The 72089-nt window shown below is 40.9% G+C and overlaps 2 long non-coding RNA genes across 3 annotated transcripts; both read left to right on the top strand.

Moving 5' to 3' along the window:
• The first annotated feature begins 8798 nt into the window (after positions 1-8798).
• On the top strand, positions 8799-26543 carry LOC132343294 (uncharacterized). Its single transcript, XR_009492034.1, has 3 exons — positions 8799-9526; positions 10367-12134; positions 26270-26543. It is a non-coding gene; the product is annotated as an uncharacterized lncRNA (long non-coding RNA).
• A 9585-nt stretch (positions 26544-36128) lies between these two features.
• On the top strand, positions 36129-71730 carry LOC132343293 (uncharacterized). Of its 2 annotated transcripts, none has more exons than XR_009492032.1 (3): positions 36129-36407; positions 47264-47509; positions 70635-71730. It is a non-coding gene; the product is annotated as an uncharacterized lncRNA (long non-coding RNA). The 2 variants fall into 2 exon arrangements; XR_009492033.1 differs by lacking the exon at positions 70635-71730 and adding an exon at positions 58516-60588.
• Positions 71731-72089: the final 359 nt, after the last annotated feature.

Below are 72089 nucleotides of genomic sequence, written 5' to 3'. Positions count from 1 at the left end.
GTACCTAGAAAAAAATATAATACACTGGTGCAAAAGACTGAACCATTTTTAATAATCCCAAATAATTTTGAAAATATTCTTAAGATTTATATATTTAAAAATTTATTGATTAGGCAAATCCTTAAAAATAGATATGCAATTTCTATAAAATGGTTTAAGATAAACTGAACACCAAAAAAAAAAAAAAATTACTTCCTAAATTTCCTTTATCTGCACAATACTAGGTGTGAATATTTGCCTGTCTTCCTAATACCAATATGTTATTTTAATACTTTATATATACACAGACTCCAAGGCTCCTTTGAAAATAAAACTAATTCTTGAGAAAAGAGCTGTATTTTTCTTTCTCCATTCATTTTGGGTCATGCCATGCCTCATCTATTGGATTTCTAACACTGTATATTTTTAAATGCTTATGTGAAGAAAGCATGATTACAAATATTAACAAGCCAAGTGTGTGTGTGTGTAAACATGTGTATGGTGTTAGAAAGTTAAATAATTATAGTTCAGTGGATAAATCTATGTATTTTGATGCACATTTAACTCTATTAGTCTCAAAATTTCCCTTGGCTTTTCAAAATACTGCATCTGATCATTTGTCATTTCTTTAAAGTAAGGTGGAATTCCAGATACAGAAAGGGACCACTCAGATCCCCACCTCAAGAAAGGAGTCAATGCCCAGCTGTGAGAAGTGTGGTTAATGATCACTTCTAGCCGTGACTCCTTGGGCACCCACTACAGCTTTGCCCTGGGGTTCTGCAGTTGGGAAAACCTGTAGTTAACCAACAAGATGGTGATCCAAGGCCCTAACCATTTCCACCCAAGTGGCACTCCCCTAGTGGGCAATCTTTCTTTCTTGTTGAGCAGAGAGATGTTTTATCAGGTCCCTGTTACTGTCTGATGACTTCTCCTGTCCAAGCTTTCCTCTTTACTTTCATGGAGACTACTCTCCAATAAGGACTTCCCTGGTGGCTCAGATGGTAAAGAATCTGCCTCCAGTGTGAGAGACCTGGGTTTGATCCCTGGGTCAGGAAGATCCCCTGGAGAAGAGAATGGCAACCTACTCCAGTATTCTTGGCTGGAGAATTCCATGGACAGAGGAGTCTGGCAGGCTACAGTCTATGGGGTCACCAAGAGTCAGAGACAACTTATTAACTCTTCCAATAAACCCTTTGTTCCCTTAACTTCTCAGTGTCTGCTTCCCAGAGAATTCACTAGCAAATTATATTTCAAGAAACTTGGGATCTGATTTGAGATCATAAAGGTAGAAAATACACGAACAAACAGTGATAACCAGACTCTGAGTTAGAGAGAATGAAGTAAAGGAAAAATGAGAAAAGAAGTTAATTTTCTAAGCTATAGAGAAATATTGGTGATAAAGAAATCAACAGAATAAAAGGGAAAATAGACTACTTTGATAGAACATGTGTATAAATGTTGTTCCGAACACCTCTTAAATTTGCCAAACTATCATATTTGAAATACATGTTAGGTACAGATTTTGTATTAAAAGGAAAATTTTTTGTTGTAGTGAAATAAATCTAAATGAGTAAATCCTATAAGTGGATTTACTTAAGACTAAGATATAATTTATAGTATGTACATGAGCAAAACTGTGTTAGTCTATGCTAATCTGAGATCAGGGAAATCGCCTCATTATTCTAAATCAAGTTTTTTTTTTTTTGGATGTGGGTCATTTTTAAAGTCTTTATTGAATTTGTTACAACATTGCTTCTGTTTTATTTTTAGTTTTTTGGCCATGAAGCATGTGGTATCTTAGCCTCCTGACCAGGGATCAAACCCAGAGCCCCTGCTTTGGAAGGCAAAGTCTTAAAGACTGAATCACTATGGATACGTGCAAAATGTCAAGTTTACCACATACATTTCCACAGATCATACTTTGAGAAGCATTGTTATTGTCAGTGTGAGCTGCTGAATACCATTCTGTTTCGAGATGAGGAAGAGATCAAAATGCAATAAAAATTTATCTCTAATGCTCAACCGAAGTAGGAAAACAATGGAGAAAAAAAATCATACCCGATATGGCCCTGGGTAACAATGGGAGAAAATGCAACAAAAAAGCATGCATATGTTTGCAGTTACTTTAAGTAGTTCTCAAATATTTTCATACAAAATCCCTTTGTTGTGATGCATTTGCAGTAGTTAACTCAATGTGGAGTAAGTTGAAACATGTGTGTGATACCGTTAGTGCATCGGGTAGAAGCAGGAAAAATAGTTGACTGATTAAGTGTACTGTTCTGAGGGCTAGCCTAGAAGGGTACCATTAACTCCTTGACTGCCACAGCTGAGCTCCTATTGTCAGCTTTTCAGGGCCAAGTTTCAGGAAAGGGGAGTGTGGGTGTCCAATACAAAGCATTCATAGGTGATAAAAATACTTCCCTGCACAGTTGAGCTTCAGCCCAACATTTTTATTTGTTCCTATTTTTATTTCAAAATAAAGCAACTTATAATAAAGCAAAGAACAAAGCTTTCTAAGTTTTAAATGGAAAAGAGTTTCAGAAAGAATCTTTCTGGGTGGGCAGGGGTGGTTATTGACAGAGACTTTCATCAAACTTTAGTCAGACTCTCACCCTTGGGCTTTGTCCTCAAGAACAAGAATCCTGCTACATCCATTTCATCAGAATCTCCCTCCCTTGATATTCACTCACCCTTGATGTTTGATTATTGTCTTTATCCTCCACCATTCCCCAGGTGATGTCTGACCACCCCAGCCTGCCTTCAGCAAGACTCTTGTCAAGTTGATTTTAGTCTAAATCTTCCCCATCTCTGAAGTTTCCTCTTGGTAATTTTCTTTCACTGTTACCCATGCTGCTCCTTGGCTATGTTGACATAAAAAACAGCACAGTGTGAGAGCTGCAAGTAAAGTTTTATTGGGATTAAAATGAGGATTGCAACCTGGAGACAGCACCTCAGGTATCTCTGAGCAACTGCCCCAAAGAGGTGGGTGTGGGGAGGTCAGTATACATGTGATTATATGTGATTTTGGGCCAAGGGAAAATACACGCAATCAAGTACATATTTTTCCAGAAGATTTCTGGTGGTCTTGTGAAGCTTGCTGGTCACAAGGGACAGGCGTTACCACGAAGGATTTTAGTGCTTTGCAGATAAGAGGAGGCACAAGAATTTGGGCTCATAAGATTGACTCCTGAAAACATCTAATTATCCGAAGATCTGTCTTGCCAGTTTTCCCCCCGAGCACAGAATGCCTCATTTCTTCTCTAAACTCTGAACTCCTTTCAGGGGGTGTTGAACACCAGCTGCTGCAGAAGCACAGGATTTAATCTTTGTAGAGGTAGACGGCAAGTGCCCGTGGCAAGTGCCACTTGGGAGCTGACAGCTATAAATCCCCACTTTTGCTTGTTGTGTTCGAAACTGAGCTGGTCTCTCCTTCCCTGCAAGACCCTTATTACAGTGGTCCCTTCTGGAATAGTCTTCCTTAGTGTCTTTAAGAAACATCGGAATTCTTTTCTCTTTAACAATATAAATAAATTTCCTTTTTCTTTCTCATTGAGATTTTCTGAAGCAAGCATCTGTACCTTTATATCTCCTCCCCCTTCTGCGCCAATCCTTCTTGTGTAGCCATACTTGCTAATGTTTATTTAAGGTGGCCATGTTTATAATGGATATACGTTTACTTACTCTGGTTCACCATACTCTGATGTTATTTGTCCTTTTCCACTGGTGGTCTCCTGAGTCAGTGAGAAAGAAAGGGTAGAGCTAGCTAGCAGATATTAATTGCACAAAGTTCCTGGCTGGCATCCTAACTGATTTAAGCAGTGGGGAGCAGACAACTGTCACTGACGAGGATGTGACAGATGTGTGGACATTTTCTGTCAGGCATGTCATGATGGGAAAAAAAGTCTGAGAACTAACTAGCTGACAAACTTCTGGGATGAGTGTGCTGTTCTTACATATGAATTCTCCTAATATGTTATGGCCTAGGTAATGACTTGGGGAGTGACTCTGCCCACAGCAGGCATGCTTGTAAGCCTGGTGCAAAAGCATTTAGCTTATTGAAAACCAGCTGAGGATTTTGTGGAAAGGGGCTGGAAGGAGAGAGACTGCAAAAGTGTGCAAGTGTGGGGCAGGAAAAGAATCAGCAAGATCTGCTTACTGGGGACCCATTATACTTACAGAATAAGTGATGTTTTACAAGTAATTTCATTCTTCTAATGGTTCAACCCAGGAGAGCATCCCGGCTCCACTTATCGGGAGGGAAGATCCCAGCATGCACTGTGCTTTCTTGCTCTAGTGGCCACTGAGGAGATGTCTCAGTGGTTGAGACTTTGTCTTTTGGTAGATGTGTCTTTTCTCAGCAAAAGCAAGCAGAGCAAACACCTTCCTGCTTAGTGAAAGTGTTATTTGCTCAGTTGTGTCTGATTCTTTGTGACCCCATGGATTGTAGCCCACCAGGCTCCTCTGTCCATGGAATTCTTCAGGCAAGGATACTGGAGTGGGTAGCTACTTCCTTTTCCAGAGGATCTTCCCGACCCGGGGTTCGACCCCAGGTCTTCTGCATTGCAGGCAGATTCTTTACCTTTTCAGCTACGAGGGAAGCCCTTCTAAGTTTTTTGCAAATGTGGTGTTTGTATAGTTCCCATTGTAACCAAATCTCTTTCTACAAATTGTGTTTGGAGACCAGTGTGTAGAGCAGGATGTAGGGCAGGAGATAGAAGCATGTGCATATTTTCTAGCCAATATGAGTGATATTTCTAGAAATATTACAAAGGGATACATGTTCCTGAAAACAGCAGCCTGGGCTCTTAGAAGCTTTAGAAGTTGGTATCAGAACTGCAAGTGGGGATTGTCTAATTTCTTTCCAGGCTATTTTGACTCATCCTTGGTCTGAACAGCATCACTGGGTTGGGTACACATTTCAAGGACAAATGACAAGCTTATTATTGCAGCAGTGGTACTGGTGAGTGAGTCAAATAAAAGGCCATCATTTATTCTGGAAAGGAAGGAGGAAGAGGAAAAAAAAATCTATAGACAGTTTTTCCCTTCCTCTGTCCTTGGAGTCTTTTACATGCCAATTTCCTATCTAAAGGTGCCAGGCAACTCATTTGGAGTTATTAAATGCAAGCTCGAGCTTGTTGTTTGCATAAATGTGTGGTGCTATGTGATAGAAGCCTAAAGTATAATTTAGGTTGTTGCTTCTAGCGTAGACACCTGAATTGGTAGCTTTTCTTTTAAAAACAAAAAGTAATTACACATTGGTACGTGTCCCCATTAGCAGTTCAGTGATAGTTACAGGGCGAGAGGCATTCAGGGGGAGAAGTATGATCCCATGTATTAATATTCATGAGCTTTGTAGACACACTCACTTTCTGCCCTTAGAAATGAGGAAATGTAATGAACACATTTGCAAGGTTGAGATGGTCTATGGCTGTAAACGAGGTAATGCCAAAACAATTAGATTGTAAATGAAAATTGCAGTAGATCAACATGTTGGCTAGTCCATTCAATAGCTACAATTAACTTTGAATAGTGTTTTTCCACCAAAATGAATTCAGAGCTCTTAGTCAATCAGTCAATAGCATTTTTTTCAGTTTCATGGTAGTACAGGGGGAGGTAGAGGTGGGCAAAGGCAATTCAGATCTATGCATACAAGGCACTTAAAAATACTAGATGACTGGCTGAAAGCTCAGAATCCTTTGAGTCCTCAGATCAGATTTTGTTTAGATCACACTTCAATTTAATCTCTAATTTGTTTAACCCCTAATTTTTAAAGGTGTTCTGAGTAAAGGAAAATTGAAAGAAAGCAAGGGTTTTGTGTTTCATCTTTCAATATCTGATCTAGTCTAATTGATACCTAGATTTTGTATACCTTTATACATTTATCCTCATATCTGGTCTTTCATTAAGTCTTACTGATTTTTCCTTGTTAAAATGTTCTCCCCTTTCCCTTTCCTCTTTTTTCATTGACATGTAGTTGATACACAATGTGGTAATTACAAGTGTACAGCAAAGTGGTTCAGTAATGAATATATATTAATATGTATATGTATATGTGTGTGTGCACAACTGACTTTCTCCTTCCACAAGAATGTCACAGGTAAGTACAACAGCACTTTATGAACTCACAGGCTTTTTATCAGACGCTTCAACCAGACTCTTTCCCCTTCATTTAATCCCATACAAAGCAAGTAATTGAGAAAATTTAACCTGCATTCAAAGCTATAGCCTTGAATATAAAAGGACTTGTCAGGAGAAGAAGGGAGCAAATTCTAAAGGTGAGCACTGAGGAGTAGACCAAGGCCTTCATTCTTGGCAGTAATGTTAGCAATTCAATGACACTGATGACTGAAGAGTTACTTCTTGAGCCTTCCTTGACGGCTCCCACATTATGTTGTTTGTATTAGTGGTAGAGAACCATGCAGGTGGTTTGCAGTCTGCTTTTTAAAAAATATTGATAAGAGTGAAATCCTAGTAACCTCTGATACTCTGATCTATCGTCTTCACGTTCTCATTTCAGGACACATTTTCCAAAACGTCTTTAGTATTCTTGATGTTTTTCTTTCTTTTCCTCTTAATTTTGTTTAGCAAAGCCAGAAGCTAAACCTTATAACCTTAATGAAGCAAGGGTGAATTTGGCAATGGACACTACTAACCTTAAGAGAAACACAGTGGATGTTTCCACTTCCAATATTTCCGTTATTGTTGTTGGTGTATGTTGGGCAATTTTAAGGTAATAAAGGTGTAATGAACTTTCTAAATGAAGCTGCCTTTGCTTATTGCTCTGTGAGGAAAAAAAAATGGAATTAATTTGGAAGAATCGAGACTGGCCTCTCTCTGTCTCTCACATATACTCACTTGCTCCTACTCTCATAGATGACCAGTATCCCCTTTCTTCCTGAAGACTTATCAACTTCAAATCTTAAGCCTATGAAATTACACTTTTGTCTTGCTGCATATAACCTGCTCCCTCCACTGTGAAAAGACAGATTCTTATCTTCACCTTAGAAGAAAAAGAAAGATTTTTTTTTCCTCTAGGATTTCCTAGATTTCCTAGATTCCTGGATTTCCTCTAGGAAAGGGTGAGAGGTAGAAAAGCTGATTTGCTAAAAGGATGGAGAGAGGCGTTGAATGGATTTCCTCTCATTCAACTCTAGGGTGAGCATGGTCCCTTCCAGATGCTTGAGAGGTATTCCAGAGGAGGGATGGGCCTTGCACTCCAGGTGAAGAGCCCCGCAGAGCCTAGGATAGAAAACTCAGATAAAGCCTGAATTCTGCGCCTTCCAGTTTCCTGAAGAGAATCCCTTTGAAATTGTCCCCTCTGAAAATGCCAGTTAGACCTAGCTAACTTGATTATCGGGCTTCTCTGGTGCTCAGCGGTAAAGAATCTGCCTGCCAATGCAGGAGTAGGTTCGATCCCTGGGTCAGGAGGATCCCCTGAAAAAGGAAATGGCAACCCATTCCAATATTCTTGCCTAGGAAATCCCATGGACAGAGGAGCCTGGTGGGTTTCAGTTCATGGGGTTGCAAAAGGGCCAGACAAGACTTAGAGACTAAACAATAAACCTGATTATGAGATATAAACCGAGTTTGTCTTTCCTCTGTCTGAGAGCATCATTTTTGCAGTTTCAGAAGCTGTCATTGACATACAACAAAGAATAGAGTTCTAGATTTTGGCTATGAGAGGGGAGATTTTTTGTTCAAAAGCTCTGAAACGGCATTTTTCTTCTAGAAGGTGACTTTTCTCTGATTAACGATACACTGCTTCTGGGGCAATGATATCTCAAATGACTCCCTAGACATTTTCTGACACCACTGCCAAAGGTGGCAGAAATTGAAGTGACCTCATCCTTACTACTTTTCATAGTTCATACGGAACTCACCTTACTCTGCGTCCTCCTCATACATGACATTTAACAATTATATGTCTCCTGGACCCCTGGTCTGTGTTAGATGGAACTCTTTAAAAAAGAGATAGAAACCCTGACTCAGTTCAGTTCAGTCGCTCAGTCGTGTCCGACTCTTTGCGACCCCATGAATCGCAGCACGCCAGGTCTCCCTGTCCATTACCAACTCCCGGAGTTCACTCAGACTCACGTCCATCGAGTCAGTGATGCCATCCAGCCATCTCATCCTCTGTCGTCCCCTTCTCCTCCTGCCCCCAATCCCTCCCAGCATCAGAGTCTTTTCCAATGAGTCAGCTCTTCGCATGAGGTGGCCAAAGTATTGGAGTTTCAGCTTCAGCATCATTCCCTCCAAAGAGAGCCCAGGGCTGATCTCCTTTAGAATGGACTGATTGGATCTCCTTGCAGTCCAAGGGACTCTCAAGAGTCTTCTCCAACATCACACTTCAAAAGCATCAATTCTTCGGCGCTCAGCCTTCTTCACAGTCCAACTCTCACATCCATACATGACCACTGGAAAAACCATAGCCTTGACTAGACGGACCTTTGCTGGCAAAGTAATGTCTCTGCTTTTGAATATGCTATCTAGGTTGGTCATAACTTTCCTTCCAAGGAGTAAGCGTCTTTTAATTTCATGGCTGCAGTCACCATCTGCAGTGATTTTGGAGCCCCCCAAAATTAAGTCTGACACGGTTTCCACTGTTTCCCCATCTATTTGCCATAAAGTGATGGGACCGGCGCACTCAGCGCGGCGGCGGCTGCAACCGGCGCACTAAGCGCGGCGGCGCGCGGCCGAGAGGTCCGCCCCCACGTCCCCCACGCCCTCCACGTCCCCCACGCCCCCCACGCCCCCCACGTCCCCCACGTCCCCCACGCCCCCCACGCCCCCCACGTCCGAGGTCAGGGGCAGAAGCCGGGAGGACCCCATGCCCGAACGTCGAGGCAGAGGCCGAGAGTGCCAGGCTGCAACGGCGCAGGAACGGCCGAGAAGAGGAGCTACCCAAGTCCGAGGTCAGGGGCGGCGGCCGGGAGGAGCTATCCCACGCCCGAGGCCAGGGGCAGGACCTACCCCATGCCCGAGACCAGGGGCGGCTGCCCGGAGGACCAACCCCACGTCCAAGGAGCCGTGGCTGCGCGGGCGCAGGAGGGCCTAGAGGAGCTATCCCACGTTGAAGGTCAGGAAGGGCGGCGGTGAGGAGATACCCCTCGTTCAAGGTAAGGCGCAATGGCTGCACTTTGCTGAAGCAGCCGTGAAGAGATACCCCACGCCCAAGGTAAGAGAAACCCAACTAAGATGGTAGGTGTTGCAAGAGGGCATCAGAGGGCAGACACACTGAAACCATACTCACAGAAAACTAGTCAATCTAATCACACTAGGACTACAGCCTTGTCTAACTCAATGAAACCCCGACTCAACCTACCTTAAAAAAAGAGAATTTACTGACTCACATAACAGAAAAGTCTGGGCATTAGCTGACATCAGGCTTCTAGGTGCTTGGGCTCGATTGCTGTGTTGATGTTCCATTTCTCCTAATCTCTCAGCTCTGCTGTCCTCTGGTTTTACCTAATTCAGGGAGTCTTTCATCATGTGTTAGCAAGAGGGTCCCAGCAGAGAGATCCTCTTTCCAAAGAGTTCCCAAATAGAGGTAAAGCATTTGTTGAATTTGAATGTGTGCATGACTTTGAGTGGTTGACACATATCATGTTATTTCAGCTGCCTTCCAAGCCTAGAGCTAGAAAGTATGTCCCCGTTTTCTGTGCAAGGAACTAGAGCCATCATTAAGGAGATAACTTGCCAAACGTTTATACCCACACCTGGTAAACGGTGGCAATGGGATTTGAATCCAGAGTTGATTAGCTCAGCCACCACACTAGTTTGGAATTGGCTCCCAGAGGGGTGACTTGGATCACGTGCCTATTTTTGAATCCATTATTGTGTCCACAGCAGGAATCCTCTGATTGACTGGGCTTGGATCACTGACTACTGTTCAATTCCAAGCAAAATAAACGGACTGAAAGTAGAGGAGAGGTGTATTTTCCCAAAGGAAAGTCAGACGGGAAAATGGATTCTGGCCAGAACAGAACACCTGATTTCTACTACTCCGTCCATTGTTTCACATGGATTGATTTTGTCTCTTATTCTATAATTCATAGCCCAGTATTGGACACATACTAAATGCTGATTGATTAAATATTGATTGATGAATCTTTTGAGGGGGTGGGTTTTGAGGTTAATTGGCTGTTCTTAAATTTGTGATATGTTTCTGGAAAAGGAACTGGAAGTCAAAAACGTTAACTCATGTTTGATTTTACAATGGGTTGTATTGGGGGCAAGAGCGTGGTATCCAACATTTTGTAGGAAGCCTACAAATGCCATAGTTTTACATATCTAAGTGACTGTCCTCGTACGTGTGATGTAAAGTTTCCTAAAATGTCAACAGGCAAGCCAAATACAGTGAAGAATGACCTGCCTGTGTTTTATTCAGGATATTCATGGGAAAGGAGCTACCGGAGGTACAAGGAGAAACTGTGAAACTATGAGGTGAAGGAGTAAAGGACTGTGGAAAGATCCACTGTACTGGGGGCTGGGAGGGGTACTGGGTGGTTCAGCTTGGTTGGATGGAGGGGAAGATTCAGGAACCTAGAACTGGAGTACAGCCTTATGTTTTGAAGGCAAACTGGTTTAATCATTGACTGCTGGAAGAACCATGATTAACAATATAGGTGTAAATATGAAGCCACGGTGGATGGAGGCTCGCTGATATACCACCATTCTATTCACTCTCACTTATTTATTCATTCAGCAGGTGAAGTTCATGAGCATATACCAGAGGAGCCCACTTCTCTAGGGTGGGTCAGATAAAGCTTTTGGAACAGGTGACATTAAGCTGAGACTAAAGATGATTAGTAGTAGTAGCGTGTGTGTGCTCAGTGTGACTCCAGGGACTGTAGCCCACCATGCTCCTCTTTGCATGGGATTCTCCAGGCAGGAATACTGGAGTGGGTTGCCATTTCCTCCTCTGGGGGATCTTCCCGACTCAGAGACTGAACCTGTGTCTCTTGTGGCTCCTGCATTGGCAGGTGGATTCTTTATCACTGAGACTCCTGGGATATTAGAATTCTAGGACTTAGAATGAGACAGAGGGAAAATAGTTCTTTATTCAAAAGTTAATAAATTAAAAAATATTTATTGAGCACACTACATACTAGACCTTGTTGTAGGTACAGGAGATACAGCAGTGAAGAAAATAGACAAAGACCCTGAACTCCTGGCACTTAATTCAAAGGATGGGCAAGAAACAGATAACACAGATACATATGTGTCAGATAGCAAAAAGTATAATGTTGAAAAAGAAAGCAGTTAAGTGATGAGAGTAAGGAGTCCTTGGGGAGGATGATGTCATTTGGTATAAGGTGATTGTGAAAGGCCTCTCAGAAGTGTTATTTGATCAGAGGTCTAGAGGAAGTGAGAGAGTAAACCACAAGGCTATCCTGGAGAAGAGTGTTCCAGGCATAGAACAGCCAGTGCAAAGTTCCTGAGGTGGGATGTGAAAGGGTATCGAAGAAATACACCTGCAGGAGCAGAGTGAGCAGGGTAAGTGGTAGGAGATGCATGCGGGAAGTAATAGGGACCAGAGGATGCACAATCCTAGTGGCCACTCTAATGTCTTTGACTTTCATTTTGAATGAGATGGGAGACCAATGAAAGGTTTTGAACAGGAGGGCTGTGGACATGACTGGATGTATTGAAATATAAAGGATTGCTTTCCTTGCTGATTTGAGAATTTATTATAGAGGATAGAAAGTGTTAGTCACTCGTCACGTCCAACTCTTGGTGACCCCAGGGACTGTAGCCTACCAGGTTCTTCTGACCATGGAATTCTCCAGGCAAGAATACTGGAGTGGGTAGCCATTTCCTTCTCCAGGGGAATCTTCCCTACCCAAGGACTAAACCTAGGTCTCCTATATTCCTGGCAGATTCTTTACTGTCTGAACTACCAGGGAAACCCATAAAGGAGGGAAATAGGGAGCTAATTTGGAGGCTAGAGCAATAATCTAGACAAGAGAAGAAGATGGTTTGGGTCATGGGGGTGTCAGAGAGGTTGCTGAGAAGTGACTGTATCCTGCATGTATTTTGAAGGTGAAACCAACTATACTTGCTGCTATGGAATGTGAGAGAAAGAGAGAAGCCAAAGATGGTTCCAAGACTTCTGACTCACAGAAATGGAAGAAAGACCATTGCCGTTCACTGAAGTGAGGAAGGCTATGGGAAGAACAGGTTTTAGGGGAAAATTCAAGTCAACTTTGAACATGTAATTTCAAGATGCCTATTAGACATCCAAGTGGTTGGTTTCTGACCTGCCTGCCCTCCATCTGTGAATTTGGGGCAGATGGAAACAGTCAGTGCTTTTTAATTGTCTCTGATTCCAGCACTTAAGAGAATATGACACACAGTAAGAATTAACTTTTGTCCAGTGTTGACTGAATGACTAATGGGAGATGAGAGAGGAAAGGAATGTTGGCACCAGAACATGAAGGGCCCTTGAAAGAGAAAGTGAAAGTCGCTCAGTCATGTCCAACTCTTTGAGACCCTATGGACTGTAGCCTGCCAGGCTTCTCTGTCCATGAAATTCTCCAGGCCCTGGCATCTATCTCTGGAATGGATAGCCATGCCCTTCTCCAGGGGATCTGCCCAACCAAGGGATTGAACCCAGGTCTCCTGCATCATGGGTGGATTCTTTACTCTCTGAGCCACCAGGGAAGGGCCCTTAGGGGTTGGGAAATGAGGAGCCTTTGAGAGTCTTCCATCAGGGAAGTAACAGGGTCAATGCTGTCATTTGGGAAGACTGACTTCATAGGTGTCCCATCCTGCTTCCAACTTGCAGGAGGCTGTCACCACCTACTCACTGAAAAGCCACTCTCCCAAAAACTTCCTTTCATTCCCAAATTTTCTGATGTCCCCACAGACGGCCTGATCACTGACTTGTGGCTCTGTAGCTCTTCAGACTTGGTGTTTTGACTGGGATTTTCCCGAATTTGAATGTTGACTTCATTTATTGGAAGTTTATTCTCTCTGTATTCAAGTTCCAGTGCTGTGAATCCAGCCCTTGGTACCGGCCACCTCACCAGGCCACTGCTTGACCTGAGGGGTAGTCTAGACAGCAGCGTGTATAGGTAGACAGGGCAGGAAGGAGGGAGGCTGCAGAGAACAGGAGGCCATGGCCAGGTAGGGGGTGGTGGGAATGACTAGAACAAATGCAAACTTCCCTACAAAAGGAAGGAAAGCAGGCATGCTTAGGTTGGTTTTGTACCATTTATTTTCAGTATTATACATGGTCACAAACTTTTATTACCTCAAGATAAATTTTGCCCCAAGCATTATTTTAGTTGATTCTTCACGAACTTTACACCCTTTGCAGTTTTTCTTCACACTGACTTTTTTCCCAGCAGGATTCTCACAGATAATTTTTCACAATCAGCTTTTTTTCTTTTCGTTTATATGATGTTATCTTGAATAATAAATAGTCACACAGACGCAAAGAAAGCACATTTTGAAGATAATATTTCATCTTTTTCTAGCTTTGTTAAAAAGCACCCAAATCCAGACCTACACATTTGTTTACTATTAAAAATAATTTAAAGATAGTAATTAAAATGACATTAATTAAATTGCTCTAAACTTTTCTCATTTTGTGGGCATCACGCTCAGTCATGTCTGACTCTTTGTGACCCCATGGACTGTAGCCCTCCAGGCTCTGCTGTCCTTGGAATTTTCTAGGCAAGAATACTGGAGTGGGTTGCTATTTTCTACTCCGGGGGATCTTCCTGACCCAGGGATCAAACCCACATCTCTTGCATCTCCTGAACTGGCAGGTGGATTCTTTACCATTGTGTCTCAGTATTTATTCATTTGTCATCTATTTCAGTTTTTGTATTTATAGTTACTTTAACCCTCATCCTTCCAAGCTCCCTTCAACTCTTGGCAGCTGTGACAATCAGCAAAGAAAAAAAAAAAATCTGCTGAAGGTGGGATCAGGGGCACCACTGTCAAGAAATCCACACAGGTTAATGTTGCTTTAGCTATAGGTTAAGTCAGAGTTTCCAGACTGCTGAGCCTGTTTTCCATGAGGAGTTTATTAAACCCATAGATGTTGAGCTCCACCTTCAGAGATCTTGATTTAGACAGTCTGGGGAGGCCTGGGAATGTGTATTTTTAAAAACACTTATTTTATTGACATACAGTTGATTTACAATGTTGTGTTAATTTCTGTTGAGCAGAAAAGAGATTTCACTACTACATATATACATTGCTATTGTTGTGCTCAGTCGAATCTGACACTCTGTGACCCCATGAATTGTAGCCTGCCAAGCTCTTCTGTCCATGAAATTTCCCAGGCAGGAATCCTGAAGTGGGTTGCTATTTCCTACTCCAGGGTATCTTCCCAACCCAGGGATAGAACCCACGTCTCTTGTGTCTCCTGCATGGGCAGGAAGATTCTTTACCACTGCACCATCTGGGAAGCCTTATACGTGTATATATATAATTCCTTTTCATTTTTAAATTCTGGTTTAGTATAGGATATTGAATATAGTTCCCTATATATATGTGCTGTACAGTCGGATCTTGTTGTTTATTCATTCTGTATATTACAGTTTGTATCTTCTAATCCCAAATTCCCAATCTATCCCTCCCCTCCACCTCTGCTTTGGCAAGCACAGGCTTGTTTACCATGTCTGTGAATCTATTTTTGTTTCATAGGTAAGTTCATCTGTGTCATAGTTTAGCTTCCACATATAAGTGATGTCATATGGAATTTGTCTTTCTCTTCCTGATTTATTCCACTTAGTATGATAATCTCTAGGTCCATCCATATCACTGCAAATGATACTTTTTTCTTTCTTTTTAATGGCTGAATAGTATCCTGTTGTGTGTGTGTATCACATCTTCATCATTTCTCTGTTGATGGACATTTAGGTTGTTTCCAAGTCTTGGCTGTTGTGACTAGTATTGCTATGAGCATTGGGGTGCATGTATCTTTTTGAGTTATAGTTTTGTCTGAATATATGCCCAGGAGTTGGGTTGCTGGATCATATGGCAGCTTTTTCAGTTTTTCAAGGACCCTCCATATTGTTTTCCATAATGACTGCACCAGTTTATGGGAATGTGTATTTTAATTATTAATTAATTATTAATCCCCATGTAATTATTCAGCATCCCTGTGTTTGAGAACCAAAACTGTGTTTTTCTTTTGAATCAGACTGGGTTGGATTTCAACTATTTCATTTCTTTTCTTCCCATGGGTGATATTAATTGCTCTCATCTGGCCCTGGTTTTTATCTATGGGCTTAGCTTATATATGTGTGAGTGTGTGTGAGTGTGTGTGTGTGTGTGTGTGTGTGTGTGTGTGTCTAGGACAAATACTAGCTTAAACAGGAGAGATTTAAGTCTGAGTGATATATTTTGATAAACATATTGCATATATTTGACAACAGGCAGATGGTGGTAGCCAGCAGTGGATGATGTGGTTCTAACAGATGGCCACACAGGACAACTGCAGGGAAAGGCTGCTGGGAAATCACGATTTGGGGAAGGGAAAGCAGACAGATCCCCATTATCTGTCCACTGGGAGGCCAATTCTGCCCATGTGGAAAGGGTGGAGCATTGGAGATGGGACCTATGGACTACTGAATTAGAGGCTGGGAGGAAGGGTCTAGGTGTGTGTAGTTGGTTGGAAAGGAAAAGAAGACATTGATTGAGGGAGAGAGGCATAGCAAAAAATAGCTAATTACCAACCAGAATGGTATTATTTCAAGGTATTAATCAGAGTATTGCAACAAGATTTCCAGCTAGTACTTAAAGATCTTCATCCTAATTTCCCAGGATGAGAAATGCTGTGCTAGATGAAGCGCAAGCTGGAATCAAGATTGCTGAGAGAAATATCAATAACCTCAGATATGCATATGACACCATCCTTATGGCAGAAAGCGAAGAAGAACTGAAGAGCCTCTTGGTGAAAGTGAAAGAGGAGAGTGAAAAATTTGGCTTAAAACTCAACATTCAGAAAACTAATATGATGGCATCTGGTCCCATCACTTCATGGCAAGTAGATGGGGAAAAAGTGGAAACAGTGACAGACTTTATTTTGGGGGGGGGGGCTCTAAAATCACTGCAGATGGTGACTGCAGCCATGAAATTAAAAGACGCTTACTCCTTGGAAGAAAAGTTATGACCAACCTATACAGCGTATTAAAAAGCAGAGACATTACTTTACCAACAAAGATCTGTCTAGTCAAAGCTATGGTTTTTTCAGTAGTCATGTATGGATGTGAGTGCAGAAAGAAAGCTGAGTGCCGAAGAATTGATGCTTTTGAACTGTGGTGTTGGAGAAGACTGTTGAGAGTCCCTTGGACTACAAGGAGATCCAACCAGTCCATCTAAAGGAAATCAGTCCTGAATATTCATTGGAAGGACTGATGCTGAAGCTGAAACTCCAATACTTTGGCCACCTGATGTGAAGAACTGACTCATTGGAAAAGACCCTGATGCTGGAATAGACTGAAGGTGGGAGGAGAAGGGGATAGATTGAAGGTGGGAGGAGAAGGGGACGACAGAGGATGAGATGGTTGGATGGCATCACTGACTCAGTGGACATGAGTTTGAGTTAACTCCTGGAGTTGGTGATGGACAGGGAAGCCTGGTGTGCTGCAGTCCATGAGGTTGCAAAGAGTCAGACACAACTGAGCTACTGAACTGACTGACTGAGTAATAAATCTCCCTTGTTCCTGGGTTTCCCTGGTGGCTCAGATGGTATCAGATGGTAAAGAATCTGCCTTCAATATGGGAGATACAGGTTCAATCCCTTGGTTGAGAAGATCCCCTGGAGAAGGAAATGGCAACCCACTCCAGTATTCTTGCCTGGAGAATTAATTCCATGGACAGAGGAGCCTGGTGGGCTACAGTCCATGGGGTTGCAGAGTTGGACACGACTGAGAGTAACGCTTTCACATTTCACTTTCTGTGAAATGTTAACTGTTAACTGTTCTGTTCCTTATTTTATGCCCCCATTCTGAAACCTTCGTTTTTTATGTTTATATCCTTGCTTAATAGTCTAATCTTGGTGGGAGGGGAAGTTAGATGATTGTTCATCTTTTCCAATTTCATTTGTTTAATAGTCCATCTTTTTTCTCCATGGACTTGAAAAAATAGCTAGTATCTATATACCATTTATGGCCATTATTATATGCCAACAACATTTAAAGCTTTTTATATTTATTAACTTATTCAATGCTCATAAAACCCTTTTGGGACACATACTGTTATTATTCCCATTTTACTGATTAGAAGTCAAGGCAGAGATAAGATAAATAGTGTATTCAAGAAGTGGATCTGGAATCCACACTATTAATATTAATTAGTACACTTTTTCAGCCACCAGTAATGTATTGAATGATACCCTTTAAAGGCCATATAATTTTGTTGCTAAAATCTCCAGTTGTTGCCAAGTCACTTCAGTCGTGTCTGACTCCGTGCGACCCCATAGACGGCAGCCCACCAGGCTCCCCGGTCCCTGGGATTCTCCAGGCAAGAACACTGGGGTGGGTTGCCATTTCCTTCTCCAATGCATGGAAGCGGAAAGTTAAAGTGAAGTCGCTCAGTCGTGTCTGACTCTCAGTGACCCCATGGACCGCAGCCTACCAGGCTCCTCTGTCCCTGGGATTTTCCAGGCAAGAGTACTGAGTGGGGTGCCATTGCCTTCTCTGTCCTTATCCTAATATCCCCAATATTAAGCACAGTGGAAGACACAATTTAGATACTCAATAAATATTTGTGGAACAAATGAATGAAAACTGCTGCAAATGGGGAAATAAAAGGAAAGCAATTTAATAATGAATTCTCGAAGTAACTTTGCAGTTTATTACCCACTTCATACAAAAGGACTGATCCATAGAATTTGATAAGATAAAAATATACAATTATTATCTTTCACTCTTAAAGGGATTAAGAGAAGAATTGCTTTGGATTTTAATTATTCCACCACTTCAAATTTACTTCTGAATTAAATATTTAAGTCCATCTGAGTTGTGAGAATTGTTATTTTTAAGACTGGAATTCTCTGCATCCAATAGGGCTCATCCCTTAGGGTGCCAAGGACACGTGAACATCTGTGCTTTGATGACTGAGAACGTGCATGTGGAGACATTCTGCCTCTGCAAATAAAGAGCATCAGGCAAAGCAATTTTCCAGCCAGATCTCTGCGAGATTTTAAAAACTAAAACAGGGCACTAAAGCTGTTGAACAAGTTGAAAAAGAAAAAAAAGGTGTTAACAGTCTCAGCTCTTCATTTTAGAGATTATATCTGAAATTGGCTAACTACCTTTGAAGGAAAAAAACTGATAGGCTCAAGGCAACGATCTACTTTTCTGGATGAATATACATGTGCAGGATGTATGTCAAGGGAATGCTTGAGATCAAGACAGTTCTCTGGTGCTCAGTTGGGGGAGTGATGGGGTGTCAATGTGGCTTCCCATTAGGGGTAGTTGGAACCTCATTGAATGGGCTATATGTTGGAGAATAGGCAGTTCTGCTCGTCAGTGCCCTTGTTTTGAGGTATCTGGGGGGTTTTGTGATTGCTCTGGCCTTCTCTGCTGAGCCCATAGTTTTCACCGAACACAGTCCTCCAGGTGTTCATTTATCAGCTGCCAAGTCACCACAAATCACAGGGGGAAAGGAAAACACAGCTCAGTAGAAAGAGTTAGGGTACAGGTAAGAGGCTTACTTTCTAAGCCTAGACGAATTGTGCCACCTCAAGACCCCAGTTTGTACCATGCTGTGTTTTGACTTAGGGAGCAGCCAATTTGACATGTCTGTGAAAGGAGGGAGTATTGATTCTTTCAGTCACGAAAACTACGTGAACTTTCAGAGCTCTCAAAATTCCCAGGTAAACAAAAGAGGGTCTTGTGTTGTTTTCTCAGTTGGAGTCTGTTTAGAATAAAATTGAGCTATTTCCCCAATGGCTTCAAAAACAGTCATTGATCATTATTTAAACAAGGAAGAGCATAGTGTCAACTTAAATCTATTAACATCTATATTTTCTTAAGGAGTTAGGTTATGTTTTAGACCTATTCGTCATTAAAACAAAAGAAAACACAACAAAAACTCTTAGTAAAATAAGATTGGTGAAGATTACATACCCATTAACCGTGTCTTTACAGCATTTTCAAATGATTCATTTAATGAGTAAGCTTTACACATCAAATTTTAATCACATAAATATATCTGATGTTAAGTAAATAAGCACTTTTTGTTGTTCTGGGCAAGTATCCTAATTCCTATTTCCTTTGTTTTTCTAAGAAGTCTTTTTTTTTTTTTTTTTTTTAATGCTGAGAATTTACTTCTAAAAACATGGTGTATTGTTTTGTCTCAGTGCATATAGTGGATAGATAGGTTCTCATCGAAAGATGTTGGGAGTTGTCTGAAGTGATGTCATATTAACTTCAAAAACAGAAACATCAGCTTAACTGACTAGTTAGTTAGGCAAAAAAAAAAAAAAAGTCATTTAGTGTTGTCATTTCTTTTTAATTTTTTTGGAGACTTGTGTATATAGAGTCTGGTTCAGTTTAGAAAAAAATAAAGTAACCACTCTAGTGAGAAATTATGGTCTGGTGTTCCGTCTAATTTTAAAGAATGTTGACTCTTCCCAATTAAACATCATCATCATTGTATCTACAGTAAATGTATGAAAAGCCATGGCTGATAGTTTATAATGATGGTAACTTGTGTTTATTGAACTCTCAGATGTTTTGGTTTTTTTCATTAATTTTCACAAATGACTTAATGAAGAAAGATGTATCATCTTTATTTTGTATATGAGGGTTCTGCAGCTTTGGAAGATTAAGCAACTTTTCCAAGATCTGTAGCCAGGTGGAGCTCAGTTTAAAATCCCTACTTCTAAGTCACAAGCTCTTGTCACTACACAATGATTCTTGAACTTTTAGATTTCATGAACCAGCAAAACTTCAAAAAGCAAAACCAAAAGATCCTTAACTAAAATAAACTTGACAATTTTTTATATGTCCAAATAAATAGAAAATAAAAATTAAAAGAAATAATCAGCTACTCAATATAGTTTTATGAAAGCAATGGTGTTTAATTGTTTATTATATTTTAAAATATTAACATATAACATTTTTCATATTACGTTGTATTTCTAGAAGGCCAGGAAGTTGTGAATGTGTTTTATTCCTTATCTGGAGGGAAATCTTACTTTGAGCATGTGTGTAGCTAATGTATCCCAGGACATTTCAACCACAAAAAAGAAAGAAGGTCACATCTTAGAACAAAGAGCAGTTCTTTCTGGGAAAGGACAGTTGGTAACCTTACACCAACATGCTTTTGTAAATACTAGTCCACCTTATCTTTCTCATTTTGTTCAAGACTGTTGAAAACTGCCATGGGCCAGTGGAGGCCTAAGGATAAGCATTTGGGAACCATGGAGAACAAAACATTGCTTTCTTCACCTGTGTTTTCAAGATAGGGAAACAGAAGGATGGCCAGGTATAGATTTCAATATCACCTTCAATGATATAAGAAATGGCTATTGCCATTTTGAGGACTGCAGCTGTTCTTCCGTATCTTCTGCAAGTTTCCCTGTGTTATCAGAAAGCACAGCTTTTTCCCCATTCCCTAAGGCAATAGACAGAACTGGGTTTTCCTTTCCTCTTTATTGTTTTCAGATGTTTGCCAGCTCTCAACTGACCATTTTCTTTTACTGATAAATTTGAAGGAAATTACAAATCCCTACACACAAAAGGCCAGAAGTGTCCCTTTAAGCCTCTAGATAACAAAAAGGGACTGTTTCTTTCAACTCTGGAATCAACAATTGAAAAAGGGGGGTAACTCCATCAGTAGAAGCTGAAATAAATCCATCCCTAGAAACAACCACAGTTCACATAATAAGTCAGTTTCCAGTGTGTATATGAACCTGAGGAACAGTGTTCCTCAGTGTCATTATTAAATTAAATTAATCTGACATTAATGACAACATTACATTTGTGCAAATATAAAACTAAGTATAAATTCTTGATGCTTATGACGCTTCTAATTATAAAACTGAAGTAAATGTACAAATTAAATAAGAATAAAACTCTAGAACCAATGAAAATCAAATTAACAACTTTAATCTGATGTGGCAATGAAGTTTCATTGAAATTAAAGTGCTGTTCCCAGTATGAATATGTTCCTGACAGCCATGGTGCAGGCTTTAGAATTTGGCGTGCCTGTGTAGTTAAGGCAGTATGGTGATCCCAAAGCTTCTACCATGTCTTCATTTGAACTATGGAGAAATTTTGCATCTTGAGCTCATTTACTTTCATTTGGCATAAATGCATCTTTTATTTTATAAATCTCTTAATACTCTGTTAATTGAAGTACTACTTGGCAAAATGATGTTGAACACAAAGACAGAGATAAATTTGCAGCTTCAAAAAAATTTAAATACAAGGGCCATTTCCTATCTTTATATCTCTACCACTTAAAACAGTATGCCAGCACATAGCAGGCCCTAAATAATATATGTTGAATGAATGAATAAATGAATATCAGCTCTGATATAAGGGAGTGAAAGTGAAGTGAAAGTCGGTCAGTCATGTCCGACTCTTTGCGACCCCATGGACTGTAGTTCATGGAATTCTTCAGGCCAGCATACTATAGTGGATAGCCTATCCCTTCTCCAGGGGCTCTTCCCAACCCAGGGATCAAACCGGGGTCTCCTTACAGGCGAATTCTTTACCACCTGAGCTATGAGGGAAGCAATGATTTAATGCCCACTAGTTTGGGACAGAACTGGCTATGAACTCATGAGGGTAGGGGAGAAAATTAATTTTCCCTCTACTCCCCTGAGTTCTTGGCTAAGACCTTTATGATAAAAGACTAACAAGAAGAAGAAAAAAAAAAAAACCCAGACAAAAGCTTATTAACATGGAAACTGCATGTATACCTGGGAGATACCTAAGGGAAAAAAAATGAGTAACTCCCTGAGGTGGCTTAGAACTCCAGCTTATATACCACTTTCAGCTAAAGACAAAAGTGAGGTCTTTATATGATTTTACTTAGTTACAAGTTTCGTAGCAATATATTTTTCTGCATAGCTTGGTCACTGTGTCAATGTATGATTGTGATATATAATAGGAAATACAAAATGTTTAAGCTGGGACATTGTGTTTAACTGTGGTGTTGGAGAAGACTCTTGAGAGTCCCTTGGACTCCATCCTAGGAGTCCAGTCCATCCTAAAGGAGATCAGTCCTGAGTGTTCATTGGAGGGACTGATATTGAAGCTGAAACTCCAATACTTTGATCACCTGATGCGAAGAGCTGACTCATTGGAAAAGACCCTGATGCTGGGAAAGATTGAAGGCAGGAGGAGAAGGGGATGAAAGAACATGAGATGGTTGGATGGCATCACCAACTCTATGGACATGAGTTTGGGTAAACTCTGGGAGTTGGTGATGGACAGGGAGGCATGGTGTGCTGCAGTCCATGAGTTCACAAAGAGTTGGACATAACTGAGCAACTGAACTGAACTGAAGCTGGGACATTAGCACTTGCCTCTCCAGAAACTTTATTTCATGGATGCCTCTCAAGAGAGAATATAAACAGATTTCTTTTTGTACACAAAGAAACATGACTCGATGGTGCAATATAAATAATACATGCTATTTACAAATAGTGGAAAATCCATATGTTTCAAATGGATATAGAAGAACTTTTCAAACCACAATGACGAATCAAAATAACACAGAGCAGATGATTTTTGTGAAACGTTCCAGAGATGTTTGGTAATTTCATTGTCCTGTATTGTAAAACAATGCAATTAAATTTGGTTAATTCTACTAAAGTCAACCTAAAACTATTAAATATTTTAGTGGCTCCATCAGTACTTTTATCCCTGGGACATATCAGCCAAGAATATGCATCATCAAGGGTTATATCGTCTCCAAGGGGCTAACAATTGGTTCGTAGGGGAGGGGAGGAAAAAAGTCTTAGATGTTAAGATGGTTTGTGGCTCTTATCAAAACTCAATCCTACTGAAAAAAATCTTATTATTTAGTGTTTAATTTCTCTCACTAGAGACAATTTAAATTTAACTTCATTTCTTTCCCTTATGGAAGTGCTAATAAAAAAAAATAGCTAAGAAACATTCTCCTATGGATAGAGCAATAAATACATTAAGTGGAAAGGACTGGAGGAAGTGATGGAGCACTGCCTTCTGCCCTGGGTGAATTGCTTCTCTATGTGTCCTCATGGGGCCACTCTGCTCTCATCTGTCTCTACTCTGACCTTTCCCTCTGGTATCCTGCATTGAAATATGACTTAATCCTATATACCAGAATTCTTTCAGTCTTCTCTTTGTCCCCACCGAGGGTGAGCTGACTGGGGCTCCAGGCTTTAGCTCCAGGATGGGGCAACTGTCTTCCTCCCACTAGAGAGTACCTCTTCCCAGCTCCGGCTCAAGCCAGAAGAAAGACTGTTCCAGGCCCCTCCCGGTGCCACTTGGGATGCCTCTCTCTTGGCTGGGGTGGCCTCCACTTTTCAGCTGGTGCTCCATCGGCAGCTGAATAGGTCTTCATATCACTGACTGATCCAATGGGATGCTTTAGTTCTGCTGTTCATCCTTTGAACATTTGAAGAAAGCAGCTTTGATTACTCATTCTGTAACAATTAATAACTGAAAATTTACCTTCTCTTTGTTTTTGGCATATTTGTATATACCAGTTTCTTCATTGCCTTCAGTTTGACTGGTGTGTCTGAGTTAATTTGAATCTTTATTCTCAATGAATAAGCTCTGGACTTGTTCATATGTATTATAGTTCTGGGCTCTCACACAGTGCTGGTGATAAAATAGTTTAAAACTCACTAAAAAATGGAATGAAATGTTTAGCCTTACTTCATCTCTAAAAATAAAGGGGGTGAGGAGATGTTTTGGATGGATACGTTAGGTGACCTCACATACCCTATGTGTTGGAAAGAATCATTGCCCACTTGCACATGTGACCAGGCTGTCCTAATTGCCCTGTGAGTGGCTAGACTATTCAGATAGTCAGTGTGGGTGTGGGCCAAGCAGTGACCTGAAGTCAGGCAATCAAACTGCAACAGCCTAGCTGGGACCCTTCTGCTATTATATGGTTAGGCCCCTGGACACCTGCTTCATCTGAGGAAACCCGAAGGTTGTTTCAAGCTCCTGAAATGGTGTCAAGCTTCTCTCTGTTTCCAAAGCCAATTATTTGATGTAATAGTGACCTTCCACTTACAGATGGGTTGGGTTCCAACAGTTTAGTTCAAAATCAGTTGTTTTCTATCAAAAGTAATGAGAAAAGGAAAAAAAGCCAGCCCGTAGAAATCTATTAAATTTAAACCTTGATGAAATATCATACATTTGTAATGAAAAGCAGTAGAAGAATCAAATATTATAATACAAAAGTGAAGATTGTGCTTGCAAATCCATTAATTATAATTGAAAATAACTGAATTAATTAAGAGTTTCTTATGTATATAACATGGCTTCTATCATGGCATTTTTTAAATCTTATGAGGATGAGAGGGAAGTTAGAGATTTGTGGAATTATTGAGAGGAAATTCTCAGGACATTTAGAGGCTTCATATGTTAAAGAATAATTTTACTTTAAAACTCTCTTTAGATATCCATGTTTTACAGATACCAAGCAGCCACCATAGGGTTCATTTTTATTCACAAAGAAGGAATACAGAGAAAAAGAGAGAGTGTCCTGGGTTGGGTTTCCTGGAATTGAGTCTGTTGAATTCGTGTACAAGAAGATTATTGGGTAGTACTCTTAGGGCTTCCCTGATAGCTCAGATGGTGAAGAATCCACCTGCAATGCAGGAGACCCCGGTTTGATTCCTGAGTTGGGAAAATCCACTGGAGAGAGGATAGGCTACCCACCCCAGTATTCTTGGGCTTCCCTTGTGGCTGAGCTGGTAAAGAATCCACCCACAATGTGGGAGACCTGGGTTTGATCCCTGGGTTGGGAAGATCCCCTGGAGAAGGGAAAGGTTACCCACTCCAGTATTCTGGCCTGGAGAATTCCATGGACTGTATAGTCCATGGGGTCGCAAAGGGTTGGACATGACTAAGTGACTTTCACACTTAGGATAGACCCTTTTGGGGGTGGGTGGTGAAGGTACAGGACTGGGGAAGGGGGATGTTTGGCTGAGATGGAGCCACCACAAAAGACTCAGCGGATGCTCTGGGAGCCATGGACCAGGTACAAACCCTTCAGAGTTGTCCTACCTTGAGGCAAGTGGTGGAGATTTTTATCTGGTCCTTCATTAGTCGCTGGATACGGGTTACTCCCAGGGAAGGGGGTGTGATCTTGAGCCAGGTGACTCGCCCTCTAAGCACAGTCCCTGCGAAGGAACAGCCACGACAGCCATGGATCACTAGCACCCCCAGCCATGGCAGATTGGTTCTCAGTCCTGAAATCACAGGATCCACTAAAAGCCATGTTCCTCTTCCTGAGGTCACTGGTTAAGAATTAAAGAAAAGAGGAAAAATATGGTTGAGTGAGTGGGTGCATATCGGGGAGAGAAAGATGATGTGGGGGAGAATCAAGCAGACTGTGAGTTGCGGTAGATGAGGACAGCCCGGGAGTAGCTTTTGCAAGGTCCTTTGAGGGGATGGGAAGAAAGTGTGGGGGAGGGCGCTGCTCAGGCCACAGGCTGTCCTTGCTTGAACAGTTGAGTTGCTGGTGAGAGTAAGCTGAATTGGGGGGTGGCAATGGCACCTCACTCCAGCACTCTTGCCTGGAAAATCCCATGGACGGAGGAGCCTGGTAGGCTGCAGTCCATGGGGTCGCTACGAGTCGGACACGACTGAGCGACTTCACTTTCACTTTTCACTTTCATGCAACCCACTCCAGTGTTCTTGCCTGGAGAATCCCAGGGACGGGGGAGCCTGGTGGGCTGCAGTCTCTGGGGTCGCATAGAGTTGGACACGACTGAAGCGACTTAGCAGCAGCAGCAACAGCAGCAACCTGTGCCTGATGTTGAATGTAGAGGACCTTGAATTAAATTACATGCTCTACCTTGGGGTTCCTGCACATAGAAGCAGGCTGAAGCCTGTGGTGGAGCAGGTTGAACTGTGGTGGTTCCCCCAGATTTTTGGAATGGGACAAATTTTTTTTTTTGAGGGAAAAATCAATTTTATTAATGAGTTTTTAGATTTCTATAACATCTAGCATCTTTCTATAAAATAGTTCTTTATGGCAGGCAATTATTTTTGATGTCAATATGGAACTTACTGTATTTATTAATTTTTGATGTCAATATGGAACTTACTGTATTTATTAATTTTTAATTTTGTTGTGTTTTAAGGATTTTGTGACACCTTCTGAACCACCTGGACATGCTGGGTATTGTGGCAAACCCCTCTGGGAATTGTTGGACTCTCATACAGAGCATTGCCTGGAACAGACAAAAGAAGTAAACAGTGGTCTTTGCTTTCAAGGAGATGATGATTTAATTTTGAAAAGAAAGAATGCAAAGCAAGCTGCTATTTCTAATGTCAGGAAGTACTATCCCTTCCAGAAAAGGCTTCTCTTAAATATGGAAAACATATTAAAAAAGAAGTGGGAGAGAGAAGGGAGAGGGCAGGCAACAAAATCATCTTTCGTTCTATCCCTAGAAGGATAAATAGCCTGAGAGTCTGGAGTGAGTTAGCAAGCTATTTTATACAAAGTCCGGGAAATCTCCCGTTTTTAAGTATTACCTTCTTGTTTATTTTGTCCTTGTGGTACTTTGGAATGTACATTTCTCAGATATTTGAGAGGCATTCTGTAATGTATATTCCAGGCATCGCCTCTTACTCATCTTTTGGTGTAGTCCATCTGTAATTGACTGGTGTGCTTTTCCGGAATCTAGGTTTATCTTTGTTTGGGAAATAATTGCTCGATATAGGTGACCCTGTTTTGTATTTTTTTGTTCATAAAAGACATCACCATTGTAGAGTTTGATTTTTTTGTTGTTGTTGTTTTAAAAACTGAGCTCTTATGACTTGTCGAAGAATATATTTGCTGCCTAGAAAGTGACTTCCTCTACAAATCAGTGTTTGGTGGAAACGGTGAAGAGAAAGCGTGCCTAGGGCCTAGAAGGAGTTGGTTTCTTTTTATCTCTTGTTCACTCTTCACAGGCTCCAGAGAATCCATGGAAGGAACTTTCTCCAGCTCCTTTCCAGTTCAGTGAGCTGATCTTGCTTTAAGCCCATGTTTATGTTTTCATTCCTGCCGATATGGTTGGGGGTGTGTTAGATAAACCTAAGATGTAGGAAAAGTTTATCTCGGAGGCCTCCTTCCCTCTATAGAAAACTTTCTGCTCTTCCTGTCTGTCCCTTCAGACTCCAGGCTTTCTCTCACACTGCCTCAGTTTCTCCTCTGCCCTTTCTTCTAGACCACCCTATAGGTGGTGGTTCAATATTCTTACCTGGCTTTCCAGTTTATAACTCTACTGTTTAAACTTGCTCTTTTTGGGTTTCATTATTTCAAGGCCTTGTTAGGAGACTGGCCAGTTTGTCTCATAAATCAGTTCACGTCAAGCTGTTAATGGCTGATAAAAACCAACTGCAAAAAGGCACCGGCTTAAAAACAACCCATTTCCATTTTATCCGACTGGGATCTTTAATGCCTTTCCTCTGTTCAGGCCTGCCAGTATGGCTTGTGTGTAGGGAAAAATTCACAGAATATGCATTCCATATTTTCCTGGAGTTTCACATTAACTTGGTTTTTTTTTGGAAGGGAACCCACTTTATTTTTACATTAAAGCAAGTAAAGAGATGGGTTTCCCTGGTGGCTCAGACAGTAAAGAGTCAGCCTGTAGTGCAGGAGGCCTGGGTTTCATCCCTGGGTCGGGCAGATCCGCTGGAGGAGGAAATGGCAACCCACTCCAGTATTCTTGCCTGGAGAATCCTATGGACAGAGGAGCCTGTTGGAATATAGTCCATGGGGTCACAAAGAGTCAGACATGATTGAGTGACTAACACACACACACACACACACACATACACAAGTAAAGAGATATATTATAGTAGAAATCAAAATTCCCCGTGTCTTAAAAATCAAGCATGAGCAAAAAAGACACTTTTAGTTTTGGTAATCTACTCTGGGCTAGTGTCTGGGTCTCCTGGAGTTTGTTTTCACTTCTTCTGTCAAGGATTCTTGAATGAAGCCCCGAGAAGCAGTAGCTTAAGCCAAGTTATTTTTCACGGTCGGGCTCTTTAGGCTTTTTAGGAGATCAGTGGGGAATAATTTTTTTTCTTTTTGGAACTTCTCTGCTCATTTGTCCAGATACAGTCGGATGTATTTGGTGGGCCAGTTGTTTGAACAGGAGGTCATTGTCAGGGCTGAACACTCTTTCAGTCTCCCTACAAAGTTGTGCTTAGTTCTATCTGTGCTTTTGCACAGGTGTCTTGGTGGGTGAGTTAGATATTCGAGCGATGACATTTAGCAAAAAGATGACAGAGAATTTCTTTTTAGTTTACATTTTGGGGTCAGATAAGATCCTTTAGGTACTTCTTTATAAACATATTTAAAATTGTTGAATTATTTACTTTCAGTAGAAAACTGAAAGTTAAACAAAAATGAATCTTCGGTGAACTTTGAAGATAGGTTTAAACTTTTAAATATGCACATCTGTTTTATTGTATAATAATATTTTTTTGAAGACAGAGAAGAACGTACAATGGGAAAACTGCAAAATGAATGGGATTATTAGTTATTTTTAAGTAGAGAATTTTCTAGAAAGGAATTGTTATAGATTGGGCAATAGTTCAATTATTCATACTTTGTTGCTTTAATGTCTGCTGGATTCAGCTACGGCTTCACAGCTCATGTGCTTTCTTTACAAAAGGGCCAGGTTACTAGTAAAGTCAAAACATTGCGGTCATTTCCTTTTAAGAAAAAATTTCCATTTTTTTTATTGTTTTCAGCAAATAATTTACCGTAACTATTGATTGAAATATGCTTACCATCTTTTGCCAGAAGTACTGGGGGGAAATTATATTTTACGTTCCTACAAAACTGGAGAGTAAACATTTCCCTAGAGATTACAAGAGGTTTTTGGAAAGAAACTTACCCCAAAGTGGTTTTCCTATCCTCATGCTTCTTCATGAAATCTACCAGGAGAGATTTATTATTCCAACGTAAGCAACATTCTGGGAGGAACAACCCCCTAAGATCGTTATCAATCACTTAAATCTTAGTGCTAATTTGTATATCAGCAGCTTTGCCATTTTCAGTTAAGAGCTATTGCTAAGAATATCTATTGTCAAATGTGGTCCCTTAGTAAAAAAAGAATATCTATTGTCAAGTCAAAACCCCACTATTTTAACTACAACATCAAAGGAAACAAAAAAAAGTAAATAACTATAATTGTACTGCTCTAACAGAATAGGCTCACCTATGTGTTTTCCTTCCTGTCTTTGTCCATTTGCACACACATTTCTCACGTTGATGTTATCGGCATGTTGACTCACAGTGCACCTAGCTGGGGAGTGGGCTGGGGACAGTGCCTGTCTGGCAGCGTATCTGGATCACAGGAGATGACAAAGCAGCAAAGGGGACTGCCACAGTTTTCTACCACTGCTGCTCTCCGTGGCTCCCTCTTGTTCTGCTCTCCACTTCCTTTCACTTCATCCTCCCCCCAAGCTACCTTCTGTTTGTGGGAGAAAGTAAACTCAAATTTTGTCATTATTTGTGAGTTTTCATGTATTTACAGTTACTGGAATTTTCAAGTTGAAATTGCAAATCAACCACCCAATCTAACTGCTGGGTTTTGTTTTCTTTTCCCTACTGCTCCTGAATCCCATACCCAACACAACCCACATAAATGAATTATTAATACTTTTTACTTGCCAAGCAACTTTCAGAGCAGGGAAATACAGAGACGACTTACCCTTAGTTTCTACCTTAAAGTGACAGAGTAAAGAGATTTACACTGTAGATGTGTTGTGATGAATGTTATCTTCCATGAGAGCAAAAAATGAGCTAGATTTGCCATGATAAGAAATTATGATACACGTGGGGATAAAGCATAATACCATGAGTGCACACTGTAGGAGCCTTAACCTAACTCTGTGGAGAGGCCCAGAGAAGGTAACAGTTAGACTGGCTTTGGAAGTTTGGGAAGCAGGGTAGAGAAGGGGGAAGGAGGTGCGCTATGCACAAAGATGCTGAGGTGTGGAGGAGAGATGTCGGCTCTAGTTCAGGCCAGAGAAGGGTATGAGGTCACTGAGTCACATGTTGTCAAGGGTCTGATGTTCTTTTAGGTAGGTGGGAGGTTGTGCTGTGAACCTCGGTGTTCCAAATGGAGATTTGAGGGCACGGAAATGACACGGTTAGTTTTTTGTTTGTTTCAAGAAAGAGTAGTTCTGGTGGGTAAGGAACTGGCAGAATGAGGGTGGCATGGGAGGCCCAGTGGTCCTATGGCCTTTTCCTCTGTAGTGAATTTCTCAGTATCTATCATGCTGTGTGGTCTTTGTTGAGGAAATGAGTGGATTGGTATTATATCTGAGCTTAAGAATGACTCTGTGTGTCAGTTTTAAACTCTGATCTTGAGTGTTGCAGGCTGCCTAGGTAGTGCAGTGGTAAATAATTCACCTGCCAATGCAGGTGACACAAGAGACTTGTATTCGATCCCTGGGTTGGGAAGATCCCCTGGAGTAGGAAGTGGCAACCTGTTCCAGCATTCTTGCCTGGAAAATTCCATGGATAGAGAAGCTTGGTGGGCTACAGTCCATGGGGTCACAGAGTCGAACAGACACACACGTACACACACTTGAGTGTTGCTCTTGGTAGCCCATCAACCACACAACTTACGTCAAAGCATCACACATCAAGGGTACTAAGTTAGTCCATTCAGTCCACCCCTCTTCTCTGCATTGTGGGACTGGTGTCCAAGAAAGACAAATTGGACATTTAAAATTCACTTGAGGGAATCACCAGGGATGTCTTTCCAATTCTAGTCTAAATTTCCTTGGCTTCAGCTTCCATTTTGAGTTCTGACTCTGTCTTACAAACGTAAAGACTGAGGTTAGTCTTCCTGGCCTTTTTTCCTTTAGTGGGGACTTTGCTGCTGCTGCTGCTGCTGCTAGGTCGCTTCAGTTGTGTCCGACTCTGTGTGACTCCATAGATGGCAGCCCATCAGGCTCCTCCGTCCCTGGGATTCTCCAGGCAAGAACACTGGAGTGGGTTGCTATTTCCTTCTCCAATACATGAAGGTGGAAAGTGAAAGGGAAGTCGCTCAGTTGTGTCCGACTCTTAGCAACCCCACGGACAGCAGCCTAGCAGGCTTCTCTGTCCATGGGAGTTTGGAGGCAAGAGTACTGGAGTGGGTTGCCAGTGCCTTCTCCAGTGGGGACTTTAGGTCCCCTCTAAAGATTTTGGTTAACAGCAGCTCTTCAGCTTCTTCTATGATTCAGGTCTCAAATAGATCTGCCTTCTCACTCATGTTCCAATTTTCAGGCCCCAATTCTGGGTCCAGGCACTGAAGAATGCAAAGGTCAGAAGATTCCCAGCCTCCTCACTAGGGAATGTGCAAACAGATCACACCTGTCCTGGGTTCATTTCTCCTTGAGAAGGTTTATTCACATTGTTCAGAATCATGCACTATCCCAAAGCTTGCTTTCAACCAATTCCTCTCTTTCAACATATTTTCCTGAGTCACTTTCTCATTAACCCACTTTCCCCTTTAACAATCAATCTAAGCCAATCTCTTTGAACTGTTTTTTCGGCTTCAAAATTGTATACTTAAAACATTTGAGACAATTCTGAACCTCAGAAAGGGAAAAATAGGATTTGTCTATTATCTGGAGTATGATATCTTGTTTATGGGTCCTCTAGACCTCTGTATATTCTTCTTAAGATACTTTTTAATGTAAATTTTCAAATATATACAAATTAGATAAAATAGTATAAGGACTATGTGTGCTTATCATCCAGCTTCAATAGTTATAAACAAGTGGCTCAGTTAATTTAATATATTACCCTTATTTCATCTATTACCCCAACCATTTCCTCAGTCGCAAATATTTTCAATAAAATCCTAAATCTCCTCTGATTTAATATGTAAATACCTCACGTTAAGTATTCCCTTCACAAGCCAGAATGTCAATAATTTTCAATATAAACAAATAATTTGTCTAGTTTCAAATTTTCCCAGTTGTCTCAGATTTTTAAAAAAAATATATATATTTTTCAAAATAAGACTTAAATAAGGCCATACATTTGAGTTGGTTGATCTCTAGTGTTTTGTTTTTTGATTTACAAATTCTTTCTTCATCTCCATCTTATTATTTCTTGGTAATGCATTTGTTGAAGAAACTGGGTAATTCATCCCATGGGTTCTCCAGCCTGGATTTTGCTAATTGTATCGCTGAAAGACTTTCTAACATGTTCCTGTATTCTTGTATGTCTTATAAACTAGTGGTTAGATTTTGAGGTTTAATCAGATCCAGGTTTCTCTCTTTTTGTTTTTTTTATTTCTTTCTTACAAGAAGATAATTTAAGTGGTGTTATATACATCTACTAGTCTTTTTGTACAATGATAATCACTGTACAATGATAATCAGCCACTGATAATTACTGCCAATCTCTATAAATTTATTAAAGGTTGAAAAATGATGCTGTCTAAACTCTGTCATCCTGCTTTAATTTAACAGCCTTATCGACCATTTGGTTACCCTAGTACAGTTTGATAAACGAACTAGTTTATCAAAGTTTATGTAAGTTTAGTTGATAAACTTATCAAACGAACAGTTTGATAAGCGAACCTTGGATAAAGACTTAATTATTCCCCTTAATTGATTTTCAAAAACATTACTTGGTTAGTGTTTGTTGCTCAGTCATGTTGGACTCTTTGCAACCCAGTGGACTGTAGCCTGCCAGGTTCCTCTGTCCATGGGATTTTCCAGACAAGAATACTGGAGTGGGTTGCCCTTTCCTTCTCCAGGGGGTCTTCCTGGCCCAGGGATTGAACCTGGGTCTCCCACATTGCAGCAGACTCTTTATCACCTGAGTTACCAGGAAATGTTACTTGGTTAGCAACCTTCAAAGATGACCCATTGATTTTAAAAATGTTCATTGTGAAATAAGCATGTTTGTTGTGTTTTCAGTCACTGCAGTCATTATTCTTATTGATGCTCCAATGTCCCTTTTCGAGCAGTGAGAGTATATTCAAGTTGTTTTCTGATTCTCTTGGGCAATCTTGTTAACCTTGAGAGTGTCCCTGTGTTACGATCTGACAAGATGGTCCATTTCCTTTTTCAGACTTAGAATCAGCTATTTTCCCAAAGGAATATGATTCCTTTAAGTTGGAAATTATTTATGGAAACAGCGGTGTAAGACCTAAGGCTTCTCATTGCTCTTGGGTTGGTCATTGTTTTCAGAATTTTTCAGAAGACAGAGCTAAGAAATACGTATTTTTAAAAAATTAAATACATAAGCTCATGCTGATAGTTCTGGTTCAAATTTAGGACAACAGGGCATTAACTCACAAATCTTACATCTGTACCTCCTTTCCCTCCTGCCAAGAATCCTGATGTTTGACGACATCAGCACAATTACTTATTTTGTTTCATCTCACAATACACACATAATAGACTCAGGAAAATAATACCTACCACTAGAATCAAGGATTTGATCACTGAAAGCAGTTTAAGATTTGTTTGCAGTCCTTTTGGTCCTCAGGGTCTGTCCTAATAAGGATATATTGTCAATTTACAGTGCTTCAATTAGCTCGGCTGTGTGATTTTTACCCCTACAAGATACACAGTTTCATTCACTTGATAAATGTTGCTCTCAATTAAAAAAAACTTTTGTGCTAACCAAAAATCTGTTTTATTATGGAAGACCACTACTTCTCACTTGCTGAGAATATACACAAGTGCAAAACCAAAAACAAAATCAGGATTTCCCTGGTGGTCCAGTGGTTAAGAATCTGCCTGCCAATGCAGGGGACACAGGTTCAATCCCTGATCCAAGAAGATCTGGCTTACCGTGGGGCGACTAAACCCCTGCTCTGCAACTACTGAGCTCACCACTCTAGAGCTTGTGCTCTGCAACAAGAGACGCCACTGCAATGAGAAGCCTGCACACCACAGCCAGAGAGCTGCAACTAGAGACAGTCCACACTCATCAACAAAGATCCAGGGCAGGCAAAACAAAACAAAAAAACAAAAATAAACACCAAAAAAGCCTTCCATAGGCTACAGTGATGCACATTAGCCCTACTGCAAACATTCTATGGTCTTTGAATTGTTGCTCTCAATTTTTAAGAATTACATTTTGTTATGTTTAATTTTGTTATATAATTTGCCCAAGTGGTCACAATGAATCAGATATGACTAAGCGGCTAACACGTCAGACTTCCTTGATGGCTCAGATGGTAAAGAATCTGCATGTAATACGGGGTCAGGAAGATCCCCTGGAGAAGGGAATGGCAACCTACGCCAGTACTCTTGCCTGAAGAATCCCATGGACAGAGGAACCTGGTGGGCTATAGTCCATGGGATCACAAAGAGTCAGATATGACTGAGTGACTAACACTCTGTAAAATATCTATGTTGTGCGAAACTCAAATTTACACATCAAGGTATATTCCAAGAAGTCTTGTCTTGTCCCCTGTCCTCTATATAATTTCTTATTTGTTGTTGATGAGTGGCTGAGTCGTGCCTGACTCTTTGTGACCTCATAGACTACAGCACGCCAGGCTCCCCCGTCCTTCATTACCTCCCAGAGTTTGCTCAGATTCATGTCCATTGAGACAATGAGCACTCTCTATCCATCTCATCCTCTGCTGCTCCCTTCTCCTTTTTCCTTCAGTCTTTCCCAGCATCAGGTCTTTTCCAGTGAGTCCACTCTTCACATCAGGTGGCCAAATTAATGGAGCTAAAGCTTCAGCATCCGGCCCTCCAATGAATATTTTACTTCCAGTGAATATTCAGGGTTGATTTCCTTTAGGATTGACTGGTTTGAACTCCTTCCAGTCCAAGGGACTCTCAAGAATCTTCTCCAGCACCACAATTTGAAAGCATTAATTTTTCTGCACTCAGCCTTATTTATGGTCCAACTCTCACACCTGTACATGACTACTGGATATCTAGTGATGTCTTTGCTTTTTAAATAAGTTCTCATAGGTAACCATGTTTTTAAAAAGTACGTTAATCCTTCCACTGCTTTTTTTTTAAATGAGCAAGTATTTATAGGCATTCATATCTTTCTCCTCCTTCCTAATGATGCACATCTTTATATAGCGGCCTTTTTAACTTTTGATTTATTTGGAGATCAGTCCAGAATGGTGTAGAGATAATCCTCATTCCTTTTACACTTGCCTTATGCTCCATCGTGTGGCTATATGTTGGTTTCTTCAGTCAGTCCTCTCTTATAGACATTTGGGTTTCTTCCAAGTCCTTTAACTTTACAAATTGTATTGTGGTGAATAGCTTCTTGAACCTTTTTGTATTTTTGCCTCTCTAACATTGAGTTAGATTACTAGAAATGTGATTGCTGGGTCAGTATCTATCAAGGGACCTCTAGAAGAGATTAGCAAATTTCCCTCTAAGAGAGATAACTAACTGCATTCCCACCAGTAAAGCATGTGTCTATTTTCCCAAAGCCTTGCCAAAAGTGTGTATTGTGAAATTTGGGGGATTTTCCCAATCTGGTATGTAAGAATTGGTATCTGATGAAGTTTGAAATGATACTTCTCTCATTAGCAATGATGAGTTTCTTGTAGGCCACTTACATTTGCCTATGAACTGCTTTTTAATCACTTTTGATGATATAAGGGCCTTCATCTTTTCTTCTCAAAATTTAAAAGCCATTCATATACTAAGGATATTTACCACTTGTAATATACATTGTACTTACTTTTCCTAGTTTGTCACTTATCTTTTTATATTCTTTATAATGCTTTTCACATGTAAAGGTTTTTTTCTTTCTATAAAGTTTTACATCAATTTTATTCGTCCCTTCTCTTTTTGCTTCTGGATTTTGAGTCATGGTTATGAAAAACTTTTGTACTCTCATATAATACAGCAGTTCATTCAAGCTTTCATCTTACAGTTGCATGGTTTCATTTGATTACATTTCTGATACATTTGGAATTTATCCTATTTTATGATATGAGAAATAGATTCATTTTTTCTCTTTAAAAGAGTTATCTAATTAGGCCAATACTGCTTAGTTATATGTCTATCTTTTCCCCACCAATTTGATATATTGGTCATACCATATGTTAAGCTTTCATATATGATTATATTCCTTGCAGGGTTTTTACTCTACTGAAAATAATAAATATTAAAAGTTTCAACTGAAGTTGGTTGACTCAGCAGGTCCTGTGCTGCCCAGAGTACAGGGAAGATACAAAATGCTGTTAGCCATGGTGTATACTGGATAAAAGATCTGAAACCTCATGGATGTTTCATAAGCCTTTGGTTGCATGAATGACTCATTAAAAACAATTGGTAAGTGATTAAATAATTTGAGATATATATTTTGAACAGGGTGAGATTTCTATGAAATATCAATTAATAATGCAGTGGTAGACAGAATAATGGAAAAAACTAATAGTGAGATTTATAGTCAATCTACTTGGAAAAATAATACATTTGTTGTATAATATAAAATGTGAAGCTCTGAAAACTTGTGCATAAATCTTAAAATATAATTAGATAATTTAAATTTATTAAAAAAGCTTACTGTTGTATTTAAAAGAAACCAATGAAGAATCTTTCCATGAAGAGATTAATCCTTTTGAATTGCAAATAATTTTAAATGATTTCTTGGTTCAGATTTTGATGCATAAGATTTGTTTTCTGTAGTGGGCACACTGACATGTCTTTAAAACAGAACACAACAAAAACAGTGACCATTTGTCCTTTAGAGAATGAAAGTAAAGAAATGAAAAAAGAATTAATCTAGGTTTTTATTATACCAGGAAGACAAGTCCATAGACACCACTGTCCAGACGTCTTGTACATATAGCCTAGTAAGTGCTTCCAATCTATCTTGGAGGTAAGAGCCAGAACTCTGAAGTCATCATCCTAACTCTTAAAGGATTTTCACATGTAGTTCAGTGTATAGCACTGCAAAGGAAGTTAGTTAATAGTTTAATAAATAAATTTCTCTAGAAGGTGCATAGGGAAATTAAAGAACAGGAAAGGAAGGGAAAGGATTAAATGAGAAGGAAGAAAATGACAGAGCTAAGAAAAGACTTCTCCATCTGGCTAAAGATTCATGGCTCAAAATTCTTTTTCTGGCCATGGCTGGAGTGTACAAAGGAAATGACAAAGCCAGTGCTAAGCACTTGGGGAGAGAATGGCTTTTCATATAGTGTAGCTCTGCATTAGGTCACTGATTCTTCTGACTCAGAGTTTTAATCAAGAGGCATTGGATGCATAGTCTCTCTTTTTTATAATCTTGAGAATCAGCAGTAAAGAAGTGCAGAGAACAATGGGAATTGTTTTGAGAACAATATTTTGTCCTAAAGCTTAAAAATATTTTTGTTTTAATGATGGGCCAAGGTTTGAATTGACGCAATAAATATTTGTTTGGTTTTTACTACCATTCCTAAGTATCAATATATATAACTTGCTTGTTTGATATTTTCCATGTCTCTCCTTTCTTTCCCTTGAGCCAGCCTTTAGATTCAGAACATTGGTTGCACACCCATGGGGCATAAAAATAACTTGAATTAAGTTTAACTTTAGAACATATGCTAAAACTTTTAGATTTGGCCACATTTGCCTCTGGGGCACTGTTAGTGAGGTTAATTAATGCCAAAAAGACTCTGAAGTGTGTGTTTTCCCTACTCTTTTCATCGTCCCCTTCTATCAAACAGATCAGTGATTTTGTGTAAGGGGATCATGCTCCAAATTTGTCCTCATTCTTCCTTCAGTTAGAATTGTAATTCCAGCTATTGAAAATGGAAAATGTCCTCAAACTTCTTAGAAAATTATTTCTCACAGCTATGAAAAAAGTCATGGCAAAAATTATGGAGGTATTATTAATAGATCCTTTGTAGATTCAAGAAAGCTTTGCGTGCAGAACCTAAGTTGAGATACTTGGCAGAGAAGCCCAGTGAAGACCAGCAAAGCAGGTGGGGAAAATAGAAAGTCATTTTTAGCACTCTTTTGCACATCTTAAATTTGCTACAAAAGCTTTATAAGATTCCATTTCTTTCTTTTTTAATGAGAGAATACTTCTGGTAGGGCTTTTTTCTGCATCAGAGAATTTTATCCTGAGCTCCAAGTTTTAACTAAAAAAACTTTTGTTTTACTCAACTTGGTGTCCTAAACTTTTCAGGTGTTATGTTTGTTTGAAGTGAAGTCACCCAGTTATGTCAGGCTCTTTGCTATCCCATGGATTGTAGCCCACCAGGCGTCTCTGTCCATGGGATTTTCCAGGCAAGAGTACTGGCATGGGTTGCCATTTCCTTCTCCAGGAGATCTTCCCGACCCAGGGATTGAACCCGGGTCTCCTGCATTGTAACCAGATGCTTTACAGTCTGAGCCACCAGGGATGTGTTTGTTTGAAGGCAAGAAAATAGGATATTTTCATTCACTAGCTCCCAGAGGAGCAAACATTGCTGCTTTGAAAGAGTACAGGTTATAGGACTATCATGTGCTTGCCCATTTGATATATTTTAATTTATTGTGAAATCAGCTTAAAAATGAAATGCTAAGGGGAAGAATGGGGAAAGGGGTGGTTAGGGAATTTGGAATCAACATGTTTACACTGTTGTATTCAAAGTGGATAACCAACAAGGACCTACTGAATAGCACATGGAACTCTGCTTAATGTTACATGACAGCCTGAACGGGAGGGAAATTTGGGGGAGAATGGATACATGTATGGCTGAGTCCCTTTGCTGTCCACCTGAAACTATCACAACATTTTGAACTGACTATACTCCAACATAAAATAAAAAATTTTAAAAAAGAAGAAAGTGAAATACTGGAGACTGTGTTAAGGGTGATAATTTTGAAAGATGAAAATGTCTGGGCTAGGACTAAATATGGTGATAATTTTAAAAAATTATTTTATTCATTTATTCATGTATTATGCATGTAATTATTAAACACCTATTTTATGCCAGGCACTGTGAATAGAACAGTGGTCAAAGTGGTCATAAACCTTTCCCTTTATAAGGCTTAGTAGTCAATGACAGATAAACGTGTAACAATATATAGTGCATAAATACTGTGATATAGCTCAACATTCAGAAAACGAAGATCTCGGCATCTGGTCCCATCACTTCATGGGAAATAGATGGGGAAACAGTGGAAACAGTGTCAGACTTTACTTTTTTGGGCTCCAAAATCACTGCAGATGGTGACTGCAGCCATGAAATTAAAAGATGCTTACTCCTTGAAAGAAAAGTTATGACCAACCTATACTCCTTGAAAGAAAAGTTATGACCAACCTAGATAGCATATTCAAAAGCAGAGACATTACTTTGCCAACAAAGGTCCATCTAGTCAAGGCTATGGTTTTTCCAGTGGTCATGTACGGATGTGAAAGTTGGACTGTGAAGAAAGCTGAACGCCAAAGAATTGATGCTTTTGAACTGTGGTGTTGGAGAAGACTCTTGAGAGTCCCTTGGACTGCAAGGAGATCCAACCAGTCCATTCTAAAGGAGATCAGCTCTGAGTGTTCTTTGGAAGGAATGATGCTGAAGCTGAAACTCCAATACTTTGGCCACCTCATGCGAAGAGTTGACTCATTGGAAAAGACTCTGATGCTGGGAGGGATTGGGGGCAGGAGGAGAAGGGGACGACAGAGGATGAGATGGCTGGATGGCATCACTGACTCGATGGATGTGAGTTTGAGTGAACTCTGGGAGTTGGTGATGGACAGGGAGGCCTGGCGTGCTGCGATTCATGGGGTCGCAAAGAGTTGGACACGACTGAGCAACTGAACTGAACTGAACTGAAGATGCATATCTACTTGATCATCCCATCTGGAGCTCTTTTGAGGGTGAAAAGAGCATTTTTTAGTAATGATGTTGGGCCAACAGATTTAAGCTCAGATCACTTTGGACAAAGGTCTTTCCTGGTGGCTCAGATGGTAAAGAATCTGCCCTCAATGTGGGAGACCCAGGTTTGATCCTTGGGTCAGGAAGATGCCTTGGAGAAGGGAATGGCTACCCACTCCAGTATTCTTGCCTGGAGAATTCATGGACAGAGGAATCTGGTGGGCTATAGTCCATAGGGCCCCAAAGAGTCAGACACAACTGAGCAACTAACACTTTTATTTTATTTTTTTCGCCTTGGACAAACTGTGTGCCTAACATTAGGGTTAGGGCCTCTAGCGGTTATTGTGTTTGTGTGTGTGTATGTTCAGTCACTCAGTCCTGTCTGATTTTTTGTGACTCATGGACTATAGCCTGCCAGGCTTCTCTGTCCATGGAATTTTCCAGGCAAGAATATTGGATTCGGTTGCATTTCTTTCTTCAGGGAGTCATCCTGACCCAGGGATTGAACTCACATCTCTTGCATTTCCTGCATCGGTGGGTGGGTTCTTTATCACTGAGCCATCTGGGAACCCCCTAGTGGTTATTATGGGATGGTGAAGCAGTAACACTTAATCCGGTCTGTGTGTAGCAATAGTGGGGACAAGCTTCCAAGAGAAACTGATGTTTAAACTGTTACCTCTGTGCCTGCTTCTTTCTGTGGGTTCACCCCTGTGATCCTCTAAAGACTGCCAGAACTTCTGGGGTCTAAAGACTTTCTTGTTTTGTTGCCAGTTGAAAGGAGGGAGTCTGCTATCCCATCAGCTCAGCCGAGGCCTGAGAATCGAGTCTCATTGGTCCTGACTGGCCTGATTAACTCATGTACCTGCTTCTGGGCCAATCACTGTGGACAAGGGGATGGAATATGATGACTAGTTTATCTTCCTGGTGAGGGAAACTCAAGGTCATGTTAGGAAGGGGAAATGGGTTAATAATAAAGCAATACTTGTATAACATTTATTATGTGCTAAGCACTGCAGTCCATGGGGTCGCTGAGAGTTGGACATGACTGAGCGACTTCACTTTCCCTTTTCACGTTCATGCATTGGAGAAGGAAATGGCAACCCACTCCAGTGTTCTTGCCTGGAGAATCCCAGGGACGGGGGAGCCTGGTGGGCTGCTGTCCATGGGGTCGCACAGAGTTGGACACTACTGAAGTAATTTAGCAGCAGCAAGCACTGTTCTAAAAGCTTGATAGGTATTATATTATAAAATTCTCTAAAAACGTTTTGAACTAGAATTTATTATTATTTTCATTTTATAGCTAAGGAGAGTGAGGCACAGAGAGATTAAGGAACTTTTCCAACATCCCACACCGGGTGAGTGATTAAATCAAGATTCCAACACAGGAAGCTGGCTCTCAGCCATTACACAATCCTGCCTAGACTTTTCACGCAGCAGAAATTTGGTTTGAGTGAAGTGAAGAGTGTGAATGTGAACTGGAAGAAATGCTGGTTTTATTAATGGTTAGTTCCCTGGTGGCTGAGATGATAAAGAATCTGCAGTACAGGAGACTGGGGTTCTATCCCTGTTTGGGAACATCCCCTGGAGAAAGGAATGGCTACCCATTCCAGTATTCTTGCCTGGAAAATCCCATGGACAGAGGAGCCTGTTGGGCTACAGTCCATGGTGTTGCAAAGAGTTGGACATGAATGAGGATCTAACACTTTCACTTGGGCTTGGGCTTGCTTTCCAAGGCCAGAAAAAGAAATTGTAATCACTCTCCCCCTAGTTTTATTGAGATACAGTTTGCATACCTTACAAAGTACACTTAAAGTGTACAGTTCATTTTTTTGTGTGTTTAGTTACAGAGTTGTACAAATATCCCACAGTCAGTTTTACAAGATCTCTTTATTTGCCCCCAAAGAAGCCCCATATCTATTAGCAGTCACTTCTCATTTTCCCTCTTTCCAGCTTTAGGCAACAACTGATCAACTTTTTGTCTCTTTAAAGAGACAAAAATGTTTTGCCTCTATGCCTAGGTATTGCCTGGATAGATCCTCTAAGTGGAATCATATAACACGTGGTCTTCTGTAAATGGCTTTTTAAAGTTAGTGTAATGTTTTCAAGGTTTATCCATATTGTAACATGTATCAGTACTTCATTCCTTTCTATAGCTGATTTATTTACTCATCAATTGATGGATATTTGGGCTGTTTCCACTTCGTGGGTTTTAGGAATAATACTGCTATGAACATTCAAATGTATGTTGTTTGAGTGAATGTATGTTCTCACTTCTCCTGGATATAGACTTAGGAGTGTAATTGCTGAGTCATGTTGTTTTCTATAGTGGCTGTACAAATTTATATTCCCAACAGCAATGTATGAAGGATCCAATTTCTCCACATACTCACCAATACCTACCTGTTTTTTAAAAAAAGTTCCTTATAGCAGATGGCTGGATGGCATCACCCACTCCATGGACATGAGTTTGAATGAACTCCAGAAGTTGGTGATGGACAGGGAGGCCTGGCGTCCTTTGATTCATGGAGTCTCAAAGAGTTGGACACAACTGAGTGACTGAACTGAACTGAACTGATGGCTAATAATGTTGAGCATCATTTTATGTGCTTATTAGTCATTCATATATCTACTTTGGAGAGCTCTCTATTTACATCTTTTGCTCATTTTTAATTGGACTTCCCTGGTGGCTCAGACGGTAAAGCGTCTGTCTACAACGCGGAAGACCCGGGTTCTGGATATAGACTTAGGAATGTAATTGCTGAGTCATGTTGTTTTCTATAGTGGCTATACAAACTTATATTCCCAATAGCAATATATGAAGGATCCAATTTCTCCACATACTCACCAATACCTACCTGTTTTTTAAAAAAAAATACCGTATAGCTATCTTAGTAGGTGTGGTTTCAATTTGCATTTCTCTGATGGCTAATAATTTTGAGCATCATTTTATGTACTTATTACACATTCGTATATCTACTTTGGAGAGCTCTCTATTTACATCTTTTGCTCATTTTTAATTAGATTGTCTTTTTATCATCAAGCTAAAATAGTTCTTTACCTTATTCTTAATTCAAGTATAAGATATATGATTTGCAAATATTTTCTCCCATTCTATAGGTTATATTTTTAATTTTCTAAATGATGTCCTTGTCACTACAAAAATTAATTTTGATGATCTCCAAGCTTTCTATTTTTCCTTGTGCTTTTGATACCATAACTAAGCAACTATTGCTAATCCAGTGTCACAAAGATTTATGCCTGTGTTTCTTTTAAGAGTTTTATAGTTCTAGCTCTTATAGATCTAGAGATTTTAGATCTATTAAAAAAAGATTTTAGAACTATAAAACTATAAAAATTTCTTCTAAACACAGTTTTAGCTGCATCCCATATGTTTTGATATGTTATATCTTCATTTTCACTCATCTCAAAATATTTTCTAATTTCCTTGTAGTTTCTTCTTTGATCCACTGGCTACTTAGCATTGTGTCATTTAACTTTCACATATCTGTAAATTTCCCCAACTTTTAAAAATTAATTTCCAATTTCACTCCATTTTGGTTAGAAAATGCTTATTATTGTAATTCTTTTAAACTGATGTTTTATGGCTTAGCATAAAGTCTATACTAGAGAATGTCCATGTGTACTTATGAAGAAGTATATTTTGCTGTAGTTGATTGGACTATTTTATGGATGATTGTTAAGTCTTGTTGGTTTATGGTGTTGTTCAGTCTATTTATTCATTTCAGTCTAGTCATCCTATTCATTATTAAAAGTGGAGTAAGTCAAGTCTCCAACTATAGTTGTAGAACTGTCTATTTCTCCCTTCAGTTCTGTCAGTTTTTGCTTCTTTTTTTTTTTTTTTTTTTGAGTTTTGGTTTTTAGGTGTAAATGTATTTAAAATTATATCTTCTTGAGAGACTGACATTTTAATCATTATAATATATCCTTCATTATATCTAGCAACATTTTTTTGTTGTTATTTTAAAGTCCATTTTGTCTGCTATTTGGGTAGCTACTCCAGCTTTCATATAGTTGCAGTTTATATGATATAATATTTTCTATCTTTTAACCTACTTGTATCTTTGAATTTAATTATATCTCCTGTGGACAGCATATAGCTGGATCTTGTTTTTGTATCCATAGCATATTGTTGGGTCTTGGTTTTTTATTCAGTTTGACAATCTCTGCCTTTTTATTCTGTTATTTAGTAAATTCATATTGCATGTTATTATTATTACAATTGGACTTACGTCTGCTAGTTTACTTGACATTTTTCTTTCATTGAGTTCTCTATTAAGCTATCTGCCTTATTTGATACTATACCAAGAAGTTAGGCTTCATCAATTGCTGGCTGATTTCTCTATTGCTTTTGACAATGCCTGGTGTATAACTTGCTCCATAGTCTCCTCCAATTAAATTCAGGTAGGAGTAGTTTTTGAGGTCAATCTTTGAGGTTTTTTCTGACTCCTGCAGTGCCCTTCTTGGCTGTTTCCCTGGCTTTCTCTTGTTAACTATTTTGCCTGTGGTTCAGTTTTTTATTCTTACAGAGTCTCCTTTTAATTATTCACCACCAAAATGTTCATTTTTTTGGAGAGCATCCTTAGGCGTGAACTCCCCCACACTCTGTTTACAATAAAGTCAGTTCTTCTAGGGAGAGTTTTGGAGCCCTTTCTTATGGATTGTCTTTCCTCCTGAGCAAAAACCTCTGAGCCACTGCTTTGGGTGCTGGGCAGGGGGTAGGAGCCTCTGCACTTCTTGACTTAATTCTCTGGATGTGGAGCCTCTATCTGAAAAGTGAGCTGGAGGGGATAATAACCGGATCCTTAGTACTGATTTGGTATATCTTGTACAGAGGTCCTTTTAGACGAGACTGAGCAGAAGATGGGGAACCTCAGCCTCTCAACCACAGTCACCAGGAATTTAGCCTTTCCAATCTGAAGTTGCCGTGTGTCCAACTCTTTGCAACCCTTTGGCCTGTAGCCTGCCAGGCTCCTCTGTCCATGGGGTTTTCCAGACAAGAATCCTGGAGTAGGTTGCCATTTCCTTCTCCATGGGATCCTCCCAACCCAGGGATTGAACCCACGTCTCCTGTGTCTCCTGCGTGGCAGGCAGATTCTTTACCCACTGAGCCATCGGGGAAGCAATGCTGGTGCCCTGCACCTCCAGTGAGATACCACATCCCTTAACTGGGAGGTAGGCGGAGAGGGAGCCTTACTTTCTGGGAGTCTCATACAGATTGGAGCTTCCCTCCACACGAGCTTGAGGGTAGTGGGGATTAGTAGGTTCAAGTGCCACAGACTTACTGTTCTCCCAATTTAGTAGACTGTCTTGAATAAACTTTTTTTTTTTAATGTTCTATATGGCCTTAGGGCAATTTCTTGAGATGTAAATATTTTTAGAAAATATTTTCCATCAGTTATGATTGTTTCTCTGGGGAATGGGTCCTCAGAACTCTTCATGTGGCCACTGGGGAAGTGGAGCTTATAGCTACTTTTTACCAGTGTAGTCTAAAAGTGTTCATAAATGTGAAAAAAATTTCAAGTTGGAAATATGCATTGAAAAATTGAGATAGGTATAAAATCCCAACAGTGAATGAAGATGTGTGTACAGTGGTCAAGGTTCTAGCAGGAATCAGATGGTCCACACAAAAGAGGACAGAAACAGTGGTCTTGTGTTAAAGACTGCAGTCACTGCAAGCTGATCCTTGGAGGAAAGGAGGGAGGGTGGAAGAGGCTGTGTGGGAGGAAATTCACTTTTGAAAGTACTCATCCTTCTCACTCTTTGATTTCTTGCCAGTCCCTCTCATTGGCCAAATCTAATGGAAGATAGAGGACAAGTGAGCTAGAGTGATGTTAGCCAGAGTGCAGCCTCCCAGGGAACAGAATGGGGGAAAAGTGCGGAGTGGATCTACAGATATAAACAATGGACCCCCAGCCCAGTGGGCTTCTCTGCATGGAAAGGCCAATGCTGTGATCTTCACTGCTCTGATGACTAGTTCCTTTCAGAGAACAGTGGAATATAGCCAATATTTTACAATAACTTTATATTGAGTATATAATCTATGAAAATACCAACTCACTGTGTTGTAGATCTGAAATTAATATAGCATTTTTAATCAACTATCAATTAAAAAATTTTATTAAGAAGGTAGAATTCATGCCAAGTATTCTTACCATGAATAAGAGCAAGAGGACAAAATAAATCTCCTGGAAGTGCGGGACGAGTTTATTACCTTAATTGTGGTAATGCTGTCACGCATTGGATATGTCCTCAGTTACATCCGACTCTGCGAGCCCATGGACTGTAGCCCGCCCGTGGACTCTGTCTGTGGGATTCTCCAGGCAAGAATACTGGAGTGGGTTCCATTTCTTTCTCCAGGGGATCTTTGCGACCCAGGGATTAAACTCATGTCTCCTAACGTCTCCTGCGTTGGCAGGCAGGTTCTTTATCATTGCACCACTGGGAAAGCCCCGATGCGGCCATGAGTACATCCATATATCCCTATCAAAATGTGTACACTAAGTTTCTGCAATTTTTGTATATTAATATACTCAATAAATCTTAAAAGACAATGAAAGAAAGAGAAGGCACGGACTGAACAGTGATCTGCTTATACTCTCACATCTCATGACATGTGTCTTCATCAGAGTCCACAGTGCTGACCTTCGTTTTGTTCAGGAATCACATATTTAGCACAGAAGAAAGTCAAAGGCAACTCTCAACATTGTTTTAAGCCAAGGATCCAAATTGTCAGCAGGGTTTGTAGAGCTCTTGGAAACTGGCATGGAAGAAGTTTCTGTTTTAGGCATAGAATGAACAGAGGAAAGCTGCCTTTGTTTTATGGGTCCTCTGTGTGTGTGTGCTAATTCACTTTAGCCATGTCTGACACTTTGTATCAGCTGTCAAATGTGTGGTCTAACAACTATATGCGCTTAAAAGGCAAAGGGAAGAGAAAATTTGTGAAAGATATCTTTACATTTACTACCAGTGGAATACTATACTGCAACAAATTACCCAATATCCCACCACTGGTGATACTCAAGTGCCTGAGCAACAGCCCACAAAATAAGCTGGAATAACTAACTCAGGCTGATTTGTATGTGTTTAAGCTACTGAACAGGCAAATCAATGCCTTCAGTTTCCCTCTTCCCTAAGCCTGGGGAGCAGCCTTTTGGCTTCAGGAAAAGACGAGGATGACAGCATCATCAGATTACTGTGGTTTTGCACAGGCATTTGCTAGAGTTCTGCCAGGAAATTACCCTGAATCTCAAAGCTCCCACTTCCCCTCCTACTACTTTCAGCTTTTTTCCTTAACGTTTTTTTTTTCTCTTTATTGTCTTTCAGGCTTTCTTCTACTCTGCTTCTATCACCTCAAAAAGGATGCTGTTAGCCCACTTTTCTTTCCAATGACCCATAAAACCTTATCCTGGTGATACCTTCCTGGCACCACCCATTCACCAGCATTATCTTCCCATATTGGCAAACGAAGTCCCCACTTACCTTTTTATGGTCTGAAGTCGAGCTGCTGCCCTCTCCCCATGCATCCAGCCCTACTCCTCTGGAATGTTTTCATGCTAACAGCAGTTTTAAGTAAGTCACAGCTTTTCTTGTTCCACAAAGGGGTTGGGGGGAGGGTGGGGAAGAGAGCGGGGAAAGGAGAAAGGATTAAGTGCAACTGCAGTAAGGGCTTTGTAGCCTTTTGGTTCCCAACAGCAGATCATATTTTAATACCTGTGGCTGAAACTGAACTGTAAAACTCAGAGGAGATTGTAAATGCTTTGGTTTATAATGACAAATAACACAGCCTGACTATTGTTAATGAAAAAAAACTAGTCTGACACTTGCTAAAATAGTAAGGAAGAATTTTTACAAGACTGCTGCCATAGATGTCAAGACTATCTCAATAGAAGAGAGAGATTGGGCTCAACTCTAGACACAGAAAAGACAGCTGGGGACTTGTAGTCAATGATCAGCATGGGGTGGGCCAGTGGATGGAAAATTACTAAGGAGAGACATCAATGGCAGGGGTATTCTTGCTGAAGCAGGTCAGTGGTAAGATGTCAAGGCTGTTCAGTTCAGTTCAGTCACTCAGTCATATCTGACTCTTTGTGACCCCATGGACTGCAGCACACCAGGCCTCCCTGTCCATCAGCAACTCCTGGAGTCCACTCAAACTCATGTCCATTGAGTCAGTGATGCCATCCAACCGTCTCATCCTCTGTTGTCCCATTCTTCTCCTACCTTCGATCTTTCCCAGCATCAGGCTCTTTTCCAATGAGTCAGTTTTTTGCATCAGATGGCCAAAGTATTGGAGTTTCAGTTTCAGCATCAACCCTTCCAATGAATATTCAGGACTGATTTTCTTTCTTGACTGGTTGGATCTCCTTGCAGTCCAAGGGACTCTCAAGAGTTTTCTCCAACACCACAGTTCAAAAGCATCAATTCTTCTGCACTCAGCTTTCTTTATAGTCCAACTCTCATATCTGTACATGACCACTGGAAAATCCATAGCTTTGACTAGATGGACTTTTGTTGACAAAGTAATGTCTCTGCTTTTTACTATGCTGTCTAGGTTGGTCATAGCTTTTCTTCTAAGGAGCAAGCGTCTTTTAATTTCATGGCTGGAGGTCAAGGCTGGAGGATGAGGAATTTGATCAGATAAACTAACTTAGCTGATTCTTAGCTGATAAGCTAACTTTAGCTGATTGCTAAAGATGGGTTAGGCAGGCTAAAGGTAAGGCTCAAGGACAAGGCTAAGTTAAAAAGAGGTTTGGAGCAGCCTCTAGCAGCAGCAGCAGTATAGTGTTAACTTTCTGAGCGTAACTTGAACTTGTACCCTTATCCGTGTAACAGTGATTGCACTGACCTAATATACAGGTACACAGTCTTCATTAAAAGGAAGTAAATATTGAGGGGAAAACTTACCTCCTATTGATTAAGCATTTAAGAAGTTCCTAACTTGTAAGAACTTCTAGTTTCAAATAGCTCTATCCACTTCCTTGTCCTCTTTGCTTTGATGAAGTACATTATTACATTATAAGCTGTGGGATTCTGATGTGTGTATTGTGTCATATCAAAATAATATATCAAACAGTGTTCTAAGGAATGTAATAGAATCTTTGGAGATGTGTGCTAGGTGACACCAAAAACAGGTTTGGAGATTTTCTTGTAGACACAGACTACGATGGCGTGGCTTAGGTTTCCTGGGTGTGGTTTGGAGTTGAGCCGAATCACTGACATGAAGGGAGAGAGCTCTCATTCTGAACTCCCTTGGTGCTCAATCAATGCCCAAGTCACAGTCTCCACTAATCAGAGGTCTTTTGGTTTCCGCAGAAAGAGATGAGACTATACATATATGTTTATGAGCTGGTCTTCTTTCGGTTGCCTTTCTGAATTCATAAGGCACATAAAGTTTCACTGGTAAAGGTAGTAGTAGATCAACCACTTATAAAACTAGTAGGAAGGTGAAAAGACAAAAGTAGTAAAACTATCTGTATCTACAATAAATAGTTAAGAGGTATACAAACCCAAAATGTATAAATTATGACATTAAAAGCATTAAACTTGGGGAGGTGAGTAAAAATTCAGGGTTGTTAAAATGTATTTGAATTTAAGAGATTAGCAACTTAAAATAGTCATGCATACACAGACACACATGTATATATTTGTTGTTCTTTAGTCTCTAAGTCATGTCTAACTCTTTGCGACTCCATGAACTGTAGCCCATCAGGCTCCTCTGTCCATGGAATTCTTCAGGCAAGAATACTGGAGTGGGTTGTCATTTCCTTCTCCAGGGGATCTTCGCAACCCAGGAATCAAACACAGGTCTCTTGCATTGGCAAGTGGATTGTTTACCACTTGAGTCACTGGGGAAATATTATATAAACCTCATGGAACCACAAACCAAAGATCTATTAATATTGTAGATACACACACGAAAAAGAAAGGAATCCAAACATAACACCAAAGGTAGTCATCAAATCACAAAGGAGATGATAGAAAGAAGAAAGGAGCAAAAAAGAACTACAAAACAACCCAGAAAACAATGAACAAAATGGCAGTAAGTGCATATCTAGCACTAATTGCTTTAAATCTAAATGAGCTAAATGCTTACTGAATGGATAAAAAAACAAGACCCATATATAAATTGTCTACAAGAGATTCATTTCAGTTTTATAGGTACAAAGACTGAAAACAAGGAGAGGAAAATGTGTGCCATGCAAATGTAAACAAAAAAGCCAGGGCAGTAATACTTACAACAGAAAAAATAGACTTCAAAACAAAGACTAACAAGAGACAAAGAAGGACATTGCTGCTACTGCTGCTAAGTCACTTCAGTTGTGTCCGACTCTGTGCGATCCCATAGACGGCAGCCCACCAGGCTCCCCCGTCCCTGGGATTCTCCAGGCAAGAACACTGGAGTGGGTTGCCATTTCCTTCTCCAATGCAGGAAAGTGAAAAGTGAAAGTGAAGTCGCTTAGTCATGTCCGACTCTTAGCGACCCCATGAACTACAGTCTACCAGGCTCCTCCGTCCATGGGATTTTCCAGGCAAGAGTACTGGAGTGAGGTGCCATTGCCTTCTCTGAAGAAGGACATTACATAATAATTAATCCAAGAAAATAAAACAATTGTAAATATATATGCACCTAACATAAGAGAACCTAAATACATTAAGTAAATAGCAACAGAGGGAGAAATTGACAGTAACACAATAATAGTAAGACCTGAAACTATAAACTTTCTTGAAGGAAACAGGGGAAGTGTGCTCTTGATTCTGACTTTAACAGTAGATTTTTGGATATGTCTTCCAAGGAAGAGAAAACAAGGCAAAGATAAATAAATGGGAGCACATTAAACCAAAAAGCTTTTGCACAGTGAAGTAAACTATCAACAAAACAAAAAGACAACCTACTCAATGAGAGAAAGTATTTTCAAGTGATGTATTGACTGAGAAGTTAATATACAAAAGATGCAAAAAAAAAACCACACAAAAAACCTCATACAAATAATGTCAAAAAATGGGCAGAGGACTTGAATAGACACTTTTCCAACAGAAGATATGCATATGGCCAATGGACACATGAAAAGATGCTCAGCATCACTAATCATCAAGGAAATGCAAATCAAAATCACAATGAGAGATCACCTCACACCTGTCAGAATGGCTATTTTCAAAAAGACAACAAATAACAAGTGTTGGTGAGGATGTGGAGACAAGGGAACCCTCATGCAGTATTGGTGGAAGTGTATATGCTGTCAGACTGTGGAAAACAGTATGGAGAATTCTCAGAAAGGTAAAAATAGTACTATCATATACTATTATATGGGGAAATAGTGGAGAGTGTCAGACTTTATTTTTTGGGGCTCCAAAATCACTGCAGATGGTGATTGCTGCCATGAAATTGAAAGACGCTTACTCCTTGGAAGGAAAGTTATGATCAACCTAGACAGCATATTCAAAAGCAGAGACATTATTTTGCCAACAAAGGTCTGTCTAATCAAGACTATGGTTTTTCCAGTGGTCGTGTATGGATGTGAGAGTTGGACTGTGAAGAGAGCTGAGAGCCAAAGAATTGATGCTTTTGAACTGTGGTGTTGGAGAAGACTCTTGAGAGTCCTTTGGACTACACGGAGATCCAGCCAGTCCATTCTAAAGGAGATCAGCCCTGGATGTTCATTGGAAGGACTGGTGCTAAAGCTGAAACTCCAATACTTTGGCAACCTCATGCGAAGAATTGACTCATTGGAAAAGACCCTGATGCTGGGAGGGATTGGGGGCAGGAGGAGAAGGAGACAGCAGAGGGTGAGATGGCTGGATGGCATCACCGACTCGATGGACATGAGTTTGAGTAAACTCCAGGAGTTGGTGATGGACAGGGAGGCCTGGCGTGCTGCGATTCATGGGGTCGCAAAGAGTTGGACATGACTAAGTGACTGAACTGAACTGAACTGAATTGATACTGTTAGAGACCCCACGTCCAAGGTAAGAGAAGCCCAAGTAAGATGGTAGGCACAGAGAGGGGATCAGAGGGCAGACAGACTGAAACTACAGTCACAGACAACTAGCCAATCTGATCACATGGATCACAGCCGTGTCTAACTCAATGAAACTAAGCCATGCCGACAGCCAAGTCATGGTGGTGAGGTCTGACAGAATGTGGTCCACTGGAGAACGGAATGGCAAACCACTTCAGTATTCTTGCCTTGAGAACCCCATGAACAGTATGAAAAGGCAAAAAGATAGAACACTGAAAGATAAACTCCCCAGGTCGGTAGGTGCCCAATATGCTACTGGAGATCAGGGGAGAAATAACTCCAGAAAGAATGAAGGGATGGAGCCAAAGCAAAAACAACACCCAGCTGTGAATGGGACTGGTGATGGAAGCAGGGTTCGATGCTATAAAGAGCAATATTGCATAGGAATCTGGAAATTTAGGTCCATGAATCAAGGCAAATTGGAAGTGGTCAAACAAGAGATGACAAGAATGAATATCGACATTCTAGGAATGAGTGAACTAAGATAGACTGGAATGGGTGAATTTAATTCAGATGACCATTATATCTACTACTGTGGGCAGGAATCCCTTAGAAGAAATGCAGTAGCCATCATGGTCAACAAAAGAGTCCAAAATACAGTACTTGGATGCAATCTCAAAAATGACAGAATGATCTCTGTTCATTTCCAAGGCAAACCATTCAGTATCACGGAAGTCCAAGTCTATGACCCGACCAGTAACGCTGACGAAGCTGAACAGGTCTATGAAGACCTACAAGACCTTTTAGAACTAACACCCAAAAAAGATGTCCTTTTCATTATAGGGGACTGGAATGCAAAAGTAGGAAGTCAAGAAACACCTAGAGTAACAGGCAAATTTGGCCTTGGAGTACGGAATGAAGCAGGGCAAAGGCTAATAGAGTGCTGTCAAGAGAATACACTGGTCATAGCATACACCCTCTTCCAACAACACAAGAGAAGACTCTATATATGGACATCAGCAAATGGTCGACACCGAAATCAGATTGATTATATTCTTTGCAGCCAAAGATGGAGAAGCTCTATACAGTCAGCAAAAACAAGACTGGGAGCTGACTGTGGCTCAGATCATGAACTCCTTATTGCCAAATTCAGACTGAAATTGAAGAAAGTGGAGAAAACCACTAGACCATTCAGGTATGACCTAAATCAAATCCCTTATGACTATACAGTGGAAGTGAGAAATAGATTTAAGGGACTAGATCTGATAGACAGAGTGTCTGATGAACTATGGATGGAGGTTTGTGACATTGTATAGGAGACAGGAATCAAGACCATCCCCAAGAAGAAGAAATGCAAAAAAGCAAAATGGCTGTCTGGGGAAGCCTTACAAATAGCTTTGAAAAGAAGGGAAGCAAAAAGCAAAGGAGAAAAGGAAAGATAAACCCATCTGAATGCAGAGTTCCCAGGAATAGCAAGGAGAGATAAGAAAGCCTTCCTCAGCGATCAATGCAAAGAAATAGAGGAAAACAACAGAATGGGAAAGACTAGAGATCTCTTCAAGAAAATTAGAGATACCAAGGGAATATTTCATGCAAAGATGGGCACAATAAAGGACAGAAATGGTATGGACCTAACAGAAGCAGAAGATATTAAGAAGAGATGGCAAGAATACACAGAAGAACTGTACAAAAACGATCTTCATGACCCAGATAATCATGATGGTGTGATCACTCACCTAGAGCCTGGAATGTGAAGTCAAGTGGGCCTTAGGAAGCATCACCACGAACAAAGCTAGTGGAGGTGACGGAACTCCAGTTGAGCTATTTCAAATCCTGAAAGATGACGCTGTGAAAGTGCTGCACTCAATATGCCAGCAAATTTGGAAAACTCAGCAGTGGCCACAGGATTGGAAAAGGTCAGTTTTCATTCCAATCCCAAAGAAAGGCAATGCCAAAGAATGCTCAAACTACTGCACAATTACACTCCTCACATGCTAGTAAAGTAATGCTTAAAATTCTCCAAGCCAGGCTTCAGCAATATGTGAACCGTGAACTTCCAGATGTTCAAGCTGGTTTTAGAAAAGGCAGAGGAACCAGAGATCAAATTGCCAACATCCGCTGGATCATGGAAAAAGCAAGAGAGTTCCAGAAAAACATCTATTTCTGCTTTATTGACTATGCCAAAGCCTTTGACTGTGTGGATCACAATAAACTGTGGAAAATTCTGAAAGAGATGGGAATACCAACCACCTGACCTGCCTCTTGAGAAACCTGTATGCAGGTCAGGAAGCAACAGCTAGAACAGGCCATGGAACAACAGACTGGTTCCAAATAGGAAAAGGAGTACATCAAGGCTGTATATTGTTTCCCAGCTTATTTAACTTATATGCAGAATACATCATGAGAAATGCTGGGCTGGAAGACGCACAAGCTGGAATCAAGATTGCTGGGAGAAATCTCAATAACCTCAGATATGCAGATGACACCACCCTTATGGCAGAAAGTGAAGAGGAACTAAAAAGCCTCTTGATGAAAGTGAGAGAGGAGAGTGAAAAAGTTGGCTTAAAGCTCAACATTCAGAAAATGAAGATCATGGCATCTGGTCCCATCACTTCATGGCAAATAGATGGGGAAACAGTGTCAGACTTTATTTTTCTGGGCTCCACAATCACTGAAGATGGTGATTGCAGCCATGAAATTAAAAGACGCTTACTCCTTGGAAGGAAAGTTATGACCAACCTAGATAGCATATTCAAAATCAGAGACGTTACTTTCCCAACAAAGGTCCATCTAGTCAAGGCTATGGTTTTTCTAGTGGTCTTGTATGAATGTGAGAGTTGGACTATGAAGAAAGCTGAGTGCCGAAGAATTGATGCTTTTGAACTGTGGTGTTGGAGAAGACTCTTGAGAGTCCCTTGGACTGCAAGGAGATCCAACCAGTCCATTCTAAAGGAGATCAGTCCTGGGTGTTCATTGGAAGGACTGCTAAAGCTCAAACTCCAGTACTTTGGCCACCTGATGGGAAGAACTGACTCATTTGAAAAGACCCTGATGCCAGAAAAGATTGAAGGCAGGAGGAGAAGGGGACGACAGAGGATGAGATGGTGGGATGGCATCACCGACTAAATGGACATGAGTTTGGGTAAACTCCGGGAGTTGATGATGGACAGGGAGGCCTGGTCTGCTGCGGTTCATGGGGTTACAAAAAGTCGGACAGGACTGAGCGACTGAACTGAACTATCATATAATCCAGCAATTCTACTCCTGAGCATTTATATGGAGAAAGTGACAACACTAAGTACAAAATATTACATGGATAAATAAATATTACATGAGGATATTATGCTCAGTGAAATGTCAGACAGAGAAATGCAAATACTCTGTTATCACTTATTTGTGGAATCTAAAAAATAAAATGAATGAATATAACAAAGCAAAAACAGATGAAGATATAGAGAACAAACTAGTGGTTACCAGTGTGGAGAAAGAAGGGAGGAGGGGCAAGATAGGAGTAGGAGATTAAGAAATCAAACTATTATGTATAAATTAAATAAGTAACAAGGATATATTGTACAGCACCAAGAAATATAGCCATTATTTTGTGATAAGTTTAAATGAAGTGTAACCTATAAAATAATGAATCTCTATATTGTACACCTGAAATTAATATTGTAAATCAACTATACTTCAATAAAAAAGGAAAGAAAAAGATGTATGTACTCCTGCAGCACTATTTACAATAGGAAAGCTGTAAAAGGAACTTAAGTGCCTATCAATAGATGAATGGATAGAGAAGATGTGGGATATATACACAATGGAATACTGCTCAGCATAAAATATAATGAAATTTTGCCATTTGTTACTACATGGATGAAATTACAGGGTATTATACAAATGAAATGTCAGACAGAGAAAGACAGATACCACATGATTTCATTTATATGTGGAATCTAAAAAACAAAACAAATGTACAGATATAACAAAATAGAAACAAAGATACAGAGAACAAACAGGTGGTCACCAGAGAGGAGGATGAGAGAAATAAGTGAGGGAGATCAAGAGGTAAAACTTTCAATTACAAAAGGAATGTCGTGAATAATAAGCTGATACCTTTGTATGGTAACATAGGTAACTAGATTTAGCATAGTGATTATTTTGAAATGTATAGAAATATTGAATCACTATGTTCTCTATCAGTGTTTTATGACAATTATGCTTCAAAAACAAATAAACAGACAAACTCGTAGATAAAGAGATCAGATTTGTGGTTTCCAGAGATAAGAGGTGGTGAAAGGGGGAAGTGGATAAAGGTAAAAACAAAACCACAGAATGAGTTTTGGGACTTAGGAGAGCACGGGTTCTTCTGTCTCAGCACAGGAAGAATTCAGGAAGAGGCAGAGAGGTAAGGAGAGAGTTTATTTGTATAGGACTCTTGTGAGAGACCAAGGGAGCAGGCAAGGGAGTACTGCCCCAAGAACTTAGTGGGCTAGATTTTTATAATCAAAGGGAAAGTGGGGAGGTGGAGAAGACCACCTTCTTCCTCATTCTTTGAGTTTTCCATCATTGATTCCTCCTATGTATTGGGAAGGGGGTGTTTTTGACCTTATATAGCTCACCTGGGGCTGTAATAGTGCCAGGCCGTGTCCTGCTCTGCTGAGTGGCTCAGTTGTCCATGGAATTTTCCAGGCAACTGGAAATGAGTTTCCAGGCAAATGGAAATGCTGGAGTGAGTTGCCATTTCCTACTTCAGGGGATCTTCCTGACCCAGGGATCAAGCCCATGTTTTCTGTGTCTCCTGCATTGGAAGGCAGGTTCTTTACCACTGAGTCACCTGGGAAGCCCCTCATAATGCCATGGAAATGAGCAAAAAGGCTGTAACATATACTATAATACCTAAGTCAAATCGTTATGTTGTGTATCTTTAACTTACACAGTGCTATATGTCAATTATCTCCATAAAATTAGAAGGGAAAAAAAAGTATAATACCAGCCATTTTGTTGCTTGTTTTTTTGTCCCTAAGTCATGTCCAACTCTTTTGTGACCCTATGGACTATAGCCCATCAGGTTTCTCTGTGTGTAGAATTTCCCAGCCAAGAACACTGGAGTGAGTTGCTATTTCCTTCTCCAGGGGATCTTCCTGACCCAAGGATAGAACCTTCACCTTCTGCCATATAGACATGTTTTCTTTTTCACATTTTATAAATTCCAGTGCTGATATTGATATTCAATATAGTTTTCTATTTTATGTACTGATTCCTACTAACATAACTGAGAAGAGTTTTCGTCTAAAATAAATGCCTAATTTGGCTCAAAAAGACCAGAAATAGTACAACAAAGAATACATTTCAAAAGATGAAGGATTATGGGTCCCAAAAGAAATTTCACCAAGAACTGTTTCATATCTCTTCATTGTAATTTTTTAATGTCTTGCTTGTAATTAAATGTTTGAATTTAATAATAAAAGTAGCTCTTATAAACATAAGGAAAGAAGGTGCTAAATCATCTCATTTCACCTCAGTTTGGGTTTCAGTGCACATTAACATGGAGAAGGCAATGGCACCCCACTCCAGTACTCTTGCCTGGAAAATCCGTTGGAGGCAGGAGCCTGGTAGGCTGCAGTCCATGGGGTCGCTAAGAGTCAGAGATGACTGAGCGACTTCACTTTCATTCTTCACTTTCCTGCATTGGACAAGGAAATGGCAACCCACTCCAGTGTTCTTGCCTGGAGAATCCCAGGGATGGGGGAGCCTGGTGGGCTGCCGTCTATGGGGTTGTACAGAGTCGGACACGACTGAAGCGACTTAGCAGCAGCAGCACATTAACAAGTGAATCATTTATCCTGGAGAAGAATGGAATATGGGGTATGGTAAAAAGTACAGAGGTTAGTGACTGCTGGTGGAAATGTGACATTTTGGTCACAATTTTTTTATTTTAACTAATGGTTTATGTTATTCTCTTGAGACTTCTCCCAACTCACAGGGAGAGTCTCTTAGCATGGATCCCTGTAAACAGGCTGTGGAAGAGCCTTATCTAGGAATTACCTTAGATAGTGAGAAAAAAGAGCACTGTGGTGGTCTCACCCTTAATTCTTTAGCTTTGTTTTTCAGTGAACCATAAACTTAATCCAGCAGATGTGAGAGGCACCAAAGGAAACAGGAAGTCTTGAGAGGCTGGGAGCTGATTAGCACGTATCTGTCTTTCAGGAGAGTTTGGGGTAAAACAGAAAGCCCTGGGTTTCACATCTGTCACCACCTCCTCTGATCTGCTTGGCACTGTTGTGGGCGAGTGAAACCAGCACAGTGCTGAGAGTCTTCATTACTCAGAAATCATCCCAGAGTTGCCAGGACTCATATTGCTCTGGGGTGATAGCACTTTTCTCGGAGAATCTGTTGCTGAGTCTGCAGTGCAGTTAATTGATAGCAAGCCGAAAACCAAAATCTCATTCCTGATGAGATCAGCTACTCACGGCCTTGGGGTGGAAGCAAGTGATGGGCTGAGTAGGAATGATTGCATGGATTGGCTCCTGCTTCTTGCCAACTGTGAGAACCAGGGAACGTTGCTTACGCCCATTCTGCATGAGCTTTCTCATTTGTAATAAGTATTCTGTTACTTTATAGGGTTGTGGTGAAGGTTTACTGAGTTTCTGCCGGGAAGGTGCTGAGTGCAACAAGCTTTAGGGCCTTCGATAGGTGTGGATGAAAAATATCTGCTCTATCAGTTAACAAAGGATGTTGCAGCCATCAAGGCATCAGGCTTTGCAGCTGCCCCTGAATGTGTCAATGGTCTGAAGCTCCAACAGTTTGGCCACGTGATGTGAACAGTTGATTCTTTGGAAAAGACCTTGATGCTGGTGAAGATTGAAGACAAAAGGAGAAGGGGGCAGCTGAGGATAAGATGGTTAAATAACATCATCGACTCAATGGACATGAATTTGAGCAACCTCCGTGAGGTAGTAAAGGACAGAGGAGCCTGACGTGCTGGAGTCCATGGGGTCACAAAGAGTTGGACAGGACTTAGCGACTAAACAACAACAACAACAGCAACTGAATGTACACCCTGAGAAAAGCAGGATATTGGCCCTAAACGTTTAAGGTCCACGTTAAAGGAATGATTCTAATGAGCTCAGACTCTTGCATCATGGGCTTCCCTCATAGCTCGGTTAATAAATCATCGGCCTGCAATGCAGGAGACCTGGGTTCAATTCTTGGGTTGGGAAGATCCCCTGGAGAAGGAAATGGCAACCCACTCCAGTATTCTTGCCTGGAGAATTCCATGGAGAGAGGAGCCTGGCAGGCTATAGTCCATGGGGTTGCAAGAGTTGGACATGACTTAGCAACCAAAACCACCAAATATAGAAAAGAGCTAAATTCATAACTTGAGATGTCAGTTTTTCTTTAATTAATGGTAATCTTTTTATGTTCTAACTACCTGGTCTTTGTTGCAAAAACCTCTGTGTATCCTGGCTTCTCCCTTATCTCTTCAGTCAGTTCCTCAGAGCTGTCTGAAAGGCTATCTTCTGGGTTTAAGTCCTCAGCAACTTCACTGAATAAATCATAAGCCTCAGCCTTTAGGTCATGCACTTTTTTCAGTTGACATAGGTCAGTGTCCATTACCCAGAGGGTCTTATGTTCTCAACTTTAGAACAACCCGACTTGCATTCTCTTATTCATTCAAAACAATCGTGGAGGATGTCTTACCCCATTCAAAGCTCTCTGCTGGTATATAAAATTTTGAATTGTTTGGAAGAAAATCAGGAGAAAACAAATCATTCCTGGCCCCTGTTGGCATGTGGACTGGTAATAAGTGTAGAAATATCTCCATGAGAAGTTCAATGACTCCCTCTCTGACACTGAAGACATATGATTACCGTGCAAATGTTTTAAATCTGTAGCAAGAACGTTATTTGGAAGACAACTAAATGTTTCACTGTGGCTTTGCATCCCTCAGAATCAGAAAAACAACCAAAAAAGACTCAAAACCAAACAAACAAAACCGGTCTGAGCCATCTTAAGCAGGCAAGTCTGCTCCTAGCTTCCAGGCCTTGTAAGATGAATTCTTTTTTTTTAAATTATTAATTTATTTATTTTACTTGGAGGCTAATTATTTACAGTATTGTGTAGCATTGAAACATGTATATTACCATATGTGAAATAGATCACCAGTCCAAGTTTGGTACATGAAACAGGGCACTCAAAGCCGGTGCACTGGGACAACCCAGAGGGATGGGATGGGGAGGGCGGTGGGAGGGGGGTTCAGGATGGGGAACGCATGTACACCCATGGCTGATTCATGTCAATGTATGGCAAAAGCCACTACAAGATGAATTCTTGAAACCCATCTGCTGTAGGAAGTTAGGCAAAGCCCTAGCTGTGGAAATTCAAAACAGCAGGTTTTAACTAAGGAACTCTCTTCCTGGAAATGTGCATCTTTAAGCTGCCTGGCAAAAGCTGCCTGTGGTCCCAGGGCAGCCCTCAAAGTTCTTGGGAATTCGGGAAATACACTCTGCCTTTCCCCTATTTCTGGGGGATCTGTTATGATTTGAGGCTCAGCTTGTATTTTCTTTCTTTGAAAGTAAGAGTAAATAATGGAAATTTATTTAATATCTAGATTATTTCCAAATAAAATAAAATACAGAAACATTAGTTTTTAAACAGAGGTTTATTCTCTTTTAGCTTATTACCAAAAAAGAAAAATTGAACCATGAGAGAGTATATGTTTCTAAAGGTTATGAAATGTATTCACAAATTTGCAAATCTAAGAACGTTGTCATAACAGTTTGCTTCTTTAAACAGTTTACTTCTTAATTTTCAAAAGGAATTGAAGTTTTTAAGGGTTAAGAATTTTAAAGTAATTAAAACTAATTAGATGTATCTGGCTCTTTTCGACCCCATAGACTGTAGTCTGCCAGGCTCCTCTGTCCATGGGATTTTCCACACAAAAATACTGGAGTGGGTTGCCATTTCCTTTTCTAGCGGATCTTCCTGACCCAGGGATTGAACATGTATTTCCTGGATCTTCTGTGTTGCAGGTGGATTCTTTACTGTCTAGCCACCAGGGAAGCTCCATTAGAAATGGTAATATTAACAAATAGTATTTGCAAATTTTTCTTGCAACCCTGTATGCAAGGAAAGTAAATTGTGTTTTTAGCTTAGAAACAGTTTGAGGTGTGGAAATGCACTTTTTTAAGGGAAAAGAAGTAAAGTAAGGCTAGCTATTTTAGAATGGGAAAGAGCAGGCTGAAGGAAAAGGTATGGACATAGAAAGCTGGAAAGAGAGAGAGACAGAGATAGATAGATGAGAGCATGGAAAGAGATAGAGAATGGTGTGGTCAAGTTGGCTCAAAATGGAATTGTTATCATAAGGACTTAAAAAATATCAGCTTATATTTTCAAACACAAGGCTAGGTCAGTTATTCTAGAGCAGAGGAGAGTTGCCCAGCTTTTTTCCTTTTTGGGCAGAGATTGCATAATTAGGGAAGGTCAGATCCTTTGAAGTTGGACAGATATGAGTTTAAATCCTGGCACTGCTGCTTTGGGAGTGATCTGGGGGCAGGGGGCAGGGGTGGTTCATCATCTGTAAAGGATGGTGACACCTACCTTAAGAGATGTCTGTGTGGATGAGATGATACAACACATTCAAAGCATTGTGTGTACAATGGGTGCTCAATTGTAGTTTTGTGGGAGTTAGGTTGGGAAGCACATAAAACCCAGATGTTGCATAATGTAAAGGAAGCCATGCAGTGTAAATACAGCCCGCACATTTGTCTAGGCGGGGGCATCATTTGCCCAGGCATGGTGCAGTCATGATGCCCCAATTGCCTTTAGATAAAATGCACTTTTTTAGTAGCATAGACTTTGGAACTATATTTCTGGTAGCTTTCAGTCTCAGGAAAACAAAGTTAGGGAGAACCAGGAAGACTCACTTGACCATTGCAGTCTTGTATTCTAAAAATGTCTTGAGCTTTGAGAGAATTTCCAAGGGTCTTAGATGAAAGCTCTAATATTCTTTGGCTGCAAAATGACCCAGGGACCCCAGAAGATGCCTCAAGGAGGTCATACTGCTGTTCAAACTGCTATTTGGCCAAATTCCGATCCCAATGACTTTTGGACTCAGGGCCCGTGACTTCTGGCCAAGTGACTAAAGAACCCTTTGAAGTCTTGAAAGATTAATATTAAGGAGTGTTCATTTCTTATTCCCCTATACTACCTCCGGACACTACCAGAAACCTGAGCTGAGAAGCTAAGATCTGGTTGGAGCCCTGGGTTATGGCTCGTGAACAGGGTGTTGCGTCACAAAGCGGATTCATTTCTTTAACAGGCTTTGCTGGTAGCGCCTAGTTTTGTTGTAGCCACATGTTCCGGGAAACAAACTCACTCAGAAGGACAATGCAGATAGTGGAGTGCAGTTTATTACACCGGCGGGCCCAAGGCAGAGTCTCCTCTTAGCCAAGGACCCTGACCAGTTTTTGTGAAAACCCTATATACCCTAAGTGTATGTGCCCAAACCCACCTCCCCAAATTCCCTGAAACAAGTCTGAACAAAGGAAGAAAAAGATACAATCAAAGTTAACCTGTGATTCATATGCCTTAAGCCTAGGTAGTTAACAGTGGACAATTATCAATAGGCCTGTGGTCATACCCCAATAAGCACAATAAAATTTATGATTCTATTTGGTTACACAGATAATTAGTGTATTCTTTTAGGCAATAGAGAGTCTAGGTATGAGCCCTGGGGTTCTTCCATCCGGGGGGCTTGGTTTTCCAGTTGGTATGTCGTTTCCATAGATACTGGGCATATAGCTCAAAGTCCACAGTCCGGCCCAAGATGGAGTCCTGCTTTCAAGGTGGAGCCTGTTCTGTCTGTTTCCTCCTTCAGTTTCAGATTCTGTAGAAGCTCAGTAGACCATGCTTTTGACCTCAGAAAGACTTCATTCTCCACTTTACCCCATATGTCATCACCTTAAAGACAGACACACATTTCTCTTAACTGCAACCCAGGAACCTCTTTTGAAACAAGAAAGAGTTCTGGTTCCAGGGCATGGCTTTCCATAGATCACATCTCTCTGAACCAAATTTCCTTCCTGGGCAAACTGACTGAGTTAGGGGTTCTCAGCTCTACTGCCTTTCAATATCACCTTGAGGTGCTTTGAAACATCTATGTTTGGATTCTTGGAATGCACTCCAGACCTATTTAATCTAACTCTCTGAGGGCAGAGCTTCTCCAAAAGGTGCTGATATATGTTCAGGTTAGGGAAGCAGAGGGCTGTGTGAGCTCCATGCCAGGATCTTCTAGAATGTCCAACAAAGGCGTAGGAGAAAGAAAGAGCTCCCTAACCGCGCAAAGTCTCATTTTCATGTGGGAGAGTGGGCCTGAGGAGATTTGCTTTTCTCTAGAAGCCTTCAGAAAGCTGAGGAGAAAGCAGTGTTATCAGAGAAAAGAGCAGAGTGTCAACATGAGCGACTGCCAGCAAGACCCCCTGAAAACTGGAGGAGGAGCCTGTCTCTCAGTGGGCAAATTCCAACCTTGTCTTGATCCCACTTATCACTCCCAAACTCTTCCATCTCGGCCCTAAAGGAGGAGACAGACACACAGACAATGAGCTCAAAGTGCTCCAGCACATGGAAAGGAATTGCATGAGAAGCCTCACACCATGCTCCCTTCCTCTGGCTCAGGGACGTCAGATGTGCTGTGGGGTCACCGCAGTTGCCGTCTTCCCTGTGGCCACTTGGTGAGCAGTCCCCACATTTGTTGTGCTCCTCACATCTTGCGAAGCTTTCAGATGCCCTCCAGCCCAAGAAAGCCTTCAGATGTTGACTCAGGACCAACAACTAGGGTCAAGAGCCAAGATCTTGGCTTCATTCATGTATGCAACACATATTTATTGAATGAATGACTTTGCCATGGACAGAGCAGTTGCTGTGGGGGAGCCCTACTAGAGAGATGTCTGATAAAAATCTGAGAGAGGGCATAGGCAACACAACTTTATAAAATGAAAAAGTCACCTAGAATTGACACCGTAAAAATAGAAAATTTATTTTAATCCTAAATGGGCACAGAAAAGATTCTGATGGATGTATAATTTATGCATATATATGCAAATTAAGGTACCAATTATGCAGAAGAGGGTTGGGTGGCATTTGTAAAGACCAGCCATGCTCTAAGCTGTCACCTGCCTGCCTGCTTCTCTCTGGAGTCAAATTCAGACCAGATGGCAGGAATTAGAAAGGAAGAAAACCACCTTCCTTGAACTTTCACCTTCAAGTCTAAGCATGAACTTTGAAGTAGTGAGGCTGCTTTGGTTATCATTCAAGAACTCTTTGGGGGCCTGCAACGGGACACTGATTCTGGAATTAATAATACTCCACTCCAGTGCTCTTGCCTGGAAAATCCCATGGATGGAGGAGCCTAGTGGGCTACAGTCCATGGGGTCGCTAAGAGTGGACACGACTGAGGGACTTCACTTTCACGCATTAGAGAAGGAAATGGCAACCCACTCCAGTGTTCTTGCCTGGAGAATCCCAGGGACGGGGGAGCCTGGTGGGCTGCCGTCTATGGGGTCTCACAGAGTTGGACACGACTGAAGCGACTTAGCAGCGGCAGCAGTAGCAGCAGCATGCGAACTTTGCTAGGCTCTTACATGGGCTGCTGAAATAACGTCTGTAAGATGCCTTGACTTTCTCAGAATAAGAAAGGTTTATGTGTTATTAGAAAAGCAGCAAAACAGAATGCCTCACAAGATAAGAGAGTCCATTTCTTTTAAGGGAACAGATGACAAGTGTTTACCTATGCACATAAGTGAACACACACAGACACACACACTCAGCATCACCTTAGAATGGGGGCATGTACAATTCCCCCAGTGAATCTCAGTTCTGCCCCATTCAGGGCCAAATGCTGATCACATGCACAGTGCTGATTGCTTCTCCTTCCTCTGTAAGAGTGTTCCCTCTAGACTACTGAGTCAGCTTCATTATCCAAATAAACATCTGCTATATTTTGTTGTTAGTAATGATAATGACTAGCTGGGGTCACTAAGGATGGGCTTAACGCATACCATACAAATGGAAAATTTGAGAAAATTGGAAGCTTTGGAAACACTGCAATTGTGCTTCCCTATTTATTTTCAAAAATCAAGACTCTGCCTTATATTAGGGTCATACTATTTTGTTAGAATGCCCAGGACACCAGCCCTAGGGTTTACAGAGTCCAAAGAATTACACAGAATTGTTGGTTGGAAGGGGGGGTTTAGGAGCCTGAGCCGAGGAATTTTGAAGGTCTTTTAGGGCCTGCAGTGAGCCCATGGGATACAAGATCCCAGCTCTAGCCTTTGGGCTGATAAGGGATGCTGTAGTTTGTTGTGGAGTCTGGGAAGGAGGGCTTTCTCCGTTCCGGAGGTCTCTCACATGCCAGCTTCCAGTCCTGCTGCATGCTGGGAAGGAGGGCTGCTGGGACAGAGTCCATGTGCTCAAAGCTGAGCCTCTCTGTGGATGTGGCACGACCTGCAAGCGGCGCTTTCACTGATTCAATGTGGGAAACTTCCCCCAGGAGGATGGTGTGGTGTGAGGTCTGAGCACACACTGACATGTCTGTGGGGATCATGAATTTCAGGATCTGATGGGAAGCAGAAGCCTCTCTGAGGAGAGTTCCTGCATTTTCTATTGTTGTGACCACCAAGCTCAAAGCCTTCGGTGTGTCTCAAAGGCAGATGGCATATATTAGAGCTTCATTAACCTCTAGAGCAACTGTTGATGTGAGTCTACCTAGGCTTAGAATCTAGTGCTGGGAGCCTGATCTTGGGACAGCTGCTGTCTGAAAGATAAACTCATTTACTTTCCTGAACTTCATTTCCACATGAAATGAGCGTGCATTGTCAGAAGCAAGGTTCTCAACCCCGAAGTTAAGAAGAGGCTACTGCAAACTCAGATTGGTGAGCTCAGGACATAATTCTTAGAGGGACTGGGTGTGTAGGGGACTCTCTATTCCTGTTTCCTTATCTAGACAACGGAGCAGAGATGGGTCCCACTGTAGGGAAAAGATGCCTTTTCTCGAGTTTCCGTTTGGAAGGATGCTTGACTTTTCTTCGTTCTTTCACAATCCCTGCTGCCTCTCTAACAGGCTTTGTTTTCTGTGGGTATAATTTCTGGAAGAGATTAACATCTCCATTTCCGACACTGTGGAGGGTTGACCCTGACTGGGAATAACAGTGTAAACCACCTATTCAAATTGTGGGGATAAAGACTGTACAATGCTTTGCAGTCATTAAGTGCTCCCCCAATTTTTAAGGATAAAGCATTTTTCATGTCGGTTTTATATACAAAATTTATGTCAACTAATTAAAATATGCTTTACTCTGAGGCTTAGCCAGAACAGATGAAAACTTGAAAATAATAATCAAAGACCAAAACACCTCCATATAGCTTTCTTAACTCTATACCCATGCTTGCTCTAAATCCACATCTATTAATACCATTCTGAGTCTATCTCTGGGAGAGGTAGTGTATTGATTAGAAGGGTTTTTGCCTGCAAGTAACAAAAATCTAAAAATGGCTTAAACAAATAGGAGTTAATTTTTCTTACATTATCAAAAGGCTGGAGGTGACAGTTTTCCGATTGGATTGTTAGCGCAACATTTCCAAAGGGTGTGTGTCTCTGATTTTCTTGGCTTTTCCTTCAGGATTGCAAGATAGCTGCTTCAGTCCCAGGCACGAAGTCCTCTATTCAAAAGAGAAAATTGACAAGTATAATGGTTTTAAAATGTAGCCTCAAGTCTTTTGATGCGTCTCCCATTCAAGCAGGGGTTCCATGCTCCCCGCCCCCCAACCTCGAGGGGGTTTGTGACTGCTTCAACCAGTAGAGTATGGTAGAAGTGGCATTATGTAACTTTTGAGGGTATATCTTCAATGTCATGTAGCTTCTGCCTCGTTCTCATGGAACACTTACTATCTGGATGTTCCTTTTGACATTCTTGGAATTCTCCTTTTCCAAATTCAAATTCCATGCTGTGAGAGGCCCAAGCTATACAGAAAGTCCATTATAGGTGCTTCGATTGACCTATAATGGTCAATGGTCAATGGCTCAGTACCAACTGAGCCCAGCCTTTGAGTCACCCCAGCCCAGGTGGCAGAGAAGAAGTGAAGAAGCCTCCAGATGATTCCAGCCCCTGGCCCTTCGAAATATCCCCAGATAAAGACCCTGACTTCATGGAGGAAAGATAAGCCATCCACACCATGTTCTGTATAAATTCCTGACCCACAGAATTAATTTTGAGCATAATAAAGTGATGGTTGTTTTCTATCACTATGTTTGAGGTGGTTTGATCGGCAACTGTGGATGCCTAGAAATAGAAGAATTAGAAATGCAGTGCCAACCACATCTTCCCTAAGTGAAAAAATAAAACGTTTCCCAGAAGGTCCCCAGCAGACTTCCCTGCATAACTTGCTAGTCATGACATGGTCACCCCTGTGTGCAAGGGAAGCTGGAAACTTAAATACTTTTGATTAAAAGTCATCTTTTCTGGGGAAGGTATACCAAACAAAACAGAGGTACTTTTAGCAAGGAGGAGTGGGGAGAATGAATATTGGATAGCTAGATTACAGAGCTTGCCACAGTAGCATAAGAAAAAGATATATTTTTAAATCATATGCATATGTGAAAGTGAAAGCGAAAGTTGCTCAGTCATGTCCTACTCTTTGCAACCCCGTGGACTATACAGTCCATGGAATTCTCCACGCCAGAATACTGGAGTGGGTAGCCTTTCCCTTCTCCAGGGGATCTTCCCAATCCAGGGATCAAACCCAGGTTTCCTGCATTGCAGGCGGGTTCTTTACCAGCTGAGCCACAAGGGAAGCCCAAGAATACTCGAGTGGGTAGCCTATCCCTTCTCTAGCGGATCTTCTTGACCCAGACTTGAACTGGGGTCTCCTGCATTGCAGGCAGACTCTTTACCAACAGAGCTATCAGGGAAGCCCTAGTATATATATACACACGCACACACACACTATATGGTATCTATACTATATACTAATGTATGTTGATTGCTACATTTCTAAATAAAGGTTGGAACAGAAACTTAATATACAGAAAATAAGGTGAAAGAGAGGAATGGGTAGGGGAAGCACTACCCTCTCAAATTAGAATTAGTTTGGGTTTTGGTGTGGTTTTTGGTGTGGGTTAAATGTCTTTGGAGACTCAGACATACTTTGCCTGTGACTCTGAACACTGTATTCTCTTAACTTGCCCCATTTCTCTCATTCTACATCCAATGTATTTATTTTAAAGCCATTGAGCTAGAGCCGGTTGTCTCCAGTTCATACTAGTTAAAGAGTCACATAATATAAATCTTTAGCTTTCACTGTGCCTTCTATATATTCAGTTTTATTTCAGGAATGTTAAGTTTTATAACAGAGTAGTAGTCAAATAAAACATTCTCCCCAACTCTGAAAATTTTTTTAAAAGGAAAATCTTAAGGCAAACATTATCATTAAAGTTGAACAAATGTATCTTGGGCAATTCTAGGCTGAGTTACTAAGTTGTTAGGCAAACTCTGCTTAACAAATGCCTTTCTATACTTTTTTATAATACTGGCCTGTTTCTCCACTACATTTCTGGGTTACTAGTGAATATTTGTGTGTCTTCTGCTAAGTCATACATATTATGTTTTTAAATACCCAGTAGAGTTTTAAAATGTCAACACTGGAATGGAGTTTAGCTCCATAGACTAAGAGGTTTAATTCAAATGACTATAGAGACCAGGAAATTCTCATGATCGAGAAAAGTGTTGCAGGTGGAGACCACAGGGAGTGATGGGGATGATAGTCAACTTAGGAATATGTGTCCTTTGCTGATTAGGATCCCCTGTGGGAATGCTTGGCCTAGGGTTTTAGATTTTTAAATCTAAGTCAGAAATCTAGGTTGAATTTCCCAATTTTGGGGTTGGGATTTTAGGTTGAATTTCCCAATTTTTAAATCCTTGGATGCTTTGCAAATGTGTTCCAAGGGAACCTAATGTAGTTTAATTTCCCATGGAGATTTTGTGACCTACACTAAATAATCTAGCTATTAAGAAAGGAGAAGGAGAAAAATTCAATTCATTTAGCTTCTTACTATAGGCACAAAGTCCACTATGGGGTTAAAGAATCTGCCTGCAATGCAGGAGACACAGGAGACATGGATTTGATCCCTGGGTCAGGAAGATCTCCTGGAGAAGGTAATGGCAACCCAATCCAGTATTCTGGCCCAGAAAATCCCATGGACAGAGGAGCCTGATGGGCTACAGTCCATGGAGTCACAGAGTCAGACATGACTGAGCAACTAACACACACACAGGCACATGCTAGTTATTATTATCAGTTATTTTTCACATGGGTCTTAATTAATACAGAAAAAGTTTTTTGTTGTTCAGTCATTAAGTCATGTCTGACTCTGTGACCCCATGGACTGTAGCACTCTAGGCTCTTCTGTCCTTCACTATCTCCTGGAGGTTATTCAAACTCATGCCTATTGAATTGGTGATGCGATCTAATCATCTCATCCTCTGCTTCCCTCTTCTCCTTTTGCCTTCAGTCTTTCCCAGCATCAGGGTCTTTTTCAATGAATCAGCTCGCCAAAGTATTGGAGCTTCAGCTTCAGCATCCATCCTTCAGTGAATATCCAGGGTTAATCAACCATTTAACAGTCAAAGTATCCACTATTTCTTTTCTCTGGGAGGAGTTTTCAGGGACCTCTTTCATGGACAGGTGGCTTACTTAAGACTTAAGGATCACGATCCACACCACGTTAACACTACACCTAGACACCAGAAGAACATTCTGAAATATCCCACGTGTTCAGTCTTACACACCATTCACTGTTGTTCTTTTCATCAGATCAGAATCCCACTATGAGAATTTTGGAACAAACAGTTCTCTTAGAGCCATCCAGTTGGCATTCATTCCTTTTAAGTTAAGTGTTAAGATAAGAGGATTAGAAGGAACGATTTTGCTTGAAACTTGGAAGGTTGATTTGGAGGGATGGGAGTATACAGCGGATGCATGGATCAGCCAAAGCTTATTAAAAAAAAAAAAGTGGAGTGTCATAAAAGCAATTGTTCTTCAGGTTCCAGTCTTCTATAAAGAATCTCTTTGAGTATCATTAAACATTTTATCAGGAAATTCAAATCAAGCCTCCACAAGAAGGACAGATGGCTTTTTTTTTAGAAGAGCAGTACAACATGGATGGCTTTTACAGAGTTTAGGAACACGAGTCAGCAGCTTCAGATGATAGCTTTCTTAGAAGAGCAACAGTACTGCCCTGACCACAAAGTACACAGCAGGGCATTCTCGAGCTTTGTGTTTATTCTCTAGCTGTGCATGTTTTATTAATTGGTCTGCAAAGCTCACTTCTGCTCTCGAGGCAGGCATTCTACTGTCCCAGAGAACAGCTGGACTTCCTCAGAGTCTGCAAGCAAGCCAGGTCGCCTTTCTTTCCCCTCAGCCATATAAGAATGGTTGGAGAACTTGGTTTTTCTCACCACTAAGGGGCTACCAGACACCTCTCTGCTTTCTCTAATCTTTCCTTGGACTTTTGTGTGTGTGTGTGTGTGTGTGTGTGTGTGTGTGATGTCTTTCTAATCACCTTTGAAAGACATTTCTTTCTGTCTTGAGTGTATCTCTTGTGTTCCCTCTGATAGTTAAATACATTATTTAGCTGCTTCCTGTATTGTTTTTTTTTGTTTTTCTCTTTTGACGGTGAAAAATAGAGGGGGAAAGCTTGCTACGGAAACCTCAGCACGCGTGTTTCACTTGCCCATTGTTTCCCCGTGCCTAGCACAGTGGTGTGCAACTCAAAACTTTTATTCAGTGGATGGATGGATGAATGGATTGATGACTACACATTTGTGAGGAAGGTGTGGAATCCAGTGGAAGGTGCAGCACAAGCATGAAAGGGACGACTCTAGGCAACAGGTGAGGCATTTAAGTGAAATTCTCCTGCTCTTTCTCTGTGATATGTGCGTGCTTGCCCATTCATTCACTTGTTCCACAACATTTACTGAGCATCCACTTTTCTCCAGTTCCTGTGCAGTACAGTGGCGGACAGGCCACTAGTGGCCTAGTGCCCTGGGGTACATGCTGGGAAGGAGGTGGCCAGGTGGGCTATGAGAGCACAGAGATGCCCGCAGACTATGGGAAGATGAGGTTTGGTTCTCATCTTGCTCTTATCAGTTTAAAGTCAGAGTACTGGAGAGGTAATCTAAGCAATGGTTATGCTTTCAATATGAATCCTCTTTCTTTCATTTCTTGTCTCCTAGTACCCTTCACTTGCCTTGAGAATGAAAATGCTTCTCTTTCCATCCAGAGGGGGGTAATAGGGCCCTCTGGTTTTAAACACCAAGGTCTCCAGGTATTCTAGCAGGTATGCAGGATTGCAAATGCTTTTGCTCAAGGGTAGTGGGAACCTAATCTCTTTCCAACGAAGAGTCTTCCCAACAGGGATACGGTCTTAAGGAACAGAGAACATATGGGAGGAGACCCCAGTATCAGAAAGAAGTTTCCTGGATCAGAGATCCCTGTTGCCTAAGTAAAGCCTGAGGCCTGATTCTAGAGCGTTGTCCTAAGGTGGGTCTGCAGCCTGGTTAGCGCCCCTGCACCGAGGGGCACTGTTTGAGTGCCTAAAAGATGCTCTAAACCTGTGGCCTCCCCAGCGACCTTCCAGTCTTCATCACGAGACAGTGTTGCAGGTCTACATGAGAGTGCTTTCCCACTGACCATCCGGCTAGTGACTGAGTAATTAGAACACCAGCTCTGCCTCAAGCCATATCATCCAGGGCCCTCCTCAGAGGACCCCTCCCTGTGATGTTCAGAGCACTTGTAAATCTAACAGATGCTTGGTTATCCCTGGGGAGGAGCTTCTGTAGATGTATTTTGGGGGTCAAATGGAATAATCCAAGTGACCCGTCTCGGGAAGTGGGGAGGGGCCATTAAAGGTCAAGTGCGATCTGAAATCTCCCAGCTTGTGTTTGAATCCTGCTTTCATCACTTAGTAGCTGTACAAACATAACCTTGGGCAAATTGCTGAGCCTCTCTGAATCTTAGTGCTCTTATCTATAAAGTGAGGTCCTAGTTCTAGTTGGGAGGATTCAATAGGCATTTACGTGTGAAGTAGTTGTCGCAGTGCCTGGCACATAACATATGCTCAGTACATGTGTTGTTATTTA

The sequence above is a fragment of the Bos taurus genome, chromosome 2 (genome assembly GCF_002263795.3).
Source record: "Bos taurus isolate L1 Dominette 01449 registration number 42190680 breed Hereford chromosome 2, ARS-UCD2.0, whole genome shotgun sequence".
Classification (NCBI taxonomy): Eukaryota; Metazoa; Chordata; class Mammalia; order Artiodactyla; family Bovidae; genus Bos; species Bos taurus.
This window is presented reverse-complemented; position numbering and strand designations above follow the sequence as displayed.